Source organism: Oncorhynchus gorbuscha, linkage group LG05, assembly GCF_021184085.1.
Source record: "Oncorhynchus gorbuscha isolate QuinsamMale2020 ecotype Even-year linkage group LG05, OgorEven_v1.0, whole genome shotgun sequence".
In the NCBI taxonomy this organism is placed as follows: Eukaryota; Metazoa; Chordata; class Actinopteri; order Salmoniformes; family Salmonidae; genus Oncorhynchus; species Oncorhynchus gorbuscha.
The window spans coordinates 62836769-62908857 of NC_060177.1; the positions used below are offsets into that span (position 1 = coordinate 62836769).

A 72089-nucleotide genomic window follows, 5' to 3' on the forward strand; every position below is an offset into this window, starting at 1 on the left:
CTCCTGCTTTTTCCTATTCAAAAGGTTGTAATGTGCTCTTCCCACTTATAACCCCACTCCCCTGGAAAAGGTATTCTAAAATGGGAGCATGAAAAGCAGTTGTGGTTGTGTATTTGGTAGGAGGAGGTTTCACAACAATCAATATTATTGCCATCATTTTGTTTTACAACATGTTGTGTTTTACAGTACATTTATGTTCTCCATTTTTTCCTTTCAAAAACTCTGCTTGGGAGTATTGTGGTTCATTTCTCATTTTAATGTCAGTTTTTTCAATATGATTACAATGAATCAATCTACATGGCTGAAACTTCTTGCTTCTGGAATATTTTTTTACAAGCAATAAATTCCTGAGGGCCCTGCCCTCCATACAAAAAATAAAAGCATATTTCAGTTTGTATTTTTGGATTATCAGAAGAAAAAAACATCAATGATAATGTGCATACTTCTTCTGCCTTACAAACAAGGACGGACTTCACAATTTTTATGAAAGCTATAACAACCTTTGGCATCTCGTGAATTATACTACGTAAATGCCAATTACAAACTAAGGGCATACATGCAATGGGAGTTACTTTGAGTTGGTACAAACCAAGAAAAGGCACAAAAAAACAATCCCACTCAGAAGGAAAAAAATACCCCACTCATGTCATCACACCTATCCCCATTGCCCACCAACCTTCCCCCTAAAGATACAATACAAAACCCTAAATCACCAAGCAACTCAATACAGTGGAGGAGTGCTGGTTCTGTATAACCACTTTCCAGGGAGTTCCTGGGATAATTACATAGTGTGATGAAAAGAAAAGATGTTTTTTACCATTGCCAAAAAAAGGGTAATTTATCATAATTCTTAACATAGGTCAGTGTTAAACACATATACAAAAAGCATTACTTACGTTACCTTAATAAGGTAGATAATGTCTACCTATGGGTAATGGCTGAGTAGAGCCCATGCTTACATAAAACAGATCACCAAAGGCGATTTCAAAACTTATCAGAGCTGGAGATAGTTTGAGTTTGTCTGTTTGAGTTTGTCTAACCCTATAGTTCGACTTCTCCAATAGTTAAGAGATCAGTGCCCGTGGTGCCTTTCCAATGCAATGAAAGTACTGAGATTAAAATATATCTATATTTGGCAATATGCAGTAGTCATTTGTGGCCAGTTATTTCATAATTCCACTAATACATCCAACTCAGTATGGTGGTTGGACCTATACACTGGATCTCACTCTGAGGGTGTGTAGCCACACAGGAAAACTTCAATTCAAAGGTTTCTAGAATCAGCTTGAAAAAAACACAAGATGTGCCAAAAGAGATGAAGAATGTGTAGCATTGACACATTTGAGTTACTGAACAGCAGGCAGGCAGATGTGTATATTTGTATCTACTATATTATATCTACATAAAAAAATGACATCTTCATTCAAACTTTGCCCTTCTCCTTACTACTGCAGTACTTCACCATGTACTGCAGAGCATTTAGACATGCTTCTCTTTCTGCATCAACCCACCCATCTGTTTAACTATTTGCTATGTTGTTTTCCTGATAATCAATGGAAACTTGCAGTCGCCACTAGCATTAATATTCACATCCTTTCACCAAGAGACCACCCTCTTTAGAGAAAATTGGTGCTACTAAAATATGACAAATTAGGTACAACTAGAATAGGGTGGAATTACAACAAAACTTCTGCTGAATTAAAGTCTGGGTAAAAAAAAAATCCAAACCATTGCAAAAAACAAACAAACTGAACAACAATAACACTTGATTCAGAGTCTCTGCAACTCTTGAAGAGTGTACTTCAGATATGGAGCTTATATTTGGTTCAGGTGCAAGTAACTATGCAATTAACTGACTTGGAGTAAGGAGCAGGAAGATTAAACACTCCAAGACACTTGACCTCTCACAGCACAATCTCTGTCTAAGCTAAGGCATCTATATGGAAATCTCAAAGAGATTCCTAAAGGTTCAGGCATCCTGCCATCCAATACCAGCCACCTCAGTGTTTGTGCAGTATAGGATTTCAATAACTGAATTGAGAATCATTTGTTCCAAAAGTACCACAGTCAGGTTCAGGCAGGGGCTGTGAACTATTATGGGTTGATAGTGGTCATTACTGTCCGATGCTACACTTCGCACTGTGCCCAATCTGTGTCAAAAGGTAAAGGGTCCCAAACGTTGACGAATTGTGAACCTTCCAAAAGCACCCAACATAAAAAAAACTGGGGTGAGTCAGTGTCAGGTAAAGTGGTAAAAACATAGGAAAAAAATCTGAGTAAACAAAATATAGAATGGAAAAGGGAGGAGGAAGCTAGCTAGGTAAACAATGGATGCAGAGGAAAAGAGGGCATTTTAGCACAAATATTTTTTTAGACAGGACAACTTCCAGGCACTGCTTTAGTTTGGGTTTAGAAAGAACTGGTGGAAGGCGTGGTGAGTCTCTTTCCAAGGTAGACCCTAAGGAGAGAATAAGTACAGAATGACAATGATTCAACAGCAGACAATTTGATTTGATTTGACATAATCTACATTGAACAAAAATATAAACGCAATATGCAACAATTTCAAAGATTTTACTGAGTTACAGTTCATAAGGAAATCAGTCAATTTAAATAAATTCAGCAGGCCCTAATCTATGGATTTCACATGACTGGGAATACAGATATGCATCTGTTGGTCACATCTCCTTGGCATAGAGTTGATCAGGCTGTTGATTGTGGCCTGTGGAATATTGTCCCACTTCTCTTCAATGGCTGTGTGAAATTGCTGGATATTGACAGGAACTGGAACACGCTGTCATACATGTCAATCCAGAGCATCCCAAACCTGCTCAATGGGTGACATATCTGGTGAGTATACAGGCCATCAAAGAACTGGGACATTTCAGATTCCAGGAATTGTGTACAGATCCTTGCGACATGGGGCCGTACATTATCATGCTGAAACATGAGGTGATGGCGGTGGATGAATGGCACAACAATGTGCGTCAGGGTCCCATTATGGTATCTCTGTGCATTCAAATTGCCATCGATAAAATTGTGTTCATTGTCCGTAGCATATGCCTGCCCATACCATAACCCCACCGCACCCACGGGCACTAAGTTGACATCAACAAACCGCTTGACCGCACAATGCCATGCGTTGTCTGTCATCTTTCTGGTACAGTTGAAACTGAGATTCATCCTTGAAGAACACACTTCTCAAGCGTGCCAGTAGACATCGAAGGTGAGCATAACGCCGAACTGCAGTCAGGTCATGCACACAGATGAGCTTCCCTGAGACGATTTTTGACAGCTTGTGCAGCAATTCTTCGGTTGTGCAAACCCACAGTTTCATCAGCTGTCCAGGTGGCCTGGTCTCAGATGATCCCGCAGGTAAAGAAGCCGGACGTGGCGTGGTTACACGTGGTCTGTGGTTGCGAGGCCGGTTTGACTTTTTTCTTTTTAATTAAATGTTTTATTTAAAATGTTACATTTATTTACCTAGGCAAGTCAGGTAAGAACAAATCCTTATTTACAATGACGGCCTACACCGTTCAAACACGGATGACGCTGGGCCAATTGTGCGCCTCCCTATGGTGCTGCCAATAACGTCCAATTGTGATACAGCCTGGATTCTGTAGTGACGCTTCAAGTACTGAGATGCAGTGCCTTAGACATTTGCGCCACTCGGGAGCCGCCAGTCAGAGGAGGAAGGCCCAGAGAAAGACAGTGAAGATGATATCTTGATGAACAAAGGTGCAGACTGGGTTGCAGATTGGTCGTACTGCAAAATTCGCAAAAAAAATGTCGGAGGCACAGCTTATGGTAGGGAAATTAACATTCAATTCTCTGGCAACTACTCTGGTGGACTTTCCTGCAGTCAGTATGCCAATTGCATGCTCCCTCAAAACTTGAGACATCTGTGGCATTGTGTTGTGTGACAAAACTGCACATTTTAGAGTGGCCTTTTATTGTCCCCAGCACAAGGTGCACCTGTGTAATGATCATGCTATTTAATCAGCTTCTTGAAATTCCACACCTGTCAGGTGGATGGATTATCTTGGCAAAGAAGAAATGCTCACTAACAGGGATGTAAACAAATTTGTGAACAACATTTTTGAGAAATAAGAAATAATCATATTTTTTTGTGTGTATGGAACATTTCTGGGATCTTTTATTTCAGCTCATGAAACATGGGACCAACACTTTACATGTAGCGTTTATACTTTTCTTCAGTGTACAAATACTCACACATCCAATTGATTTTCTAGTTGTGTAAGATGGTACGGACAGTCACTCACCCGATACCAAGGGCAAGGATGTGAGACAGGACTAAGGAGGGGATGAAGACTTTGAGGAAGTCAGCAGAGAAGACACCCCCTTTCTTCATGGCTCCACTCTTTCTCATGCTGAGGGATACTGAGTGTCTGGGGTGTTGGAAGTGGAACTCCCTACAAAAAAAGAACCAAAGAAATATCACTGAACATGTTGGCAATTTTGAATTACATTGGCTTCCTACAGAAAATGATCATTTCTATTATATGCTTTAACATTCTACATGGACTGATATGGAATTGGATACGTTTAGTCTATTTTCGCTATGATTTAGACTAGAGGTCGACCGATTAATCGGAATGGCCGATTAATTATGGCTGATTTCAAGTTTTCATAACAATCGGAAATCTGTATTTTTGGGCGCCGATTTTGCAGATTTTTTATGATTTATTTTTTACAGTTACACATTTATTTAATCTTTATTTAACTAGGCAAGTCAGTTAAGAACACATTCTTATTTTCAATGACGGCCTAGGAACGAGGCAGAACGACAGATTTTTACATTGTCAGCTCGGGGGATCCAATCTTGCAACCATACATATATATATATATTTTTTTTTAATATATTTTTTTCCCCTTTTTCTCCCCTATTGTGTGGTATCCAATTGTTGTAGTAGCTACCATCTTGTCTCATCACTACAACTCCCGTACGGGCTCGGGAGAGACGAAGGTTGAAAGTCATGCGTCCTCCGATACACAACCCAGCCAGCCGTACTGCTTCTTAACACAGCGCGCATCCAACCCGGAAGCCAGCCGCACCAATGTGTCGGAGGCTACACCGTGCACCTGGCAACCTTGGTTAGCCACTTCTCTTGCGTTCATTGCACGCAGAGTCAGGGTATATGCAACCGTTTGGGCCGCCTGGCTCTTTGCGAACTTATTTGCCAGAATTCTACATAATTATGACATAACATTGAAGGTTGTGCAATGTAACATGAATATTTAGACTCATGGATGCCACCCGTTAGATAAAATACAGAGCGGAATAAACGTTTTGTTTTCGAGGTGATAGTTTCCAGATTTGACCTAAGGCTCGTATTTCTGTGTGTTTATTATAGTTAAGTCTATGATTTCATATTTGATAGAGCAGTCTGACTGAGGGGTGGTAGGCAGCAGTAGGCTCGTAATAGTCAAAGGTATATGGTTTAGAGAGAAATAGTCGACGCGTTATAATTCCTGTAAAACTTGCGGCTGAACTTGAAAGGGGTTCCTTCGTTATTTTACCGTTCATGTCTTCCTTACAGAATGTCTTGATCTACTTCAAATAAGGTCTGTGTTTCGTGCTTAAACCGCCTCGGCGTTTTGAGACCCGTGTAAATCTCACTAGGATAAGGTAACGTTTGTCAAAATATTTTTATAAATCCACTCTACAAAAATAATGATCTTCGCTTATATTTAGCCAATATTGATCAGAGTTACCTTGTCATATGGATATCTACACAGTTATAAAATTGGCAAGGTGGTGTAAGCCTACACGACACACAGACGTTATTTTAAGTGAATCTAAAAATATCCTATGGAATAAATGAATGAAGGATCCGGTTTTCAGATTTTGCTAGGTGTCATGGGAATTATGACTCACACTTTGGTAGTCAATTCTTACCATGTCCATTATTAAAATAGGATATTCCTGCATGTAGAAATTACAGTTTTCATTTTCAATATTCATCACAGGTAACTTAAACTCTATTTTTATTCAAACCGTTGAGAGTATTTGTCTCCTAAGCAGACTCTTCAGTATTATTGTCACTTCAGAGCTGTGTGTGTGTTTTTACAGATGGCAGAGAAAAGCAGAGCACCAGTGTGGGACTATTACATGGAATTGGCACCAGGGAAAGCAAGGTGTCTTATTTGTGATAAAGATGTAAGCATGGGGTCAGCAACGGCTAAATAAAAAATACCATCAACCTGTGGAATCACCTTAAGAACACCCATCCAAAAGCCCATATGTAATATATATATATATATATATATATATATATATATATATGTGTAAAAAAATAAAAAATAATTTGTATTTTATTTTTTAAATCGACCGATTAATCGGTATCGGCTTTTTTTTGTCCTCCAATAATCGGTATCGGCGTTGAAAAATCATAATCAGTCGACCTCTAATTTAGACTACAAGTTTATTTATGTTAGATTGTGTGCAGTGTCTCCTTACTTGGGGGGAATGTTTTCGGGCCGACTGGACCAATCTGCAACCCAGTCTGCACCTTTGTTCATCAGGATATCATCTTCTCTGTCTTTCTCTGGGCCTTCCTCCTCTGACTGTAGATGTGGAGAAAGAGAGAGCACACAGGTGAGTGAGCAGAGAGGTCCTGTAGGAATATACTGTAACAGTGATGTCAGGGGCATGGATGGAGGAACAGACACATGAGAGCAGACTGTTTTTTTTATACCTGGCTCCCTCTCCTACTGGACATCTCCAAGTCAAAGGTAACCAGGCTGTCATCCTGATCTGGACTGGAAGGTCTATGAGGACTGAGGCACAACACAGGAAGCAAATAAATACACAAATTATACAAACACCCAAACATGGAGAAAAGAGCTCAGGGAGGGGGCTCACTAAAAACATGACACTCCCTTCCTACCTGTCACAGGAGGAGCTGCTTTGGCTGGACTCATGCTGGGCATCCAGCAGGATCTTATTCATGTCTGCATTGTGGATAGAGGAGGATGAGGGCACATGCCCCAGCCCCCCTGTCAGACTCTCCTCCACCTCCTCTGGCACCACTTCCAGAGCCTGAGGGGCCTGACTCTCTCCCTCATTCCTGTTCTCCGTGTTGGGGTTTGGCAACAGAGCCTGGTTCCTGTTGTTTCCATTCATCTCCAGCTCTACCCACGACCCTGAAAACACAAGCATAAAATGGGGATCAGAGTAAGTGTAGGTATCAGTACAAATGTTGATAATAGTGACATAAGTCCATGGTAAAGACGCAGTGACAAGTTCTCAAAGTCAATGCACCAAAACATTGACATTTTGAAAAGATAACTTGTAGCACTGTTGTTTTATAATGTGGCTATTGTAATTCAAATGAGCAAGCTGGAGAAAGAAGGCAGTGATACTTCAGAAAAGGCCAAATAGCTCCTGTAAGTGCTTACAATTAAAGTTACGTGGTCAACAAAGACAGAAATCATCATGACACAAAAATACTTACTCAGCCTGAATGGTGATCTAGGCTATAGATCCTGAATCAGCAGACATTTGCATTTCAGGTTGGTCTACAGCAGAGAGCCCCTGGCAGAGCAATGCATCCCCTCTGCTGTTTAGGACCCTTTATCTCAGATGCATGAGACCTGTGCTTTGTCTGGCACTCAGCCACTCACAGTATGTGTCAAGCAAAGTCACTGTATGGAACATACAGCAATGTATGTTAACAAGGAGAGCCATGGTGGATGGCTGCCTTATGCTCTTGAGGATTAGACCTAACTCCATATTTTTATTTGATTTATTTCACCTTTATTTAACCAGGTAGGCTAGTTGAGAACAAGTTCTCATTTACAACGGCGACCTGGCCAAGATAAAGCAATGCAGCGCGACACAAACAACAACACAGAGTTCCACATGGAAAAAACAAACATACAGTCAATAATACAATAGAAAACGTTTATATAAAGTGTGTGAAAATGAGGTAGGATAAGGCAGGTAAGGCAATAAATAGGCCATAGAGATCAAATAATTACAATATAGCAATTAAACACTGGAGTGATAGATGTGCAGAAGATGAATGTGCAAGTAGAGATTTCCCGGGTTGCGAAGGAAAATAAATAAATAAATAACAGTACGGGGATGAGGTAGTTGGATAGGCTTTTAACAGATGGGCTATGTACAGGTGCAGTGATCTGTGAGCTGCTCTGACAGCTGGTGCTTAAAGTTAGCGAGGGAGATATGAGTCTCGAGCTTCAGTTATTTATTGCAGTTCGTTCCAGTCATTGGCAGCAGAGAACTGGAAGGAAAGGCGACCAAAGGAGGAATTGGCTTTGGAGGTGACCAGTGAAATATACCTCCTGGAGTGCATGCTACGGGTGGGTGCTGCTATGGTGACCAGTGAGCTGATATAAGGTGGGGCTTGACCTAGCAAAGACTTATAGACTTATATCTTGTAGATGACCTGGAGCCAGTGTGTTTGGCAAAGAATATGAAGCGAGGGCCAGCCAACGAGATCATACAGGTCGCAGTGGTGAGTAGTATATGGGGCTTTGGTGACAAAATGGATGGCACTGTGATAGACTACATCCAATTTGTTGAGTAGAGTCTTGGAGGCTATTTTGTAAATGACATCGCCAAAATCAAGCTTCGGTAGGATAGTCAGTTTTACGAGGGTATGTTTGGCAGCGTGATTGAAGGATGCTTTGTTGCAAAATATGAAGCCGATTCTAGATTTAATTTTGGATTGGAGATGCTTAATGTGAGTCTGGAAGGAGTTTACAGTCGAACCATACACCTAGGTATTTGTAGGTGTCCACATATTCTAAATCAGAACCGTCCAGATTAGTGACTCTGGACGAGCGTGCAGGTACAGGCAGCGATCGATTGAATAGCATGCATTTAGTTTTACTTGCATTTTAAGAACAGTTGGAGGCCATGGAAGGAGAGTTGTATGGCATTGAAGCTCATCTGGAGGGTTGTTAACACAGTGTCCAAAGAAGGGCCAGAAGTATACAGAATGGTGTCGTCTGCATAGAGGTGGATCAAAGAATCACCAGCAGCAAGAGCGACATCATCGATGTATACAGAGAAGAGAGTCGGCCCGAGAATTGAACTTTGTGGCACCCCCATAGAGATTGCCAGAGGTTCGGACAACAGGCCCTCCGATATGACACACTGAACTCTTATCAGAGAAGTAGTTGGTGAACCAGGCGAGGCAGTCATTGGAGAAACCAAGGCTATTGAGTCTGCCGATAAGAATGTGATGATTGACAGAGTCGAAAGCCTTGGCCATGTCGATGAATACAGCTGCAGTCTTGTCTCATATCGATGGCAGTTATGATATCGTTTAGGACCTTGAGCGTGGCTGAGGTGCACCCACGACCAGCTCGGAAATCAGATTGCAATGCGGAGAAGGTAGGGTGGGATTCGAAATGGTCGGTGATCTGTTTGTTAACTTGGCTTTTGAAGACCATAGAAAGGTAGGGCAGGATGGATATAGGTCTGCAACAGTTTGGGTCTAGAGTGTCTTCTCCTTTGAAGAGAGGGATGACGTGGCAGCTTTCCAATCTTTGGGGATCTCAGATGATACGAAAGAGAGGTTGGACAGGCTAGTAATAGGGGTTGCAACAATTTCAGCTGATAGTTTTAGAAAGAGAGGGTCCAGATTCTCTAGCCTGGTTGATTTTGTAGGGGTCCAGATTTTGCAGCTCTTTCAGATCATCAGCTATCTGTATTTGGGTGAATGAGAAATGGGGGAGGCTTGGGCAAGTTCCTGTGGAGAAGGGGGGGGGTACAGGGCTGTTGACCAGGGTAGGGGTAGCCATGTGGAAAGCATGGCCAGCCGTAGAGAAATACTTATTGAAATTCTCAATTATCATCGATTTATGGGTGGTGACAGTGTTTCCTAGCCTCAGTGCAATGGGCAGCTGGGAGGAGGTGCTCTTATTCTTCATGGACTTTACAGTGTCCCAGAACTTCTTGGAGTTTGTGCTACAGGATGCAAATTTCTGTTTGAAAAAGCTAGCCTTTGCTTTCCTAACTTCCCTGAAGTTATGCACATGCTCAAAAGCAGAATCATTTTTTAAAAACTATATAATAATATATGCCATTTAGCAGACGCTTTTATCCAAAGCGACTTACAGTCATGTGTGCATACATTCTACGTTATGGGTGGTCCCGGGGATCGAACCCACTACCCTGGCGTTACAAGCGCCATGCTCTACCAACTGAGCTACAGAAGGACCACAACTAAAACTGGATGTGGATGCAAGGTTTTTAGATGTCAAAGACACCGGTAGTGGTTCTCTTTACAAAAAGGCTGCATGTGCATATTACTGAAACAAGTGACGCCATGAATAAAAACAAACATACTGTACTTCAGGAGAGTTCAGTTTAAAACATGGCCCTGGACTAAGTCTAGCCTGCTTTAAGCTGCAACTTTGGAACAAAGCATGCTCTTGGTCTTTGCTCAAGTCATAAACAAGCTCCCATGCCTATTAAAGAGCAATTCCTCCACTTTTCAATCTCATATTCATTATTTACAGGACATTACCAGTGTTTACAAATGTGAAAACGTTGCGTTTCTATGATCTGTGGTTAAAAAGATAAGATCCTAAAAAAATCTCTGTGACATCTCAAGGCAGGATTAAGTAGGAAGTAGGAAAAGCAGTGATTTTCAAAACCTGCAACGAGTTTCTAGCCAGAGTGAGTGTGTTTTCTTAGTCCCGACATAACCATTAATCTCAGTGTTTGAAAAGCAACCTCTTTACATTAAAAAAAAACCTTTTGATGTTAAGACTTCATATTTGTTTCTACAAAATGTAGAAATTCTGTTCCTGGTCCAAAATGACCGCCCCATTATAGCTGATTATAAATCAATAATAATACATATATTATCACCTAAAGTTGTGTTAGCTATTTTTATCCACTTAAGTTATTTTGAACATTACACGTTTTTAACTTTATTTGCTATTTATGGCCTGTAGGCCTCATTAACCAGAGCTCACACAACTTGTTTGAGTAAAAAAAAAATGTTTGGATTATTTTGACTATAACAAATACTCATATTAAACATATTGTGCTATTTATAGCAGACTACTTTGTGCCAAAGTTTAACAAGGACTCCTCACCAGTGTCTTGATCAATGATATGATCAAGATCCTCACATACAGTATATTGTTTGGTCATTGTGCTGCCACAGAATGAATTGTGAGCAAGGCCTCAAAAAAGCTTTATATACCAGAGCTGCAAAAAAATCTAAATATTATTAAAACAATGTTGTGATTGTTTGTGAGAATGCGAACAGGTGTGGTTCCCTTGGGGGAAAGATCCTATTTCCTGTGGGGGTTGCCATGGAGGCCAAGAAGGGGAGTGAGGTGTGTGTGTGTGCTCAAACACACATGCATGTGGGGTTCTGGGAGAGGAAGTGTGTCCATCTGATGAATGGGCATGTGCCTGAACTCAATTTCATACACTAATTGTAGTTTCACCCATTCATTTCTAATGATCAGTCATTTTTGACAGGGAACACCAAAATGTATTTTGTGTGTTCAGATGCCCTGTGTGGACGAAGTCATGGAACCATAAAACAATCAGATTAAATGAACTACATTTTTCAGTGAAAACTTGTAAATCGGTACAATTCGACCAGAACACAGGAGGGTTAAGCTAAAATATTCCTTATTTCCTCTTTGAGGGACATCAATTGTAATTGGGGGTCCTAAATTCAACTGTACCAGTGACATTATGTTGTTCCATTTCCAATATAGGCCCTCACATAATGTGCATATTCTATCAAACATAGACATATCATACAAAATGTGTTTATTTAATAAAGGATGTATATCCATTAACAACTTAAATGTTACTTGTCACATGAGAAGAATACAACAGGTGTATACTTTACTGTGAAATGCTTGATTACCAGATCTTCAAAACGATGCAGTTAAAAAAAACGATGCAGTTAAATTCTAATAAAAATAAAAATAGTAAGACAAGAGGAATACAATGCACAAGAATGAGGCTATATATAAGGAGTGCCAGTAGCAGATCAATGTGCAGGAGTAAGGTCCATTATTTGTCGTAGTATGCCTATTATATCATTCATAATTTACCATTATCAGTTTGTCTATAAATAACACACTATCCAGCCGATAGCCTGCATGTCATGATAGTGGTACTGCCTCTCACAGCAGCCTGCCCTAATGGAATTCAGACTGCTCCCAGACAGGCAGGAAAGAGGGAGGGAGGAGAGTTACGCAATCTCTGGAAGCTACGCTAAAGCATCAAATCAAAGCTCATCCCCACACCAGTCTGTTAACCAGTTTAGCCTGAGCAACATTCAACTCACTAAACCTCTTCTAGGAAATTCCCAGTGCACTAGAAACCGACTGAATCGCCATAACGTGTAAAGGGACAGAGCCCCCGTGACAGAAAGTACTATACAAGGACACCGATCATTAAAACATATACCATCTTAACCTTGTGCTTTTTCCTCCAAAGTGGACTTCTTGGGCAGTTTTGAGACTGCATCGGATTGTCATATGAATATTGAGGCTGTTCAGCATACATTAATTGTCATTGGGGGTTGAAGTAGGTTATACGCCTATTGCGTTAAGTAATTCAATGCTAGCTATACATTTGAAATCGTTTATTTTTTCTTACGGATTAGATTGAATAGGCTATCTTTAGTATACATTTTATGAGAAAGCCTAAGGATATGGGATGACACTCAGTATCACTGAGTATTATGGGCATTGATGGGCCTATAGTTGTTCAAATAATTTTTTACTCTACAATTAATTAGAATATTTAATATAGAATCTACATTGTCTAGTAGTCAATGGTGTTGCACTGCATTCTTTCCACAGTAGACAAGCAGTTCCAAAGAATTCCGCTCGCCTTGTGGATGAAAACAATCGACAATGCAGAGTGCAACAGACAATATAAACCAACAATCCTTATGAATAACTGGAAATTGAGTTAAGTAAATATATTACAAAATTAAAATTGAAGAATTGTCTCTAATTAGACAAAATTGGTTTGTTTTTCTCATTTTATTTGGACTTGTTTTGATATAGGTTAAGCCTGCCCCCAGGCAAACCAGCGTTTACTTATCCATGATTGGTTGAAATCCTGTCACTAAAACATTTAAAGTCAATCCATTGGAGCAGCAAAGTTGACTTATGGTCAATATTGCTGTAACCTTCTGTTTATAAACACAACCACGAAAGGCAAGCCCATTCGTTGCAAATGTATTTAAAACTCTTGAGATTGTTCAAAAAGGTTTACAATTATACTTACCGTTGAGGCCTGGCTCCCCGTTATTGTTTTGCAGAGCAGCAGCAGTGGTGGTGGACATGTTGCCTACCTTAGTTAGTGATCGTCAACATGACGCAAGCAATGGCACGCGCAGGCGCATAATTATTTAATGGCCCCGAGGGAGACTTATCACAAATATTTCACGAACTAATTTGTAGTCCCGAAATATGCAAAAAAAACAAATAAAACAGGGAAAACAATATAATGCATATTGTTTGAGTATGTGAAGCCTAGCACAAATACCAATCATATTTGAGGTATGCTTGCAATGAATATTTCTTGTATTTCACATCAATATTCTGGTCTCCTTGATCTTAAAAAAAAAAAGTAATGTTGCTTGTGCATGTAATGCCAAGATCATTTCCTGTATGATAAGACACTATGAGGACATACAAATACAACATAACTCAGCATCTGATAGAAATAGTCCAAACAAATGATAAGTGTTGTATTCATAGTTCAGTTTTGAAATACTTTATTACTCATTAAATCTAAACTATATTTTATTCCATTTGACAAAGGCAAACAGACCTATACAGTAAACCTTTAAAACTGCTGTATTGATATTTTTTTAATCACCCAAAATGTCCCCCAATCTTTATCAAGAGCCTCTCAAAACAAAACATACAAATCAATGAAATTCACAAAAATAAAAGTGCATTCTGTTGCGAGTTCTGTGAATACATTATATTTAAGTTCCCGTGAGCAGTCTCATGCCTGAAAAGCCACTAGTCACTTCAGGAAACATACTTGATTATCTCATTATTTCCTCTGCTATGAAAAAGGCAATTAAGTCCTTCTGAATGACATTTGGTGGCTTTGCACAAGAGCTGTAAAGACAGGAGTGTGTTGGGGGAAAAGTAATCATTTATTTTGTTTAGGTGTCTCCATGTATTGACGCTTTAGAATAACTGACAGTAAATTTAAGAAAAATAAAAAAGCCAATTTTGACAACTACATTTGTACCGTAACTGAGCCTTGATGTTCTGATGCCAAGTGTGTGATAGTGGTATGGGGTCAGGGGTATAACGTGTGGCTTCTCCTATGTAGCATTTAACATCTTAACCATGACAAAACATGTACAGTAGGCTACACTCTTGTTCCTCATGTCATGACACATTCTCACAACAGCTAACAAAGTGACAGCCATTATAAACTGTCCACAAAACATAAGACAATCTAAGTATTCAACAAGGACATGGGCAGAGTCCTAAGGAAGTGACAACACCAGTAGAGCGAATGACCTTGATTGCAGACAGACTGCAATAGTGCTTATTGGTAGCATTACTAATGAGTGAGCCTCAATTCTTAAGCGTAATGCTAACTTATTATGACCCAATGGCTCACAACTGGCATCTATCTCGTCAATCAAGTGTATACATAAACAAATGTACTACAGACACAACCTCCCAAAACATCCGTAACAAATAATGCCACATCAACTAAATACTGTACAAATGCTGGACATGCCATACGTTTGAAATACTGTCTCCAATGCCCTGAGCTGACATTAACCAGTCATTTCATCCAATGATACACTTGACAGTTTCACTTTGTTTCCTGCATAAATAATTTCTTATGCACAATCGAAGAGAAAACATCTCATTATAAAATATGACAGTAAACCTGGTCTAGTCAATCAACCTGATTTTCCTCAGAGTGAATGTGGTGAAGAGTGTTTCTTCAGTCAAACTGAAGCAGAGAAAACAGATAATGCCTTGCCCATTCTCACTGTACAATGGCCTATTTATTATTCATCATCTTTCACTCAGTGCAAATGTTTAGAAAACATAGCCATGGCACACAAACGGAGTTGAAACAATTCGCGCAAATAAACTAAAACTGAAGCAACCGAATCTATTCCAGTCAATATCAGTTACAGTAACCCAAATACAAAAACATTCAGATAATGACCCTAATGAGTCCGCAGTGGCACCGATACCTGAAAAGACTGCTCTTTGGACATCAACATGCATTAAGCCTTTCTTAATGGTACAGTAATATGCACTCCATATTTAGACCAGCGGCCCACTTGAATTTAACACAATAAGTCACATTAAATATCACCAGTTCAAGTAATCTTTCAGTCTACAGATCAGTCCAAAACCTACAGTTTAACAGACAACAGTGATCAGACTAAACCAAGTAGTGTGGGGGGGTTAAATGTTATCAATATTTCGGTCTTAGTTCATACAAAAATAAACTAATTATAGTGATTATTATTTATCTGAAGTACAAAATATCATTAAAAAAATATACAAACAAAAAACTTGACCCAGAGGGGAACAATTTATAAGAAACATAAGCATAAGTCAAGACACATGCATGGAACTTAGCAGCAGAGGTACAAATGAGTGCCTCTCACATTTAAACTGACAAGTCATGCAGGTCAGCACAATATGGCCAAGGCATGCCTCTGCCTGAAGACTCTCTTACAATAACTGCACTGGAGCCTCTGTGCTGAGCTGTACATGGTGGCACTAAGAGCAAGAGGGACCAGTCCCTTCCATGTGAGATTAGGCTGCCTGCAGCACCTCTGCCCACTACCATTTACTTGGAAAAGCAATGGCTTCATACTGCAGGTTACCTCTGGAGAAGGAATCTGTGTTTACCAGACTGTTAAGCCTTGTCTGTAGTCTCAGACTGGATAACAACTGTGCATTTGGCATAGTTGTCTCAAAATTACCCCCAAACCAATCCACCAACTGAGTTGAGCTTTGTATGTGTCTACATCGATGTTAAGAGTGAGTGTGTACTGTATGTGAAAGATGAGGAAACTTGGCAACTTGGCAAACAGCCTGGGACAAATATGAGCTGACAGCTTGCCAATTTGGTGAATGCAGAATGGCATTTTGTAATTTGTGTCAAAAATAGAGGGTTGGAGGTGGGAACCCAGTTGAAATAACTTCCTATCAAAAGAAAAAATGCTTGTTCATATAAAAATGCTTGTGGCACCAAAACCGTGAAATTTGCAACATAGGAAATTAGCTTAATAAACAATATCCCACCAAAAGACTAGAGTGTTAGAAAAGTGATCCCTTTGGGATGTAGTGGACATCAGTTGCAATGTGGCAGGAGAAGTGTGGTACTGTTGGAGCCCCCTGAACAGGAAATAAGACTAACAAAGCCATCAAAACAGAGGTGTTTTGCTGCACTTCTCCAGATGAGGTGTTGGTGACCAGAGTAGTGGGGCTAAAGTGGGTACTGAAGGGTTTATTGAATAATAGTTACAGTCGGTCCTGAAATATATAGAGGTTGTTAGTGGTGGCCACGGCAATGATGTTGTCCTGGGGGTGCCAGGCCGTGTGGAGGATCTTCTTGTTAAAGTCCAGGCTGTCTACACTGATTTCGTCCTTCTTGCGTTTCCCACCTGTGCACACCTTACGGGGCTTGAGCACAGAACGAGGCTTACTGCTCTCCCGAGACGCCTCCAGGGTCACATCCTGCCGGTAGCCTCGGTCAAACATCCGGAAGAAGTTGTTGTATGAGCCCGTCATCACAACACTGAGGAGGACAAGGGTGGGGAATGAGACTCAGAGGTAGTGGCAGACTTACAGTGGTTTCAATTAGTCTTTCAATCACAGAATCTAACCAACACATTCATTAAATCAGCCCTTACAACATTCAAGTATACTGTGGCATGTATACAATGATGTCAAGGGACAGGAACAGCAGTCTGTATAATGGCAATCCAGTGGCATTTGTGCAGGATGGGAAACCTAAACGTGTACAGCGAATGAGTAAAAAACAAACACGTGTTAACAAGCTAATACAGACAGATCCACCTTGAGTCCACCATTACAGACGTAATGCAAGGGGCAGCCTTGAGTTCTGTTTGACAGAGATAAAGGCAGCCTTTGATAAGTGCTGTGCTGCTAAGTTCAGATGAGGGGACATCCCAATAGTGTCTTACAGTAGCTACAGCCTTTCTTCTGTAGGCCGAACATAAAATGACTACGTACAACTTATAAATTAATACAACTATTACTTTGATAAGTCAGTGTCCTCGATGTCAAACATTGATCTAATGTATCATACCGCATCAACTTCCTGATAAATGTCAGACATCTATTAATATTTAATGCCTGACCGATGAGGATATATTTGTATCAGCATTTAGTCCACCGAAAAGGACCGATTTAAGACCGCTCTGGAAAAAAGCTGTCGATAGAATTATTTGGCCATTTTATTACTCGCCCCAAAGAGGAAGCTCTTTATATGGCTATAAGCCTATCTTGCCTTGGCGCGGTACAGACTGGACACATCACAACGCAACTATACCAGTTGGAGAAGAGTGTGAAATACTGGGAACTAACTGTTAGGTCTACTGCTTCTACGGTGAGTAGATAGAAGCACGCCAGCTCAATAAAGTGCCAACTGGTCATACTGGTCATATACTGTTGCGTGAAGTATCATGGTAGGGCGTTGGGTGTCATGACAAACAACGAATGCTATGCCCAAATGTGCTAAGACCGTTCAACTCTATGGCAATGTTAACGTTACAGCCCCTTACTGAAGCACACTAAATCTGGTGTGTTAGATTTGCTCATTACGAAGGGTATTCCTCAAGGTCTGCCTTTGTCATTCAAATGTTTTCAGAAACAAAACAAAAAACATATCAGGTTACAAAGTAGCGCTTCGTTGCTCCGTTTTTATATATGGTTTGTCACTTGTCAGGGACTGGTCCAAATTCACGTTTCACCACCCCCCATTTCTACGACAAGCGCTAACTGGCTGTGTGAGAGTACTTGACGCCGTTCACTGAGGGTTAGTGCTATGTGGAATCCTTGGGACATCCCTACTCTAACAATTTAAAATGTCAACTTCAAATGGGGTAGGGATGTCCCAAGGATGCCGGAGAGCAAGGACAATTCACTGAGGCAACGCTTGGAGCGAGAGGCAGCAGTTCATTTTTTTTATTGATGATTTTCCTTTAGTTGGCAACTCCCAGAATTCAGTGGCTACAGCCCTACAATCGATAAAAACATAGCAGACTTTCAATGTATTGGTATTTATCTATGTCCAGCTGGCTAGCATGAGGCAGCTCAGTTCTCAGAAGCTAATGTTTTGCTGGAATTAGTGCAGTTTATTCTCCTTTCACTAGAGTAACACAGTTTTACCATAACAAAACCTCATATTTCTGGTGCTCTTAAATTTTATGTGGCGTCCTTCATATTTTAGGGCAGAAATCCAAAGCTTCCTTAATCCTTTTACATGATTCTATTATGTCCAGCTATCTGTATTTTATGTTATTTTGGCTTACTCTTGAATTATTCAGATAATGACCCCTAATGAGTCCGCGGTGGCACTGATAGCTGAAAAAGAAAATCAGGATCCATTCATACTGTGCAGACGTATCATTTTATGATCTACTTTTGGAATACACCCAATGACCATAAGCAAACACCACGGCCTCATTTGTCAAAAACAAAAGTTAATAGTAACCATTTATCATAAATGCTCGGCTTCCAAATGTTCTTTCCTCAAATTTAAGAGCATCTTTCTGAGTATCTTTGTATGGCTGTTTTAAGCATAATGCAAACAGAAAGCGTTTTTTTTCTCTCTCCCCATTCCAGCTATAATAATAAAAACATTGGCAGATATATCGATTATCGTGAATATTTTCACCATAAAATCAGATCCGTATCGGTCGGGCTCAAATCATAGATCCAGTATCAAGTTTAAAATGTATGGCAAAACTTGACAACCCTCACCTGTCGTTTCCATTCCAGCAGCACTCAAACTTATCAAAGATGCAATCATTCTCATAGAGTGAGCACAGTTTACTCCTGAGGTATTCATGAACCTGTTGGCAGAAAATGATAGTGAATCAAGACACGAGTACACAATAATTGCACAACAAAACACATGGGTTCAGTCTAATATAAGCATACCTTCAAATGATAACATTCAAGTGAATGTATCTTTGCTATAAATAAATAAAGATACAACAGGGCAATTCCAGGACATGACACGTTTACACATAACATCTCCCCCTAGTGGAGGATGTACTTATCAAACTAGAAGTTTAGAGCTGACAAGCAAATTGAACTTTGGATGCAACATCCATGTTGATGTCACTACATCCCACCACACAGACACCAGCTGACCTGATAAGTCTCTACTGGACGGGACTCCATGTTGAGGTCCCAGATTTTGACGGTGAGGTAGTCCCGCGTCATCATGTAGCGCCCACTGTGGCTGAACTTGACATCAGAGATGGAGGAGATGATCTCAGAGAAGAATGAGCGGTTGCTTGGATCCTCAGGCTCTTCAAACACTGAATGAAACAACGAGAGGTGAGCTAGGTCAGTCACTTCATTGGAGTAGTCAAAGACAGCAAAGGACTGTTGAAGCATCTTCTTCCGAGGTCTCTGAAATTGCCGGGCTTTTCAGTACTTTTAATCGGTCTCCGAAAAACTGGGTACATCTGTAGTCATTTCAATCAATATGCCACTTTAACTAGTCATCTCCACAGGGCACAGAATTCTGTCTGAAACTAATATCATGGACTGCACTGTCACATGCCACTTACGTTTGGAGTGCTGGTCACAGAGAGCTGATGCCCTCATGTCACAGAGGCGTATGGTGCCCTTGCTGCTGCTGTAGACAAAGGTGTTGCACTGGTTAGGATGGAACTCTGCTGCTGTGATCACCTCTGTCAACTCCTCCATGTTAGCTGGCTTGATGTCTACAATGTCTAAGGAGGTCAGGGAGGTCAAGGGCAAACATAACAGCTCTGACACCACAGATAAGAAATGGGGCTCCTGAACTACTCGACCCAAAAATGACTAACTGTGCCTTGTTGAACTGTCTCAGTAAAATGAGTTACAGTGCTATCCAAGCAAACTCAACGCATAATTAACAAAAAAGGAAAGCATTAAATCAAGACGGAGCAAGATCACCAAGACCGTCTGAAGTGCTCAGCAGAGACTGAAAGGAAAAGTGATGGGGACCAAACACAGAGAGGATACTAAAGCTACGGTCAGTGATCTCCAGGTTCCAGAGGTTGATGCGAAGGTCATCGGCAGACAGGTAGGTCTCACAGTCGCTGTTGACCGAGATGGAGTTGATGTGGTAGGTGTGCGCGTTAGCAAACACTCGTCTGGGGCTGGCCTCCACCATCAGATCCATGGGATGAAACACTGGGACCTATGGTGAAGAGGAAGGAGGAGATTTAGCAGGTTCTCTCTGGCCAGGTGTACGAGTTGTGCGTAGTGTATAGAATGAGTCAATGTTGGGGCATCTGAGTGTGCAGGGTATATGTACGTGAAAGTCTACACACCCGTAGTGTTGTGACAGTGGTGGGGTCTCTGTAACGTCCATCTTCTTCCTTCAGGTTGTACCCCTCTGGTCTCTTGTCCCGTTCACTGATTTTCCACAGCTTTATAGTTTTATCTGCAAGAGAACACATATGTATGTCAACGCTGCTTCTTCACCAGCAATATATTTCCAGACCTGCCAACCCCGTCCAACTTGTTAGAGTCCCAGACGCGCTCGGCAAATTGGAGATTCAACCCTGAATTGGGGTTCTCTTTCCCCCGCCCGCTCGTCCGCACGCTGTTAGAGTCAGATCGCAATTATAAAATAGGACCAAATAGCTAATACTGGACACTCATTCATTCTTCTTCACGCGGTCTTCTAAACTCCCGACTCCATTTAATGCCAAGATGTCTATATTTGTTTTTGCTTATACTTTTTGTGAAGTAGATCATAATTACAGTTACAGTCTATCAGGTTGCATGGAAAATAAACTAATGGGACGCAGAATTAAATATCACACTACCAGTTATTTTTGGTATTTGCATTTAATTTCTTTCACTAGCAAATGTGAGTGAACTGCTGGCACACTTATGTTCGCTAACATTAGCTTGAGATAATGCGTTTACCTTCCCACAACACACAGAGTCAAAAAGGGATTTGTCCATGTGTTTATGTACAGCTGACAATCGGCAAACTCAACGTCACAACAAAAACAGGAGATGGGGCAGACACCGGGTACTAGCATCGTCGAATAATGACGTATTAATCTCCCATGTGCGTTGACACAAACACCATACATGTATGTGTGTTGCAGCTCGAGAATCAGGATGTTAGATTTACTTAGCGGATGTATTTATTATTAAATCGTAATTTATATTTATATATATATATATATATATATAAACAATCAAGCCCTATTCATTTCTGTGTACTTTAACTCGGATCTCGTACCTGCGTACATGGACAGAGAAGTGCGTAGTTGGTACGCAAAATGCGTGCATGTTGGCAGGTCTGTATTTCCGTTGATCCCTCTCCTATTCAAAACATACAAATGAGTCACCGTAATGAACAGCGTATCCAGAGTCCTGTCAGGTCCCCTCCATCCCCCAACAGAGGAAAGGGCTGTGGAGGGTAAGGCTACATGCACACAATGCTCTACTGACCATTCGTGGACAAGAGGAACTGTGCAGCGTTCTTCTGAGGAAGCCACCGGATCTTGTTGATCTTCTCCTCGATCTCAAGGCTCTTCAGGTAGTCGAACTCAGGCTCGTGGCTCTGGAAGGTGCTGTAAACATTGTACTCTCCACGGCACTGTGGCTGGTTCTTACTCTGCTCGATGACAACATGCATAACACAGTCATGTCAAAAATAAATACACTACTGACACGAGACTCTGTACAGTGTTTAAATGCAGTGGACTGTGTTGAGCAGTAATCACCACTTACCTCTAGCTCCTGCTGAAAGATGACAACACGGCCCCCCTTGTCCCCAGTGGCTAGTAGCTCGCCAGAGTGATTGAATTCCACAGTGGATATAATGTCAGCTGTCACAAATAACATGGCAATTAGTAGGTTCAATTGCGTATTGCTAAATAATAGAAGGATCAACATTTGTAATGTTTTGGGAGTACAGGGCATTCGGAAGGTATTCAGATCCCTCGACTTTTTCCACATTTTGTTATGTTACAGCCTTTTTCTAAAATGGATTACATTATTTCCCCTCCCTAAATCTACATATAATAACCCATAATGAAAAAGTAAAAACAGTTTTTTATTTTTTGATGGTAAAATAAATAAATAATTTGCACAAGTATTCAAACCCTTTTCTATGAGACTCAAAATTGAGCTCAGGTGCATCCTGTTTCCATTGAACATCCTTGAGATGTTTCTACAACTTGGGAGTCCACATGTGGTAAATTCAATTGATTGGACAGGATTTGGAAAGGCACACACCTGTCTATATAAAGGTCCCACAGTTGACAGTGCATGTCAGAGAAAAAACTAAGCCATGAGGTCTAAGGATTTGTCCGTAGAGCTCTGAGACATGATTGCATCTAGGCACAGATCTGGGGAAGAACAGTGGCCTCCATCATTCTTAAATGGAAGAAGTTTGGAACCACCAAGACTCTTCCTAGAGCTGGCCGCACAGCCAAACGAGGGAGAAGGACCTTGGAGAAGGACCTTGGTCAGGGAGGAGACCAAAAACCCAATGTCACTGACAGAGCTCCCGAGTTCCTCTGTGGAGATGGGAGAACCTTCCAGAAGGACAACCATCTCTGCAGCACTTCATCAAGCAGACCTTTATGGGTGAGTGGCCAGATGGAAACCACTCCTCAGTAAAAAGGCACATGACAACACGCTTGGACTTTGCCAAAAGAAATCTAAAAGACTCCCAGACCATGAGAAACACTCTCTGGTCTGATGAAACCAAGATTGAAATCTTTGGCTTGAATGCCAAGTGTCACTTCTGGAAGAAACCTGGCACTTTCCCTACAGTGAAGCATGGTGGTGGCAGCATCATGCATGTGGATGTTTTTCAGCGGCAGGGAATGGGAGACTAGTCAGGATTGAGGGAAAGATGAACAGAACAAAGTACAGAGAGATCTTTGATGAAAACCTGCTCCAGAGTGTTCAGGAACTCAGACTGGGGAGAAGGTTCAGCTTCCAACAGGACAATGACCCTAAGTAGGTAGCCAAGACAACGCAGGAGTGGCTTCAGTACAAGTCTCTGCATGTCTGAGTGAAAATACCTGTGCAGTGATGCTCCCCATCCAACCTGACAGAGCTTGAGAGGATCTGCAAAGAAGAATGGGAGAAACTCCCCAAATACAGGTGTGCCAAGCTTGTGGTGTCATACGCAAGAAGACTTTGAGCATGTAACCACTGCCAAAGGTGCTTCAACAAAGTACTGTGTGAAGGGTCTTAATACTTAAGTAAATGTAATACTTAAAAATATATATTTTTAAAGTAGTCTTAATACTTTTGCAAAAATAAAAAACGTTTTACTTTGTCATCCTGGGGTATTGTGTGTAGATTGATGAGGGGAAAAACTATTGTCAATTTTAGAACAAAGCTGTAATGTAACAAAATGTGGAAAAAGTCAAGGGGTCTGAATACCTTCCAAATGCACTGTAATTTAGCTCCCTGCTGTTTCACAACTACTGAGCCTAACTACTAAAGTAACTACTAAAGTATATATGATTTTATATATGATGAAGTTGTGGAAAGCAAGATGTACATAACCACCCCAGAGGGAAAATGTAAAAAACATCATTTCTGCAGCTAACCACTTCCATAGAAGTTCTCAACTCAACAATCTCTCCCTTGTTGACCGAGGTTGGAACAAGCCTGACAATGTAGGGTTGTGCAGTGCTATCATCCACATAATAGGAGTTCTATGGACCTCTGCTCCTGCCACAGCCACAAACTGCCCCCCCCCTCCAATAAAACAGACAAAGGGGAAAGGATACAAGCAGAAAGAAACTTTTGCGGCAGCATGAACACCAGTGAAGAACCCAGAACCCACATAGCCACAGATTCTGACATAATATGTTTTGTTATGCTTGTTCTCAGATTCTGACCTAAACCATTTTGTTATGCTTGTTCTCAGATTCTGACCTAAACCGTTTTGTTATGCTTGTTCTCAGATTCTGACCTAAACTGTTTTGTTATGCTTGTTCTCAGGCAAAGCTTGTACTGTAAACAGAATCTTGTAATGTGCACACACAATCAAGCACACTCAGCTCAAGCCATTCATACACTTCAACGGAGGTCAGCCAAAAAGGCACCTACAAGGGCACCTACAAGTTCTTACCCTTTATCTTATGGGCAACTAAGCGCACCGTCTATGCAGCCTAGAAACCCAAGTAGGCTACTAGCTCTCAATTTAAAAAGCATACTTCCATGGTGGTACCATCATCTTAAAAAGTGGAAAACTACAACAGTTACCATTAACTCTTTACCAATGCTTTTTTTTACCTGCATCATGGGATGAAGTAGGCTACAGGCCAAAACCGCATGTAGTGGCTGAGACTGTAGATCAGTCACGAGCATCACCCAACATGATATTACCTTTCCATTGGGACACACAATTAATGCATCCTCAAACATCTGAAAAAGTGTCATACCCCTTTATTTGTGGACATGTATTGGTGGGTATATGGTGTTTGGTGAGAAGTGAATCAGTGACTGATTGTCAGTCTGGACATAGTGCCTCCAGAAAGTAGTCATACCGCTTCACTTATTCGACATCTTGTTGCGTTACTGCCCGAATTCAAAATGGATTAAATATATGTCCAGAACGCCGCAGCCCGTCTAGTGTTCAACCTTCCCAAGTTCTCTCACGTCACCCCGCTCCTCCGCTCTCTCCACTGGCTTCCAGTTGAAGCTCGCATCCGCTACAAGACCATGGTGCTTGCCTACGGAGCTGTGAGGGGAACGGCACCTCAGTACCTCCAGGCTCTGATCAGGCCCTACACCCAAATAAGGGCACTGCGTTCATCCACCTCTGGCCTGCTCGCCTCCCTACCACTGAGGAAGTACAGTTCCCGCTCAGCCCAGTCAAAACTGTTCGCTGCTCTGGCTCCCCAATGGTGGAACAAACTCCCTCACGACGCCAGGACAGCGGAGTCAATCACCACCTTCCGGAGACACCTGAAACCCCACCTCTGTAAGGAATACTTAGGATAGGATAAAGTAATCATTCTCACCCCCCCCCCTTAAAATATTTAGATGCACTATTGTAAAGTGGCTGTTCCACTGGATGTCATAAGGTGAATGCACCAATTTGTAAGTCGCTCTGGATAAGAGCGTCTACTAAATTACTTAAATGTAATGTAAATGTAATATGTTTTCCCCTCACCCATCTACATACCATACCCCATAATGACAAAGTGAAAACATGTTTTTAGAACTTTTTGCACATTTATTGAAAATAAATACAGACATCTAATTTACATAAGTATTCACATCCCTGAGTTAACACTTTGTAGAACCACCTTTGGCAGCAATTACAGCTGTGAGTCTTTTGGGGGTAAGTCTCTAAGAGCTTTGCACACCTGGATTGTAAAATATTTGCCCAATCTTTTTTTAAATTATTCAAGCTCCATCAAGTTGATTGTTGACCACCATTTTCAAGTCTTGCCATAGAGTTTTCAGCCAATTTAAGTCAAAACTGTAACTAGGCCACTCAAACATTCAATGTCAACTTGGAAAGGAACTCCAGTGTAAATTTATCCTTGTGTTTATCGTCTTGCTGAAAAGGTGAATTTGTCTCCCAGTGTTTATTGAAAAGCAGACAACCAGGTTTTCCTCTAGGATTTTTCCTGTGCTTATAAGAGGGTGCAACACCACCTCTTCCGCCTCAGGAGGCTGAAAAGATTTGGCATCCTCAAAGTTTTCTACAGCTGCACCATTGAGAGCATTTCGACTGGCTGCATCACCTCTTGGTATGGCAACTGCTTGGCATCCAGCTGCAAGGCGCTACAGAGGGTAGTGTGTACCAGTACATCACTGGGGCCGAGCTCCCTGCCATCCAGGACCTCTATACCAGGCGTTGTCAGAGGAAGGCCCTAAAAATTGTCAGACTCCAGCCACCCAAGTCATAGGGTGTTTTCACATATCATTCTCTTTAAAATAATCTCATTGTTCTTTAAAGTTAACTCTGGGGTAAGAAAAAGCTAGAGAACTGCGTTATCTTTGTATTCACACTTCCATTTGAATGAGGTCCACTTCACTTATTTGGTGGTCTGAGTCCTCTTTGCATTCACATTGCTGTTTAGAAAGGAACCAAGATTTTTCCCCAACATTCACCCAATGAACTCTGGGTTTTTACAAAGTGCAGGATAAGCCATTGCATCAAAATGATTTATCATCAGTAGCTACATATTGGTAGCTAACAGATTACAATTTGTCATTAAACTAAACTCAATCAGATACTATTAACATGGTAATATTATTGGTAACAGAATAAATACCAGAAGATTAACTGCAGATTAAATAATGCTGTAATTGAAAACTGTACACTGTAAACTGTACACCCAATATATCCTTTAAGATTCTAGAATGGATTTTGTACCCCATGTCTTCTCACACTAGCATTTTGCTCTAGTCCAGGAAAGGTAGATGCAGCCTTCCAACAGGGGAAGGCCAGCATAGGGGTCCAAGGTTTTCTTGTTTGTTGTTTTGAGCAGTTTACATTTTCTTTACATTTTATTACTCTGACCTTTCAGCACACTGGCCATGTGATCGTACTAACATTCTTTTCTGATTACTATGACTGACTAATTCACATACTCTAGGCTCCACATGCAATATCAGCTGGAACGTGAAAGGAATTAACCAGGTGGTCAAGCGTAGCCGCGTGTATGCTCATCTTAAGTCCGGACATCGTTTATCTCCGGTCCAGCGAACACTTCAAACTAAAGAGAGGATGGGTAGACCAAATATTTCACTCCAACTTTGGTGCTAAGCGGCAGCCATCCTTATCAGAAAAGGCACCCCGTTTGTCTCCAAAGTAATTTCAGATACGAATGGAAGATATATTATAGTGATAGGGAAATTGTTTAGCACACAGGTTATTCTGGCTAACCTCTATGGTCCTAATTGTGATGACGCTCAATTTCTCTCTGACCTCATCGCAACACTTCCCTACTTTAACTCTCATAATTTGATATTCGGCGGAGATTTCAACTGTATATTGCATCCAAGTCTAGACAGATCCAGACCGAAGCCCAACAATGTAATTTCAAAATCAGGTGCAGTAATCAACTCATTTCTAGAATACTATAATTTGTCTGATTCATGGAGGAGGAATCCCACTGCTAAACAGTAGTCCCTTTTTCTCCAGTCCACCGCTCAAACTCTAGGATTGACTTTTTCCTGCTGGACAATAGAATTCTTCCTTTGTAACTAATATCCAATAACACAGTATCGTTATTTCAGACAATAGCCCTGTCCAGCTAGATATCTGCTTTCTGGACAATACTGTGTCACAACGCGTGTGGCGACTTACTACTACTACTATCCTGTAGTGCCTTTAACAAAAATACATATCATTTGATGTCTTTTACAGATCAACTGCATCACTGACGTGTCGCACTTTACTGTGTGGGAGTCGTTAAAAGCATATCTAAAGGGGCCAAATTCCGAATGGCCAGCATCCTGGAGTCACCTCTTCAATGTTGACGTTGAGACTGGTGTTTTGTGGGTACTATTTAATGAAGCTGCCAGTTGAGGACTTGTGAATAGTCTGTTTCTCAAACTAGACACTAATGTGATGTGTACTTGTCCTCTTGCTCAGTTGTGCACCAGGGCCTCGCCACTCTTTCTATTCTGTTTAGAGACAGTTTGCGCTGTTCAGTGAAGGGAGTAGTACACAGCGTTGTACAAGATCTTCTGCTTCTTGGCAATTTCTCGCATGGAATAGCCTTCATTTCTCAGAACAAGAATAGACTGACAAGTTTCAGAAGAAAGTTCTTTCTTGTTCCCAAATGAGTGAGCTTTCATTTGCAAAGGATTAGCATTTCAATTGTTATAATTATCAACTTTGTAGTTTCTCATCTCAGTTGACCCCCACTTCCCTTTTTGTCCACCAAGGAGCGATATCGGTTTATCCCACTAGGGATAACTATTTACTGTTTGTTTATGCATTTCATAGTCGGGTACTCCGGAGGCCGAGTGACTCCACGCCCACAACATAACTCCATGGTCTAGTCTCTGCTGTGAGTCAGAAGCGCCCTATGGCAGAGGCCCAGCTCTCCTGCAAGGCCTCGCTGATCTCTGTAGAGATGGGGACAGATGGAGAATCATCACTGTCGACCAGTTTGATGTCCAGTGCAGTGGCTACCCGAGTGAGTAAGCTCTTCATAACCTCTCAAGCTGCTGGAGGCGATGAAGCCCCGCTGCCAGCTTCTGATGGCCTGTCAGCCTGGTAGTCCCGCTCATGGTAGTAACCAGCTCCAGCATTGTCCCCCAGGAACAACCTATCACTGGCCAACAGGGAACAGCTGTCGTCACCATCGAAGCTGGCAACCTCCTGACTGAGGACAGGCACCCTGCGTTCAAGGTGGTCCCCAGCGGTCCGACTCATGCCCTCGTCCTGGACTGGCAGCAGAAGGGCCCAGTAGAGGCCTGCGGTGGCTCCGGCCATGCTTCCTGGGAGGGGTACTGGGCCCAGTAGAGGGACCAACAGCTCGCTGCGCACCACTCCTGTGAGAGGGAGCTTGTCCCCGGCCTGAGCCTGGTAGACACACTCGCGCATGGCCTCCAATCGCGCAGGCGTTTTGAGAACATCACATAATTAGGCATCCAGTAGGGCATTCCACCAACCTCTCCATGTGGCTCAAACCCAGGCAGTGCATACACAAAGTATGCATATCTCCAGGGGGAATGCCACCATCACACCTATCAAAAGAAATCCATAAGCTCAGCCAAGCCAACAAGGCCACGGAGCAGGGGTCCGACGCACTGGGAGAGCTTATGTCCTCCTCTTGGAGGAATAGGAACCAGGTGAGGGATAAATTACCCAGTAACTCTGAAAAAACCAGGGAAGACTCATGTGGGATAAACAGGCAGACAAAAAATTATAATAACAGCAACCAGGTAATAGATTTGATTTACATGTTGTTTTTTTTTACTTCAATACTACCTTTAATATCCAAGCAGTAAAAACAGCACTATATGATGGAGTAACTCCATTAAGGAACTCCAAAGTTAATTTCTCAATGTAGTGGAAGCCCACTTAATACTCTTACACTATGCAGAGGTATGAAAAAGAAAAATCCTGCAGGATATTTAGCAGCATGTTAAAGCAATTCACAACAAACACCTAGAACAAGCCAGTCGACAAGTTGAGCATGGTCAATTACAGTTTGTGAAAGCAAGAGCCACCATACCAATGAAAACACAAGTAAGACAAACCACGGACGGAAGCGACAGATCAACCCAGCGCAGCGGGTGAAGCACTCAAGAGGAGCTGGACATTAGGCCAGCTGCTCCAGGCTGCAAACAGCCAGTGAGTATACTTCCACACAAAATATTACACTTACCAAGCGAACAGCAAAGTTTGTACCTCAAACCATATGGATGTCCACCGAGAAAATGAAAGAGAACGTGTGTCGCGACCATGGGTCTACAGTGGCTTGCGAAATTATTCACCCTCCTTGGCATTTTCCTATTTTGTTGCCTTACAACCTGGAATTAAAATCGATTTGGGGGGGGGGGGGGGGGTTATCATTTGATTTACACAACATGCCTACCATACTGAATATGCATTTTTTTATTGTGAAACAAACAAGAAAGTAGACCAAAAAAAATAACTTGAGCGTGCATAACTATTCACCACCCAAATTCAATACTTTGTAGAGCCACCTTTAGTAGCAATTACAGCTGCAAGTCTCTTGGGGTATGTCTCTATAAGCTTGGCACATCTAGCCACTGGAATTTTTGCCCATTCTTCAAGGCAAATCTGCTCCAGCTCATTCAAGTTGGATGGGTCCCGCTGGTGTACAGCAATCTTTAAGTCATACCACAGATTCTCAATTGGATTGAGGTCTGGGCTTTAACTTGGCCATTCCAAGACATTTAAATGTTTCTGTTTAAACCACTCGCATTGCTTTATCAGGATGCTTAGGGTCATTGTCCTGCTGGAAGGAGAGCTGCTTGGTCTTTATGGTGCTGCTTGGTCTTTATGGTGCCGCTTGCTTGGTGGTGCCGCTTGCTTGGTGGTGTTTTTCAGACTCTGGGACCTTTCAAAACAGGTGTATATATACACTGAGATCACGTGACACTTAAATAAGGTCCTCCTGTGTGCAATCTAACTAATTATATGACTTCTGAAGGTAATTGGTTGCACCTGATCTTATTTAGTGGCTTCATAGCAAAGGGGGTGAATACACACACGCACCCCTTTTACATTTATTTTATGAAACAAGTTTTTTTTTTTCATTTCATCAATTTTAACTATTTTGTGTATGTCCATTACAAGAAATCCAAATAAAAATCAATTTAAAATGACAGGTTGTAATGCAACAAAACAGGAAAAACGCCAAGGGGGATGAATACTTTCGCAAGGCACTGTGTATATATAGGGGCGGACCCCAGCCGTGACACAGGTGTACACGGGAGTACATCTGTAAATCCTCACCTCGAATGTGTCCCTCTGCTGCAGAGTGATATCAATGTTTTGGAGTGATCCAATATAGGGAAACATAACTGAAGGAGATCTGAGCAGAAACAGAAAAGGACTTAACTCACACAGGTGAGGAAAGTCATACAGGATGGATGGCCTGAGGAGAGGACAAAATGCCCTCAGAGCGTCTCAGAGTTCTGGAACCATCGTGATGAACTATCACAGATCAACGGAAACATTTTCAAAGGAGACAAAAATCATAATTCTTGCCAGTCTCAGAGAAGAGACTTTCACCAAGATCCATGTTGGACATATGGGCATGGAAGAGTGCAAGCCGAGAACACTCTTTTGGCCTGTAATGTGCAAATAAATACAGGACATTGTTGGTAAATGTGCCACCTGTCTTGAGCGACGCCCCTCAAACACCAAAGAGCCAACGTTATCTCACTGTAGCCCAGACCAACCATGGCAACGAGGACTACATAGCAACAGTGGACTACTGCAGCAGATACTTCAATCTCGACAAGTTTCACAGCACCACATCTGCAGATGTGATACACAAGCTGGAAGCAATCTTTGCCAGGCATGGCATAGTAGAGACTTTAATATCTGACAATGCCCCTGTTACAAATCAAATGAGTTTGAATCCGTCACAAAAGCATGGGAGTTCACACGTCACCACAAGCCCACATTAACCTCAAAGTAATGGCCTTGCTAAAAAAAAGTATTATTATTATTTATTTTTTTAATCGGTGCAGATTGCTAAATCACTCATGGACAAAGCAAAAGCAGACAAGAGAGACGCCTACCTCAGTCTCCTTGAATAATGCAACACTCCAGTTGACAACTTCAAATCACCAGCCCAGCTTTTAATGAGCTGCAGACTTCGTTCAACCCTTCCCAGCACCAACTAGCAGCTGCAACCTGAGGTCGCCAGCTACAACGAAATGCATGAAAAACGTACACAAAGACAAAAACGATACATTGACAGGTCAGCGAGACCAATACCACCACTGAACGACGGTCAGTTAGAATCCAGGAGCATGGACACTGGAAGCCATCAGTCGTCATCCAGCCAGCTGACACTGAACGTTCAATATCACATCCGCACCGCAGAAGGAGTGGTGTAGTGCCGCAATTGTCGTCGCCTACTCAACACAAAAAAACAATACACTGAGGAGATTAACTGTTTCCCTGGCATAGAAAGTGATGGACTAAACACACACACACACAACATACACCATACTTAACTGAAACACCACAAGAACTGATGACTGACACAGAAGCATGCTCAGCATCATATAACACAAAGTCAGGAAGAGAGGTCAAGCTGTCCTAAACCTGTGAAATGTAACAGGTGTTGGCAGATCACTGCCCTAAGAGTTTCAGACTGTAAACTTGTTATTGAAAAGTTGACTTGAAATGCTTTGGTATTGTATTTGTTTGAAATGTTAAGATGTCATTGCTACAGTGAATCCTTCATAACAGTATGCTGAATCATTGTTTCCGTCTGTTATGTTGATTCAGTTGGTGCAGTATGCAGTATAAATGGTTACTTACCTTGAGTTCAAACTACAGAGCATGTATTCAAAAGAGACACTTAGAATATTGTCATGCAGTTGGCCTGGGGGGTAGGTTTATGACAGTCATAAATACCTCTTCCCAGCTTTTCCTTTCTATACCCTACTGATGTTACATTTGCAAAACCCTTGGTTTTGCGGTGGTACTGAATGAATATGATGTAAGTTCGGTTGTCATCTGAGACATTCTCATCAATGATAAAATGACAAACTCTACAGTGGAAAGTCTACACATCAGAGTTATCGGATTCACATGGAATTGTTGTTCAATTTAAATGTTTGAATATGAAATTATTTGTGATGGGATGAAATGTGATTTTAGCTTCTAAAATGTGAGATTATTTCGTTTTTCATAAGATATGTCTCTGCTCAATCAGTGGCCCGCCCCTGTGAAGGGACATGGGCTATAAAACTTTTCAAACACGCCCTCCTCTCCCTTCCGATATAAGCCCTTGACGACAATATAACCTCCTGTTCCGAGGATGTGGGGACGACGGTCTAATGTCAGAATAGCAACAGCCGTGCAAACTAGGGTTAGGAAGGAACAGACAGAGTATCCCGTCTAACAACGACGTTACTACAACGTATCCATTTGACAACCAGACATTCTTCAAAGGACAAAGGACTCGGTTGGACAACACCGCCTTCCATCTACCACCAACCTACCGAAGCGCAGCTCAGAGTAAATATTTATTGCATTTTCCTTTTCCAAATGGGCTGTCATTTAGAATGCATAAGATACTGTATTTACAATAGCACAGCTTCGCCCTTTGTTCCTCAGTCTTCCCGCTCTTTCACTCAAACCCAGCCCCTTTTCTTTTGTGTAACAAGCCGTCATATCCGTTCCACCCGCTAGGGACGTTTTCCTTTATGACGTCATTTGTAATCAAGTTATGATTTAATTATGTGTGTAATTAGTTAGGTATTTAGTAAATAAATAATTAAACCCAATTTTGTATTGCTGATTCAACTTGTTAGCCAGGGTTCGTGCAGATAACCAAGAACTTACAACTTTCAGATGAGACTGAACTAAGATGACGATTAATATTGACTGCTATTGATGTCAAATATTACTTGGTCTTTAAGAGTTTATTCGGAAGATAACAGCTCTATAAATATTATTTTGTGGTGCCCGACTCTATTTAATTACATTTACATGATTAGCTCAATCAGGTAATATTAATTACGAATAAATTATTTTATAGAATAGCATGTCATATCACTTAATCCGGCATAGCCAAAGACACAACAATATGTAAAACATTTTTATTTTAAAAGGGGTGGGGGGTAATATTAATGTGTAAACATACTGAATTGTAATTGGATGCATTTTACCCCCGTATCATACTGCGCTATGATTGGTTAAGACCACCCAGGTGAAGAGGTCATCTTCATCTGATCATGGTATGAGACACTGAATATGCCAGTTATAGCTTGCTAATAAATGCATATCCTGTCATACTGGATTTTATTATTTTGTACAAAGCATGCAAAACAAGACAGGAACCTTATAGATAATTGTATGCGTGGGGTACAGAGATGAGGTAGTTATTAAAAAATAAATGTTAAACACTATTATTGCATGAGTCCATGCAAATTATTATGTGATTTGTTATGCACATTTTTACTCCTGACTTATTTAGGCTTGTCATAACAAAGGGGTTAAAAACATATTGACCCAAGACATTTCAGCTTGGAATTGGTTAATTTAAAAAAAGTGTCTTCATACAAAATTCCACTTTGACATTATAGGGCATAGTGTGTAGATCAATTTCCTCCATTTTAAAACCAGGCTGTAAGTAACGGTGTGAATACTTTCTGAAGGCACTGTACAGTAGCTAGCTAAATGCATTATTGACTACACCCTAGCTAGACTAAATCAACTAACGTAGCTAGCTGTCTATAGAGCCTGAATCACCAGTCTTACCTTCAGCAACATCGTCATCAATCGCTCCTTTGACTTGAGAAAAACACCACTGCACATCATTGCCCCCGCCGCCGGCTCCTGGAACCCCATAAACAGAGAAACGCTTTAGAACTCAAAAGCTTGCATCACGCATGGCTTTGATGTCAAAGATGAATGTGATTCTTCTAGTTAGCAAGCTTTTTTTCTAATCTAGTAACGTTAACGACTAACGCTACTTTCCATAATCAGAGAAGACCACCATTAAGCAATTTATTGACATCATTATTTGGTAGCTTCAATACAGAGAACGTGATAGCAAATATAGAAAGTTAGTTAACATGAACTAGCTAGCTAATGTTGTTGGTGGTGCAGTTAGCTACTATAACTTTATATCTAGCGGAAGCATCCGATACGCGGGACAACATGCAGAGTACACGCCCAACTCCGGGGAGGCTAATGTTAGCTAGCTAGCTAGCTTCTCTCCAAATGGCAAGAAAGCTGACAATATACATATAAACAACTTAGCAAATATATGGGCGATAAACAAGCCCCTTCAATTTATGCATCAGACATTATTAGCTTGCTAGTTAACATTACCTGCCATGGTGAGAGGGAATCTCTGTCGAGGGCTTGGTTGGGGCCCTTGCTTATCTTTCCAGTTTGCCGGGCTAGGGTGTGTACAAGCAGAATCTCGCTGAGAGTGCAAGTGAAGCTATGGAGGGTGTGGCTCTTTTTCCCTGCTATTCTTCAACTTCTCCTGTCACTTATCTTGCTAAGCAATGTTTTGACAATCAGCAACGCTTTCTCGGATCACTTTGCAACTATTATTTCCCTCACCCTGCTTCTACTTTCAAAATGGCGCAACCTGGTCCTGCACTGACGTCAGTGAGAGGCAGGTGCGCGCTTCCCACCAGTTTAAAGTGATTCCATATCCAAAACAGCCCCCTTTCGAATACTAAATCATATCCTTCCTCCTTTCCTTGACGGAATCACTGATCTGACAAATGGTCGGTGATCCACTCCTATACTACAGATCCACTACATAGTTGCCTATCACCCAGAAAGAGCAGCATCTTTGCTATCACCAATCAGAAAAATGCATTGGAAAGCATTCAAAAATAATACCACCTATGATTCAAACAGGTCATCCAAATAAAACAATCGGGTTCCCCCTGAGTTTGCTTTAGGGGTTAAGGACCTAAACGTATTGAGATGTGTTGATTTAAAAATACAGTAACAGTATAGGGCTATTCCATTTGATTTCAATCACTTTTTGAACGCACTCCTTTTGATTTGAAGAAAACTTTCTATACATATTTGCCCGTGGTAGAAGTGGTCAGAAAGTTACTTTTTGGACCTGAATGCCAAAACATTTAGGAGATAGATGAGCTCAAAGTTGACCCATTTTGCATACCCCACTATAGCATGAGACATCCATGTCTTCATCACTGGAAAAGATAAACGTTTTAATTGATATATTTTAAAAGCATACAGATAGGGTTGTCAAACAAATGTATAATTCTGTACTAAAAGAAATCACAACTAAATTAGGATTTTTTTTGCCATTCGCGTATATTGTCCAAAAATCTATAATGCGTAAACTCAATGTCATAGTTTATACCCAATTTTAAATACTCTGAGGTGGTGTGTTGTGCCCGCTTTCAGTTGGGACACAGCACTGAAATGCAGAGTGGGTGTCATGTTTTGGCTGATAAATTTACTAAAATAGGAATAACATTTACATTTTAACTTTAAAATGGTAGCACTAAGATGGTTGGAAAGCCACATATCAAATAATGTTGACTTGAAAAAAATAATTAGTTTTAAATTATACTGTCAATATTCCTTAGGAAACCTATAGAAATAATAGACATTCCCATTTAGTTGCACGTTCAATGGTGGGTTGACCTACGGCCATCTTTGTGGTAGTAATTGGAAGTTAAAATGTTAATGCAATTTAAAATTAAACAATGTACCAGCTAAATTACACTGGTCTGAATAGATATGTCCCTTCTATGAATTATCATTGCTATGCAGACGACACACAATTAATCTTCTCCTTTCCCACTTCTGATGACCAGGTGGCGAATTGCATCTCTGCATGTCTGGCAGACATATCAGTGTGGATGACGGATCACCACCTCAAGCTGAACTTCGGCAAGACGGAGCTGCTCTTCCTCCCGGGGAAGGACTGCCCGTTCCATGATCTCGCCATCACGGTTGACAACTCCATTGTGTCCTCCTCCCAGAGCGCTAAGAACCTTGGCGTGATCCTGGACAACACCCTGTCGTTCTCAACTAACATCAAGGCGGTGGCCCGTTCCTGTAGGTTCATGCTCTACAACATCCGCAGAGTACGACCCTGCCTCACACAGGAAGCGGCGCAGGTCCTAATCCAGGCACTTGTCATCTCCCGTCTGGATTACTGCAACTCGCTGTTGGCTGGGCTCCCTGCCTGTGCCATTAAACCCCTACAACTCATCCAGAACGCCGCAGCCCGTCTAGTGTTCAACCTTCCCAAGTTCTCTCACGTCACCCCGCTCCTCCGCTCTCTCCACTGGCTTCCAGTTGAAGCTCGCATCCGCTACAAGACCATGGTGCTTGCCTACGGAGCTGTGAGGGGAACGGCACCTCAGTACCTCCAGACTCTGATCAGGCCCTACACCCAAATAAGGGCACTGCGTTCATCCACCTCTGGCCTGCTCGCCTCCCTACCACTGAGGAAGTACAGTTCCCGCTCAGCCCAGTCAAAACTGTTCGCTGCTCTGGCTCCCCAATGGTGGAACAAACTCCCTCACGACGCCAGGACAGCGGAGTCAATCACCACCTTCCGGAGACACCTGAAACCCCACCTCTTTAAGGAATACCTAGGATAGGATAAAGTAATCCTTCTCACCCCCCTCCCCCCTTAAAATATTTAGATGCACTATTGTAAAGTGGTTGTTCCACTGGATGTCATAAGGTGAATGCACCAATTTGTAAGTCGCTCTGGATAAGAGCGTCTGCTAAATGACTTAAATGTAAATGTAAATGTAATGAATTCTATTGCTATGATTGAAATGACACCCACCCTGTATTCAAGAGTATGTTGTGTCTTTATCGATGGGGGGCACAACACAAACACCTCAGGTGATGTAAAATAATAGGGTCTAAGCTACAACATATGCAGAATATTTGTTGTTGTTGTTGTTGAGTTTATGAGTTTTTAGATAATTGATGTAAAAGGTCAAAAAATGACCACATTTTATAAAATAAACAAGAAATTATAAAATAGTTTGATAACCCTTAAGCTTTTAAATTATATCAATCTCAAGCTTTGTGATGAAGACAATTATGTCTCATGGCATACGGGTCAACTTTGAGCACCTCTATCTTCTAAATGTTTTGGCATTCAGGTCCTTTCTAACCACTTCTACCATGGGCAAAAATGTATGGTAGGTTTTGTTCCAATCAAAAGGGGTGTGGTCAAAAAGTTATTGAAATAAAATGGAACAACCCTATTGTATTGTTTAATGTTATTAATGGTATTAGAATGGTGTAGAATGGTATTCTATATAATATATCACATGCAATGAACCTAGTATCCTGATTCCTGATTTCCATCAGGAAGAAAATAGAACAACTTCAACCACAAGATGGCAATAATGTAACATGTCATCTGTGTCTCCAAACTGTTTCTTCCATGCCTGGCAGGCAACCTGTATATTTGGGAAAAGAGTGCAAAACAACACTTCAACACAGCTCTACCTTCCCCTAGTAGGTAAAAGCTGTGTGTACCATAGTAACATAGATGCCAGCCAGTATCCATATGTCATATACCTTTTCAATCCAGGAGGCTCTCCTCGATAAAAATGTAAATCATTTGTTAAGGTTATCACTAAGGTTATCAAAGAAAGGTAGGCTACAGACTCAAAAAGCATGTTACATATATTGTCGTTGTATGTGTCGAACTGTTTTGCTTTATCTTGGCCAGGTCGCAATTGTAAATGAGAACTTGTTCTCAACTTGCCTACCTGGTTAAATAAAGGTGAAAAAAATAAAAAAATAAAAAATATATGTGGAATCTCTTTGTTCCAGTTAATTTCCTGCTCGGACAATTGCTCTTTGCTGTACAATGATAAAAGATATGCCTAAATCATATTTATGAGTTTGATTCCACCAATGGGGCGGTAGGTAGCCTAGTGGTTAGAGCATTGGACAAGTAACCTGGAAGGTTGCAAGATTGAATCCCTGAGCTGACAAGGTAAACATCTGTCATTCTGCCCCTGAACAAGGCAGTTAACCCACTGTTCCTAGGCTGTCATTGAAAATAACAATGTGTTCTTAACTGACTTGCCTTGTTAAATAAAGATTTAAAAATATATATTATTTGTTTGATTGATTCAAAGTGTGGTGATCTATGCTATCCTTGTGGTAAAATCTGACAAATAACATGACTGAAACTGTTGCCTGTAGCCTACTCTCTTTTACATAATAATGGGCTGCATAATGTTTCTTCTGCACAATACCTCTGATTGGTTGTAATCTGCAATACCGCAATTTTACATTTACATTTAAGTCATTTAGCAGACGCTCTTATCAATCTCATGTTGCCAAATCTATTCATTATCCTGATCTCCCCATCTATGCAAGTCATTAAATGTCAATGAGAGTGAAGATAGACCTGCATGTTGAGAATGAAATATTTGTGTCCAATCACATTTGATTGAACTTTTGATAACTTTACAAGTTAAATAGATAATAGATTAAGTGAGTGTATTCAGCAGACAATTGAAAATGACAGTGCAGGAAACCACATAGCATCCAGGCCTACCTGATGTGCACCCAAACCAGCCTTTATTTCCCAGAGGCTATGGTTATTTCATTAAAGCGGGGTTCCCCAATAGGCGGGCCCGCAAATCATTTTTGTTGTTGAACATAAACAACTAAAATCACCAGGAAATCAGATCAAAGTGACATATTTGATTGGATCCCAATGTAATCAAGAAGCAAGAAATTATTCTATATCTGTTTGGGATTCTTGTAGTCAATTGGCAGTGTACAAATGATTTAGAACTATGTTCCGGCCCCCCGACCATCCACTCAAGGAAAAAACGTAGTTGGGGACCCCTGGATTAAAGGGTTAGATCATTCACAGCAGAGTTTTGGTTCTCCTTCAGTAAAGCTTGAAAGATAATTTAGTTAACTGTTTTGTCACTGAATACATGCATACTGTTTATGAGTATGTACATTTAATTGGCCAAGTTATTGACTTTCTGAAACGAGTTCCAATATGTGTGAGAAAATACTTTCAGGTTTGATGTTTGGGAGGGCAGGGATGAATTCTTCACAGGGTCAGACCTGAGCCAACTCCCCCTGTTTACCGTAAGGAGCCATGGATGGAATCAGAGCTGTTGGCGAAGCTGAGGGTGGAGTCTGAGAGGGTCGAGGAGTTATTGGACAGATTGGAGGAGAGTGAACGTATGGGAGATGAGGAGACACTCGAGGTGTTAATAGAAATGGAGGAGAGTGAAGAGAGAGAGCAGTTGATTTGGCGTAGTATGCAAGGCATTCGCCCTGAGGTGCGTGTCCCCAGCCTGGTACCACCAGTGCCGGCACCCCGCGCCAGAGCTGCCACCGCGGACAGATGCCCACCCAGACCCTCCCCTACAGGTTTAGGTTGTGCGGTCGGAGTCCGCACCTGGGGGGGGGGGGGTACGTTCTGACCATAGTTCTTGTGTGTTTTCCTTGTTTTAGTGTTGGTCAGGATGTGAGCACTCTATGTTGTGTGTCTAGTTTGTCTATTTCTGTTTGGCCTGATATGGTTCTCAATCAGAGGCAGGTGTTAATCATTGTCTCTGATTGGGAACCATATTTATGTAGCCTGTTTTGTGTTGGGATTTGTGGGTGATTGTTTCCTGTCTTTGTGTTCTCTGCACCAGATAGGACTGTTTCGGGTTTTGCCACGTTTATTGTTTTGTAGTGTGGTCATGTTGAGTTTCTGTCATTAAATAGCCATGGACACTTACCACGCTGCGCTTTGGTCCTCTCCTTCCCAGGAAGAAAGCTGTTACAAAACTACCACAACAAAAACTACAACAATATTGTAATAGGATTGTGGCCAACAACATTTTCCACATGCTCACGTGTTTTCTATCATTGATATTAAGCATGTAACATGAAATCCATAAGCAACAATTATGTAATATATTAAAGCATTGTATCAATTAATTTTTTTGTGAAATATTCCGTTACCAACATTTATTGCAAAATCTGCCAAAGGTTTTGGCAAAATGTTATGTTTAAAATGGTTGAAATTGATATCCTCTGGATATTCCATCTGCCTGTCCTGCGAGTTTATAAAAAATAAAATAAAATGTAAAAAAGACTCAACAGTGAGCCCTGCAACTGCTCATGGTTATACAAGATGTCTTTGTGTCATTTTGAAAGGAGAGGAAAATCAATGACTTTTCTGGAATAAGTTTCCTCTGTTTGACTCTTTCCTTTATGAAAGTTACTTTTTGAATAAATGTTTTTAATAAAAGAGAAATCTATTGCTTCTTCCATATGTTTACGTTGCCTTCTTCGTTTATACTGAATGTAAGGTGACATCAAGGTCACCCCAGACTCCTTTGCTCCCAGCCAATATTACTGTATGCTATTAGAACATGTTATTATTAATTACCCAATTGAGTCACTCCATTTACAGAAATATATTCTCTGCCTTTGACCTTCAGAGTCTTTCCTGTGCAGAACTTTGTAGTCCATGTGATGTATAGTTAATGTCCTATTAGAGACATTTTTTAAGGACTTGACAAATGCATTTGGGATTTTTTTTCTTCACATCCACAGATGTATGGAACTGCTGAAGTAAAAAGAGTCACTAAACATCTCATGGTGAAATTGGTTGTCCGTAGCCCCAAGAAAAAGTGTTAATTTGAAATTGGAGCAAGCAAGTGTAGTCTACGTAGTTATTTAAAAAACAGAACTTACAGCAATCCTCCCACAATCCGACCGGTGCCTGGAAGGGTTGGCATTACCTATTCATCAGAAGAGACTTGCCACTCTCTATGGAAATTAAATGCTAAAACATCCAATCACTTCCTGGAGTTGCAGAACTTACATGACATGTGCTCAACCTCATCCTTGGAATTATAATTTTCTAATGTATTCTCCTTGCATATTTGAATGTGGTTTTCAAGTGGACCACACCACAACCCAGTTCACAAACAGGGATGACATAGTAATAAACAAAGTATTGATAAAATTCTTCAACAAAAGAGGCATATCTTGTATGTCCATATGTCCATAAATCCTTGATAGTATGATGGCACAAAAGGACCGATTGAGCGTTTTGGAAGATTGCTTATTCAATATTGTTCATGTGGGTGAGGAGTATGCATCTCTGTTGACAGAGGTGTCATGCCAACAGGAGGCACAAGGGCACGTGCCCCCTCAGATTTGTTCTGTTTTATAATTTTGCAAATGTTTAATTAATTACTGAACTTCATTTTTAAGCCCATATTTTATCATCATTATTATTATTATTTTTATCTAGCAGCTGTAGTTGCGGAAGAGGCACACTGACTGGACCAGGCAAAGACTATCCCCCTTAGATATGCTGGACAGGACGTTAGATACTTTAGTGTGTGCAGAAAGGATTGTCAGTGGAGGATGAGAGAGACTGTTGTGTGACCATTTGATTTGATTTTAGCTGCCGGTGATGGACAGGACTTCCAAGAGGTACGTTTGTAAATGTATTTGATCAAGCTACTGTATGAATTCCATTGATTCCTTCATGATGAATGAATACAATGAAAATGTTTTGTTGTTTCTCTGTAATACTAGCCACCTAGCAATTAGCCAGCTAGACCTCCCATCCTCATAACTAGCTACCTGTCATGTATCTCCCCAAGGAGAAGTGGGTGTGGAGTCAGGCTCAGGAGAGAGCAAACTTCGAAAAAGGGCGTTTTATTATACAAGTCCAAAGAACAGGAACAGGACTATAACAGTAGCCTCAAAACAACCGGACACCGTCCAGAAAAACACACCTGTTCAACAGAACACAAGAAAACCCAAACAAAATGACAGCTAACGTAACAATCCTGCACAAAACCCAGAGGGTATGGCGAGATTAAAATACCCCTAATTACACCAAATCGAACACAGCTGGAATACAAGACAGACATAATCAAATGAAAAGGGAAAAGTATCGGTGGCAGCTAGTAGACCGGCGACGATGACCGCCAAGAGCCGCCCGAACAGGGAGAGGAGCCACCTTCGGTGGAAGTCGTGACACTACCAAGCCATTTCAAGCTATCAATTAAGTTAGAGTAGCTTGTCTAACTATCTTAGCTGGCAAAATTACTTTAATTATTTGGTTATGATACTATGTACCAGTGTGACCATTGTACTAAACTCCTAAGGCATAAAAGTTCTTAAAGAATCAATGTGTATCATTAATTAAAATGACAATTGAACAAGTAAAGACGCATGCTTCGAAAACCTACACAGAAAAATATGTATTTTTTACATACTCATACACTTTTCTACCACTCCACAAATTTCTGGTTAACAAACTACAGTTTTCGAAAGTAATTTTTCCAATAATTGTTTACAGACAAATTATTTCACTTATAATTCACTGTATCACAATTCCAGTGGGTCAGAAGTTTACATAAACTAAGTTTATGTAAACTTAGTTTATGTAAAGTTTCCAAATGCCTGAAGGTACCACGTTCATCTGCACAAACAATAGTAGGCAAGTATAAACATGACCCCACGCAGCTGTCATGCCGCTCAGGAAGGAGACGCGTTCTGTCTCCTAGAGGTGAACGCACTTTGGTGTGAAAAATGTAAATCAATCCCAGAACAACAACAAAGAACCTTCTTGTGATCTTGTGAGGATCTTGTGATGACACTGGAGGAAACAGGTACAAAAGTATCTATATCCACATTAAAACGAGTCCTATATCGACATAACCTGAAAGGCCGCTCAGGAAGGAAGAAGGCACCTCTCATGGGGACAAAGATCATACTTCTTGGAGAAATGTCCTCTGGTCTGATGAAACAAAAATAGAACTGTTTGGCCATAATGACCATCGATATGTTTGGAGGAAAACGGGGGAGGCTTGCAAGCCGAAGAACACCATCCCAACCATGACGCACGGGGGTGGCAGCATCATGTTGTGGGGGTGCTTTGCTGCAGGAGGAACTGGTGCACTTCACAAAATAGATGGCATCATGCGGGAGGAAAATAATGTGGATATTCTGAAGCAACATCTCAAGACATCAGTCAGGAAGATAAAGCTTGGTCGCAAATGGGTCTTCCAAATGGACACTGACCCCAAGCATATTTCCAAAGTTGTGGCAAAATGGCTTAAGGACAAAAAAGTCAAGGTATTGGAGTGGCCATCACAAAGCCCTGACCTCAATCCTATAGAACATTTGTGGGCAGAACTGAAAAAGCGTGTGCGAGCAAGGAGGCCTACAAACCTGACTCAGTTACACCAGCTCTGTCAGGAGGAATGTGCCAAAATTCACCCAACTTATTGTGGGAAGCTTGTGGAAGACTACCTGAAACGTTTGACCCAAGTTAAACAGTTTAAAGGCAATGCTACCAAATACTAATTGAGTGTATGTAAACTTCTGACCCACTGGGAATGTGAAGAAAGAAATGAAAGCTGAAGTAAATCATTCTCTCTACTATTATTCTGACATTTCATATTCTTAAAATAAAGTGGTGATCCTAACTGACCTAAGACAGGGAATTTTTACTTGAATTAAATGTCAGGATTTGTGAGAAACTGAGTTTAAATGTAGTTGGCTAAGGTGTATGTAACCTTCCGACTTCAACTGTACATTGTAGTAAAAAGTTGTTTCAGGTGTTTGCAAATGTACAATTCCAAAATTCCAGAACCCCCCCATCCATCCTCACATACTTTGTGCGCCCTATAAAATAATGGGTGCATGACGCCCCTGTATGTTGAAGACGCATGGCTCATAGGGATATTATCCAATGCATTTATCCAACAGTTATAGTTAAACAGAGGGTTTATTTGGAGTCATCTGCAGCTGCAAAATGCTAGGTGGATAAGGTGAGATGTATATATTGGCATTATCTTTCTTTAAACTATGCTCTTGGTTCTCTTCCGGTTCTCAGCCCGTGTGATACACATGAGAGAAGGATCTTCAGTAATTTTCTCTTTGCACTCCTCTCACTGTCCTTTTGGTCCCCAATGTCATATGGCAGCTACTGAGAAACAGTAAAGGAAGCTGTCCTGAGGGTGAGTTGAGCAAAATATGACCAAAGAGCAAATGATAAAGAAATGATTGGTGATCTGTGAAGTTCATCCTTCAGTAGTCTTTTACTGTGCCTGTTGTGACATATGACAGAGCTCTGTGCACACTGGCCCTGGGTCAGCTTACTATGACTCCCCGCTTGGTGGCTCTAAATGGATTAAAATGTCAGCTGAACAACAGAACATCTGAGGTTTTTAATATCCAGCTCGATGTACAGTAAACCACCGTCTGCCTGCCTTAGGTAGCAGTGGGATTTACTTTACGTCAATTTCATATCCTTGCTACTTTTATGTCTCCCTCTTCCCTAAAAAGACATATGCCCTCTTCTTCCCTCAATCTTCATGGACTATTTCAAGTTCACACCACAGGAGTTAACAGCCTTCTCATCAGAAGATGCAGCCAGTACAGTATTAGGGTTAATTGTACACAACACCCTTGCCATATGCTCACCCCACTATTGTTCTGTATGTGCCACATCCTGATTTGGCTTCTTTTAAAATATGATGTATTATATTACAGAGTAAAAGAGGAACATTGAATAGTTATATCATGTTGTGCTACGTGTCACTTTAGCCAGCTGACTTGTAACAGACGAAGCTTAGGTCAATTTGCCTTTGGCATTTACCTGCTCTGTACTTGGCACTGCACATGCTGTCGGGGGAGGTCTTGCCCATGGGGCTGAAGTTTGGATTTGGGAGTTTGTACTGCAAAACAGGAAGCTAGATTCAGTGCATTGATGTTAGAAATGTTTTGAGTGAGCTGGCTAAGGTTATTTGCCTGGAGATTCTGTTATAGCTGGCAACTGCTTTTTCCCTTTGCCATCATTGTTCATGGATTTTTGGATTTTTTTACTGAACAGACATGGCCTTGTATGACAACAGTGGTACAAACTGAAGGAGAACAAAACACAATGAAACATATGTGATTGACAGACTTGTTTCACTTGTCTGCTGTATGGATATATGCATAGAAAAATGTGATTGCCCAATCTGTAATTGACTTCAGTTTTTTTGAGTATGTTTAGCATATGACTTGTTAGGTGCAGGTTTGGTGAGGACACAGGTTAGTCAGTTAGCGAAGGAGAAATGGGCAAGTATATAAATGGAACCACAAGAACAGCTTTTCAAGCTCAAAGGGAGTTACATAATGGACTACCCTTAGAGAGGGACTTTGTACACACCTTTGTGCACTTTTTTTCCTCCATGAAAAGCCTCAAGGACACCTTCCTCAAACCACTCACAGTTTCTCACTATTGTGCTTTCTTCGTCTCGCCGTTCTCCGAATAATTGATTTTACAAATTGCAAGCCATGTATCATTTTTTAGAGTGACAAGATCAAAGAAGCAACAAAGGCTGCACGATTCTTTATGGTAATGATACTGGCCAGGGACTGACTGATTAGTGCATCTCCTGTCTAGTGGTTTAAAGCAGAACACATGCTATGGGGATGAAATAAAACATCACAGCCTCCAACCATTGCAGTCATTTTAACTCTAAAATGAAAACAGAGCAGGTGGAATTCAATAGTCAGAAACCAATTACCACCTCCCAACCCTCCCCACACACCCTTGCCATATGCTCACGACAACGTTTTTCTCTATAGGCCTACTCCTGATTTGGCTTCTTTAAATACATTATGTCTTATATTACAGAGTAAAAACCTAAATTGTAATGGTTACATCTGTTCACTATCGCCATACCCTTTATTGACAGTTTATAGGCCCTCTTAGTTTTCACTGGGAGAATGGTCACCTTTTTATTATGATGGAATTTATTTCAACTATCTCAACTCATTAATAAAACCTTTAGGAGTGAGTGGAGGATTACCTGTCACATGTGAGTGTAATTGATGTCAGTGAACGGGTGACTAACACAGCGGCCGTACAGCATCCCATCACAACCACCCCACCTTTCCATCTGATAGTCCTATCATAGGCCACAGGCCTCTGTGACAGTATAGATACCACCCATGAATTATAGTGCCACTGAGGCGCACAAATGCCCTTATCAATAGACTCACAGGCGGACCCATGGAGAGGAGAGCCACATCAACAGCCTATTAATGTCTGTTTTTCAAACAATTATTCATGCAATGTCTGTTAGGCAAATCCTCCCTACATTTTACCTCCATACTGGTATGTAATCATTTATGGAAGACACTGAGTTTTATTTTCCAGAGCACAGCGTTTTCCTGCTTTGCCAGCTTCCCTTACTGTCATTATATCATGGAGCTGAAACATTTAGAATGGTCTCCCATTTCTGCTGATGAACTAATTGTAATCACCTGCTATAATAATACCATTCAAATGCAATACCCAGGGGGTCATTACTGGGCGTTTGATATAGTTGTCCGTACTGGTTAAACCATCAAAACACTGCTTTATCAAATACCACACCACAGAAACGGCATCCCAGAGCACGATTCAAACACAGTACAGTGTAGGTGTGAAAAACATGACTGGGAAATGGGGAGCTCTCTTTCATTTTGGTAGGTTTTAAGAAGGGTAATTTATTACATTATGTCATAAAAAGCACATCTTCGAACGCTGGCACAGACTGGAATATGTTCCAGGATTCATCCAACAACATTGAGGAGTTTACCACATCAGTTGGCTTCATTGATAAGTGGATCGATGACATCGTCCCAATAGTGACCACACGTACAGTAAGTACGCACATATACCAACCAGAAGCCATGGATTACAGACAACATCCGCACTGAGCTAAAGGCGAGAGCTTCTGCTTTCAAGGAGCGGGACACTAATCCGGATGCTTATAAGAAAACCCACTATAACCTCCGATGAGCCATCAAATAGGCAAAGTGTCAATACAGGATTAAGATCGAATCCTACTACAGTTGCTCTGACGCTCATCGGATGTGGCAGTGTTGGCAAACTATACCACCAATTACATGGAAACTCAGCCACAAACTGCCCAGTGACACGAGCCTACCAAATGTGCTAAATGCTTCTATGTTCGCTTCGAGGTCAAGCAATAGTGAACCATGCATGAGAGTGGGGCCAGAAGGATTACCAGGACGTGTACTCAGAGCATGCACTGGCCAGCCGGCAAGTATCTTCAATGACATTTTCAACCTCTCCCTGACCCAGTCTGTAAAACCTACATGTTTCAAGCAGACTATCATAGTCCCTGTGCCCAAGAATGCCAAGGTAACCTGTCTAAATGACTATGGCTCAAATCAACACCATCATCCCAGACACCCTGGACCCACAGATCCATAGATGACACGATCTCTATTGCGCTACACACTGCCTTCTCCCACCGAGAGAAGAGGAACACCTATGTGAGAATGCTGTTCATTGACTACAGCTCAGCGTTCAACACCATAGTACCCTCCAAGCTCATCAATAAGCTCAGGACCCTGGAACTGAACACCTCCCTCTTCAACTGGATCCTGGGCATCCTAATGAGCCGCCTTCAAATGGTAAGGGTAGACAACAACACACCCGCCACACTGACCCTCAACACGGGAGACCCTTAGGGGTGCATACTTATTCCTTTCCTGTACAGCCTGTTCACCCACAACCGTGTGGTCAAGCATGACTCCAACACCTTCATTAGGTTTGATGCTGATGACACAATGGTGGTAGCTGATCGTGGACTACAGGAAATGAGGCTGTAGTGGAGCAGGTCGAGAGCTTCATGTTTCTCGTGTCCACATCACTAAGGAATTAACATGGTCCACACACACCAACACAGTCGTGAAGAAGGCATGATAACACATCTTCCCCCTCAGGAGGCTTAAAATATTGACATGGGCCTGTCAGATCTTCAAAACGTTCTACACAGACACCATTGAGAACATCTTGACTGGCTGCATCACCACTTGGAATGGCAACTACTTGGCATCCGAACACAAGGTGCTAAAGAGGATAGTGTGTACAGCCCAGTACATCAAAAGGGCAGAAGTCCCTGCCATGTAGGACCTGAAACCGGGAGATATCAGAGGAAGGCCCTAAAGATGGTCAAAGACACCAGCCATCCAAGTCATGGACTGTTCTCTCTGCTATCGCATGGCAAGCAGTACCAAAGCACCAAGTCTGGAACCAACAAGACCCTGAACAGCTTCTACTCCCAAGCCATTAGACTGCTAAACTGTTAACCAAATAGCTGCCTGGACAATCTGCACTGACCGTTTTTGCACTAACTCTTTTGCTGCTACTGTTAATTGTCTATCATGTTGCCTAGTCACTACCCTACCTACAGTGCCTTTGGATAGTATTTAGACCCCTTGACTTTTTTCACATTTTGTTAGGTTAAAGCCTTTTTCTAAAATTGATTAAATAGTTTTTTCCATGAAAAAATCTACAGACAATAGAGGATTTTAGAGTCAGAGGTCCTGAGAGCTCTGGAGCAGGTTTTCCTCAAGGATTTTTCTGTATTTTTCTCCGTTTCCCTTGATGACTAGTCTCCCAGTCACTGCCGCTGAAAAACATCCTTACAGCAGGATGCTGCCACCACCATGCTTCACCTTAGGGATGATGCCAGGTTTCCTCCAGAAGTGATGCTTGGCAATTGGGCCAAAGTGTTCAATCTTGGTTTCATCAGACCAGAGAATCTTGTTTCTCATGGTCTGAGAGTCTTTAGGTGCTTTTTGTAAAAATCTAAGTTGCTGTCATGTGCCTTTTACTGAGGAGTGGCTTCCGTTTGGCTAGTCCACCATAAAGGTCTGGCACCGTGTTATGCAGTGAGGCGCACGGTGTCCCCGGTGCGTAGGCATAGCCCGGTGCGATACATAGCAGCGCCTCGTATCGGCCGGGCTAGACTGGGCATCGAGCCAGGTGCCATGAAGCCTGCTCAGCGCATCTGGTCTCTAGTGAGTCTCCTCGGGCCGGGGTACATGGCACCAGCCTTACGCATGGTGTCCCCGGTTCGGTGTCCCTGGCTACGGGGAGCAGTCAACCAGGTAAGGTTGGTCAGGCTCGATGCTCGAGACCTGCAGTGCGCCTCCACGGTCCGGTCTATCCGGTATCCACACACCAGCCCTCCGGTGGCAGCCCCCCACACTAGACTGTCTGTTTCTCCGTCTCCTCCCTACAGGTGCTCCCGCCTGTCCAGCGCTGCCAGAGCCTTCCTCCTGCCCAGCACTGCCAAAGTCTCCCATCTGTCCTGAGCTGCCAGAGACTCCCGTCTGTCCTGAGCTGCCAGAGTCTCCCGTCTGTCCTGAGCTGCCAGAGTCACCCGTCTGTCCTGAGCTGCCAGAGTCTCCCGTCTGTCCTGAGCTGCCAGAGTTGGCCTTCTGTCCTGAGCTGCCAGAGTCGCCCGTCTGTCCTGAGCTGCCAGAGTCGCCAGTCAGCCAGGAGCTACCAGAGCCGCCAGTCATCCAGGAGCTGCCAGAGCCGCTAGTCATCCAGGAGCTGCCAGAGCCCCCAGTCAGCCAGGAGCTGACAGAGCCGCCAGTCAGCCAGGAGCTGCCAGAGCCGCCAGTCAGCCAGGTGCTGCCAGAGCCGTCAGTCAGCCAGGAGCTGCCAGAGCCGTCCGTCAGCCAGGAGCTGCCAGAATTGCCCTTCACTCCGGAGCTGCCGGAGTCTCCCACCTGTCCGGTGCTGCTTGAATCTCCCGTCCGTCTGGTGCTGCCGGAATCTCCTGTCCATTCGGGACCCGTGGCTTTGGTCCCCAGTCCGAGGTCGGCGGTAAGGGTTGTCGCGTTAAAGAGGCCATGGAGGCGGGTAAAGAGGCGGAGAAGGACTATGGTGGAGTGGGGTCCACGTCCCGCGCCAGAGCCGCCACCGTGGACAGACACGTTCTGACCTAGTTCTTTTAATATGTCTTTGTTTTAGTATGGTCAGGGCGTGAGTTGGGTGGGTTGCTTTTTCTATGTTTTGGGATTTCTGTGTTTGGCCTGGTAGGGTTCTCAATCAGAGGCAGCTGTTTATTGTTGTCCCTGATTGAGAACAATATTTAGATAGCCTGGTTTCACTTTTGAGTTGTGGGTGATTATTTTCTGTTTAGTGTGCACCTGACGGAGCTGTTTAGTTTGTTCTCTTTTGTTACTTTGTATTTAGTGTTCAGTTTATTAAAAGGGTGAACACTTACCACACTGCGCATTGGTCTGACATTTCTTACTCCTCATCAGAGGAAGACGAAAAATGTTACAGGTGGAGTGCTGCAGAGATGGTTGTCATTCTGGAAGGTTCTCCCATCTCCACAGAGGAACTCTAGACCAATGTCAAATTGACCATCAGGTTCCTGGTATGCTCGACACACTCAGTTTTCAACCACAAAACACCAGAAAATCCCCAAAAAGAGTAAAAGCTCACCTGCTTTTACACTATGACTATGACTATTACATGTTAAATATTTCACTTAGTTTCACCATATTAAAATGAGAGTTCAGTTCACCTAACAAAGTTGATTTTAAAAAATGAGGGTAAATTAATCCCTAATCACATTAAATAAATAATTTTTTTACGAAATTACTTTGTCAAATCAACACAATAGCTATGGCTTTACAATGATTTGAGAAACTTGGAGAAATGTTGGGGTTATGCAGGTTAAAGCTTCCTAGAAGTGACGCAGGGTTGCCCGAGGGACATGTCAAAATGCTGCATTTTGGCACTTTAGCAAGTCTTTATTCATATGAAAAAGTGGATTTATTTAATATAACAAGCTTTTAAAATGCAATATTGGTGCGCATTTCTCAAACTATTAAAATAAATATGTAATAGAAAACAGACATCTCTGCTTTAGTGGGCCTATTTTGTTGGAAAATCTAAAGAAAAGCTTTAATCCATAGTTCATGCATAAGAAGACCTTGCTGAAAGAGATGAAAGACACAGCATCATCATCCTGGGCTTTGATCATATGTCTATCATTCCCCTGCCCACTAACAGAAATGATCACTGTGTCAGCTAATTCTTCATTTCAACCACACTTTATCATTTATTGGATCATTTCTTCAGGGCTAGGATAATGAAATGTTTGCCAATATATTCCCCCATTTGCAGGGCTTTAAACTGAAAGTGTGATTCACTCATCATATCTTATTCAGGAAATGAAGCAGGGGTGTTTAACAGAGAAAAAAAGAGGGCTGTCATTGCAGCTTCAACACTACACAGTCTACACACCAGAATCATTGGCAATCACACACGAGTATAGATTAACATCAAGAGGATAGACACAATTACGCAGGCACAATGCCAGGCCCCTTGAAAAAAAAAAAAAAAAAAAAAAAAACAAACCAACAGAACAACTAGCTACAAGACCTTTAAACACAGATGCAAAATATGTATTTACTGCACTTGATGACAATTATTCATAGAGCAAAAGTATGGTGTAAAAGGCTGTACACAATGCAGGGAATGCACCACACTATTTACCTAGATATCCCTATCATAGAATTCCCATTGTGAATGACCAGTTTAATCTGCAAGTGTATGTCAGAGGAAATCACTGTAGCGATCTGAGTACCCTTTATTGGCAGTTTATTGGCCCTCCTAGTTCTCACTGGGAGAATGTTCAACAGGGGATTTAGAATTGTATTCATGTATTTCTAAGTGATTCAATACTTCAAAGCTAGTGGGTATTGATCACTCTCATTATTCTTCATCAGTTGATAATGCTTCAGAAGAAAGCATTAATATTGTGTCACTACAGCTTCTCCAGCCAACACACAGCTCTCTTCTCAGGCAAGGTCTCTACTTGGCGAGACATTGACTTCTGAGTCGTTTGAAGTGGCTCTTTGCCAGAGCACGGAGACAGCGAGAAAATCCAAGCTTGTTTTTTACCCTTATTTTACCAGGTAAGATGACTGAGAACACATTCTCATTTATAGCAATGACCTGGGGAATAGTTACAGGGAAGAGGAGGGGGGATGAATGAGCCAATTGGAAGCTGGGGAAGATTAGGTGGCTATGATGGTATGAGGGCCAGATTGGGAATTTAGTTAGCAGATGGGAGGTACAATCCTTGCCAATCCTATGATAGTGGCTATGTTTGTAACTGTTTACAATTAGGCAAACACTAAGAGGCATGATTGCAGGTATGTCCTTGGACCGCACTTCTTAAAATCTCACATGACTAACACGTGATCAAAGCACCTGATTGGAAGTAGGGTAGCCTAGCAGCCTAGCAGGGTAGCCTAGTGGTTAGAAAGGTTGCAAGTTCAAATCGCTGAGCTGACAAGGTAAAAACTGTTGCTCTGTATCTGAATAAGGCAGTTAACTTGGCCACTGTTCCTAGGCTGTCATTGAAAATAAGAATTTGATCTTTTAACTGACTTGCCTAGTAAAATAGAGGCTTCATAGCACTTTTACGGACAGATGTGGTCCCTCTATTTATCTTGTGTGTTTAATACAAACATGGATACGTAATGGACCTAAAAAAGAGATGCAATTACACCTTAAGGACATTAACTCCATTTCCAATATACTTACTTAACCATTTTGAGAGTGTTCAAAGAAAACTGTTGTGAGAATGGTGCACATTTGGAAAGGCAAACTGTTACTAATAAAGTGTCAATGAGACACTAAGGGAGAAGAGGGACATTAAATGTAAGATTATGTGTGACATAAAATGGTTGCCTTTACAGAAACAGACAAATAAGCTTCCAGGTATGTTATCTGATATAAACCACAAAGTACTTGTTTGTTTCAAACTGCAGTCTTTTAAAATAAGCAAATCACTGGCAATGGTGACACCATAGGCCAAAACATAAAGACCCAGTGAGAACTAATTTCACGTGAGAGGAATTTATAAAAAGTAAGTTATTGTGTTTGATATGTTATGTCCCTACTTGGTTGATTCCAGGTGCAATCACAGAGGGGGTGGAAGTGAATTTGTTTCTTAATTTATTTATGTAAACTTGGCCTCCCTCCAGTTGAAGCAGATGATTTCATTTGTCTGAGCAGTGTGGCTGATTTAATAGGATTACAACCTGGCTGTTGGGAAATAAGCATTGTCTGTGTATCTTTGCCTCTGAACGTTTGGGCACATTTCTTAACCCATGAAGGCATGTACCTATTTCCTTCCTAACCGAGCATTTATAATCATCTGGCTGTTAGAAAAACAAAACCACATGATGTTATAATGTCCTCTGGGAAAAGAGGATGACCATATTTGCCCGGGGAATGGCAGAAGTTTATTGATTAACTGACCTGTGTAGGCAATCTCCTGATAAACAGTACAGCATCAAATCTAAACACGGAACAGTTTAATCCTCTGAACCAGATCTCAGACGATAATCAAAAGGCATGAGAGTAACCATGGCTATAGGAAGCCAAGGAAGATACTGTGTGCAGCATATTGTACTGAATACCTGTTAACAGCAACAAAGCCACACTAAAAGAGAGTCTTTGCAATGGATCTGTTTTCAGACTCCCTCCCTGGTTCCCTGTGGTATAATGCAGTAGATCCCCTGGGAGGGACAGCAGCTTCAGGAATGTACACATGCCGGGACAGATTGAACCCAGTACATCCACTGGGATGTACTCCAAATAACTCAAACTCTATTTGAAAATAAGTCCTATTCTCCCTAGTCAAACAAGTACCGTTAAAATGTAATTAATTTGATTTGAGACACATCCGTATGCTAATGTGTACTGGGAAATAAATTGACTTTCAACACACCAAGCTAGCGAAATAGGTTGACATTTTCGGGTTGTGAACACAACCTTTTTCTTGTAATATTGTTTTGTAATTTTTCAAAAATGTTCCATCACCTTAAATTTTCAATACAATTATGCAAACTGACAGTGATGGATACAACAAATCAGAACTCAGCCTGAGTAAGTCAAGTAAATTAATCTAAATTATGTCACATTTCCCTAATTAAACTAGACTAAAACAGCCTTTGTCCAAAACTACATACTAGTAAGAGGAAATGGCTCATGTTTCAGACCAGACGTTTAGCAATCCCCTTTAATAAACTCTGAGACCAGTATAGCCTTATTAGAACGGTTCTACTTCATGCCTGAACAGATACATAACTTAAAGTGTATCAAGAAGGATCTAGCTAATACTTTTATGTTAGAATTAAGCGCTGCTGTCATGTTACAAGCACCTCCCTGCACAGATAAGCACATGAGTGACTGTAGGACAGACCGAAGGAGACAGTAATCTGCATTTTATTCCCTAGCTACAGTACCTCAGCTGGAAAGCACCAGATATGACACTGGAGCATTGCAAGACCGGAGGAGCAAAGGGGGTGAAATTATCGACTTTGATAGAGAGCGAACTGAAATCAGGTCAATTAGATTTACAGATATCATCAGATTTACTTTCCTGTCACTACTCAATTACTTCACCCTGGAGAGCTCCTTTCCTTTTACCACAATCCCTAGATAGGTCCATTTTGCAAGTATGTGTCATTTGACTGTAGGCAGAGTGATTCTTAACTTGTTCAAAGGTTCTGGAAAGAATAATTGAAATGACAAAATCCACCTCTCAACTATCAAATGGGAGGCTTTAGCAGTTGGACCACTTGTTATATCACTTAATGCCTGACCACCTACACACTGGCACACTCTGTGACTCTTAGCTCTGTTCTAGTGCTGCTAAGAGCCCACTCAGAGCTCCCCAAGCATGGCTGAATGTAGCACGATGTCAAACATAATGCTGACACTTAATGTGGTCATTTAGTGCATGGCTGGCAGTGATGGCTTTTCAATTAATACAGCCCAAATGGCAAATATGCTCAATTAGCTTTAATGTGTTCTACTCTCTGATGAATGCAGAGCAAGTGCATGAAGATGATGATTTTATTTATTTCTGACGCATTGGTCCACCGTAACCTGTCATAGTTGCAATGAGCAGCAGTGTAAGCAGGATCCTTGTCCATTGTTTTCCTCCTCTTTCCATTTGTCACGTGAATGCTTACCTTTTCCCGTTGGTGTCAACATAAGCCATGGGCACTAAGATGGATTGTCGGGAAAAGATACAGCTGCCTCCAGGGAATGGCTATGTAAAGCATGAAATAAGGAACTGCCAACAAAGCAGAACAGATGAGGACTGGATCAGCAACCAGAAAAAAAGATCCAATATATGTATGTATGTATGTAGGTACAGTTGAAGTCGAAGTGTACATACACTTTGGTTGGAGTCATTAAAACTCGTTTTTCAACCACTCCATAAATGCTTTGTTAACAAACTATAGTTTTGGCAAGTCAGTTAGTACATCTACTTTGTCCATGACACAAGTATTTTTTCCAACAATTGTTTACAGACAGATTATTTAACTTATAATTCACTGTATCACAATTCCAGTTGGTCAGACGTTTACATACACTAAGTTGACTGTGCCTTTAAACAGCTTGGAAAATTCCAGAAAATGATGTCATGGCTTCAGAAGCTTCTGATAGGCTAATTGGCATCATTTGAGTCAATTGGAGGTGCACCTACCTTCAAGGCCTACCTTCAAACTCAGTGCCTCTTTGTTTGACATCAAGGGAAAATCAAAAGAAATCAGCCAAATACCTCAGAAAAAAAATTGTAGACCTCCACAGGTCTGGTTCATCCTTGGGAGCAATTTCCAAACGCCTGAAGGTACATTTACATTTACATTACATTTAAGTCATTTAGCAGACGCTCTTATCCAGAGCGACTTACAAATTGGTGCATTCACCTTATGACATCCAGTGGGACAGTCACTTAACAATAGTGCATCTAAAACTTAGGGGGGGTGGGGTGAGAGGGATTACTTAACCTATCCTAGGTATTCCTTAAAGAGGTGGGGTTTCAGGTGTCTCCGGAAGGTGGTGATTGACTCCGCTGTCCTGGCGTCGTGAGGGAGTTTGTTCCACCATTGGGGGGCCAGGGCAGCGAACAGTTTTGACTGGGCTGAGCGGGAGCTGTACTTCCTCAGTGGTAGGGAGGCGAGCAGGCCAGAGGTGGATGAACGCAGTGCCCTTGTTTGGGTGTAGGGCCTGATCAGAGCCTGGAGGTACTGAGGTGCCGTTCCCCTCACAGCTCCGTAGGCAAGCACCATGGTCTTGTAGCGGATGTGAGCTTCAACTGGAAGCCAGTGGAGAGAACGGAGGAGCGGGGTGACGTGAGAGAACTTGGGAAGGTTGAACACCAGACGGGCTGCGGCGTTCTGGATGAGTTGAAGGGGTTTAATGGCACAGGCAGGGAGCCCAGCCAACAGCGAGTTGCAGTAATCCAGACGGGAGATGACAAGTGCCTGGATTAGGACCTGCGCCGCTTCCTGTGTGAGGCAGGGTCGTACTCTGCGGATGTTGTAGAGCATGAACCTACAGGAACGGGCCACCGCCTTGATGTTAGTTGAGAACGACAGGGTGTTGTCCAGGATCACGCCAAGGTTCTTGGTGCTCTGGGAGGAGGACACAATGGAGTTGTCGACCGTGATGGCGAGATCATGGAACGGGCAGTCCTTCCCCGGGAGGAAGAGCAGCTCCGTCTTGCCGAGGTTCAGCTTGAGGTGGTGATCCGTCATCCACACTGATATGTCTGCCAGACATGCAGAGATGCGATTCGCCACCTGGTCATCAGAAGGGGGAAAGGAGAAGATTAATTGTGTGTCGTCTGCATAGCAATGATAAGAGAGACCATGTGAGGTTATGACAGAGCCAAGTGACTTGGTGTATAGCGAGAATAGGAGAGGGCCAAGAACAGAGCCCTGGGGGACACCAGTGGTGAGAGCGCGTGGTGAGGAGACAGATTCTCGCCACGCCACCTGGTAGGAGCGACCTGTCAGGTAGGACGCAATCCAAGCGTGGGCCGCGCCGGAGATGCCCAACTCGGAGAGGGTGGAGAGGAGGATCTGATGGTTCACAGTATCGAAGGCAGCCGATAGATCTAGAAGGATGAGAGCAGAGGAGAGAGAGTTAGCTTTAGCAGTGCGGAGCGCCTCCGTGATACAGAGGAGAGCAGTCTCAGTTGAATGACTAGTCTTGAAACCTGACTGATTTGGATCAAGAAGGTCATTCAGAGAGAGATAGCGGGAGAGCTGGCCAAGGACGGCACGTTCAAGAGTTTTGGAGAGAAAAGAAAGAAGGGATACTGGTCTGTAATTGTTGACATCGGAGGGATCGAGTGTAGGTTTTTTCAGAAGGGGTGCAACTCTCGCTCTCTTGAAGACGGAAGGGACGTAGCCAACGGTCAGGGATGAGTTGATGAGCGAGGTGAGGTAAGGGAGAAGGTCTCCGGAAATGGTCTGGAGAAGAGAGGAGGGGATAGGGTCAAGCGGGCAGGTTGTTGGGCGGCCGGCCGTCACAAGACGCGAGATTTCATCTGGAGAGAGAGGGGAGAAAGAGGTCAGAGCACAGGGTAGGGCAGTGTGAGCAGAACCAGCGGTGTCGTTTGACTTAGCAAACGAGGATCGGATGTCGTCGACCTTCTTTTCAAAATGGTTGACGAAGTCATCTGCAGAGAGGGAGGAGGGGGGGGAGGGGGCGGAGGATTCAGGAGGGAGGAGAAGGTGGCAAAGAGCTTCCTAGGGTTAGAGGCAGATGCTTGGAATTTAGCGTGGTAGAAAGTGGCTTTAGCAGCAGAGAGAGGAGGAAAATGTAGAGAGGAGGGAGTGAAAGGATGCCAGGTCCGCAGGGAGGCGAGTTTTCCTCCATTTCCGCTCGGCTGCCCGGAGCCCTGTTCTGTGAGCTCGCAATGAGTCATCGAGCCACGGAGCGGGAGGGGAGGACCGAGCCGGCCTGGAGGATAGGGGACATAGAGAGTCAAGGGATGCAGAGAGGGAGGAGAGGAGGGTTGAGGAGGCAGAATCAGGAGATAGGTGGGAGAAGGTTTGAGCGGAGGGAAGAGATGATAGGATGGAAGAGGAGAGAGTAGCGGGGAGAGAGAGCGAAGGTTGGGACGGCGCGATACCATCCGAGTAGGGGCAGTGTGGGAGGTGTTGGATGAGAGCGAGAGGGAAAAGGATACAAGGCAGTGGTCGGAGACTTGGAGGGGAGTTGCAGTGAGGTTAGTGGAAGAACAGCATCTAGTAAAGATGAGGTCGAGCGTATTGCCTGCCTTGTGAGTAGGGGGGGAAGGTGAGAGGGTGAGGTCAAAAGAGGAGAGGAGTGGAAAGAAGGAGGCAGAGAGGAAAGAGTCAAAGGTAGACGTGGGGAGGTTAAAGTCGCCCAGAACTGTGAGAGGTGAGCCGTCCTCAGGAAAGGAGCTTATCAAGGCATCAAGCTCATTGATGAACTCTCCGAGGGAACCTGGAGGGCGATAAATGATAAGGATGTTAAGCTACCACGTTCATCTGTACAAACAATAGTACGCAAGTACAATGCTCAAAAAATAAAGGGAACACTAAAACAACACATCTTAGATCTGAATGAATGAAATATTCTTATTAAATACTTTTTGCTTTACATAGTTGAATGTGCTGACAACAAAATCACACAAAAATTATCAATGGAAATCAAATTGATCAACCCATGGAGGTCTGGATTTGGAGTCACACTCAAAATTAAAGTGGAAAAGCACACTACAGGCTGATCCAACTTTGATGTAATGTCCTTAAAATAAGTCAAAATGAGGCTTAGTAGTGTGTGTGGCCTCCACGTGCCTGTATGCCCTCCCTACAACGCCTGGGCATGCTCCTGATGAGGTGGAGGATGGTCTCCTGAGGGATCTCCTCCCAGACCTGGACTAAAGCATCCTGGACTTGGACTAAGCCAACTCCTGGACAGTCTGGGGTGCAACGTGGCATTGGTGGATGGAGCGAGACATGATGTCCCAAATGTGCTCAATTGGATTCAGGTCTGGGGAACGGGCGGGCCAGTCCATAGCATCAATGCCTTCCTCTTGCAGGAACTGCTGACACACTCCAGCCACATGAGGTCTAGCATTGTCTTGCATTAGGAGGAACCCAGGGCCAACCGCACCAGCATATGGTCTCACAAGGGGTCTGAGGATCTCATCTCGGTACCTAATGGCAGTCAGGCTACCTCTGGCAAGCACATGGAGGGCTGTGCGGCCCCACAAAGAAATGCCACTCCACACCATGACTGGCCCATCGCCAAACCGGTCATGCTGAAGGATGTTGCAGGCAGCAGAACGTTCTCCACGTCGTCTCCAGACTATGTTATGTCTGTCATGTGCTCAGTGTGAAACTGCTTTCATCTGTGAAGAACACAGGGCGCCAGTGGCGAATTTGCCAGTCTTGGTGTTCTCTGGCAAATGCCAAACGTCCTGCATGGTGTTCGGCTGTGAGTGTTGCTTCCTAACACAATCAGTGTTGCTTCCTAAGTGGACAGTTTGATTTCACAGAAGTGTGATTGACTTGGAGTTACATTGTGTTGTTTAAGTGTTCCCTTTATTTTTTTGAGCAGTGTATTAACACCATGGGACCACGCAGCCGTCATACCGCTCAGGAATAAGACGCGTACTGTCTCCTAGAGATGAACGTACTTTGGTGCGAAAAGTGTAAATCAATCCCAGAACAACAGCAAAGGACCTTGTGAAGATGCTGGAGGAAACAGCTACAAGAGTATCTATTATCCACAGTAAAACGAGTCTTATATCGACATAACCTGAAAGGCCACTCAGCAAGGAAGAAGCCACTGCTCCAAAACCGCCATAAAAAAGCCAGACTACGGTTTGCAACTGCATGTGGGGACAAAGATCGTACTTTTTGGAGAAATGTCCTCTGGTCTGATGAAACAAAAATAGAACTGTTTGGCCATAATGACCATCGTTATGTTTGGAGGAAAAAGTGTGAGGCTTGCAAGCCGAAGAACACCATCCCAACCGTGACGCATGGGGCTGGCAGCATCATGTTGTGGGGGTGCTTTGCTGCAGGAAGGTCTGGTGTTGGCTTAAGGACAACAAAGTCAAGGTATTGGAATGGCCATCACAAAGCCCTGACCTCAATCCCATAGAACATTTGTGGGCAGAACTGAAAAAGCGTGAGCGAGCAAGAAGGCCTACAAACCTGACTCAGTCACAGCAGCTCTGTCTGGAGGAATGGGCTGAAATTCACCAAACATATTGTGGGAAGCTTGTGGAAGGCTACCCGAAACGTTTGACCCAAGTTAAACAATTTAAAGGCAATGCTACCAAATACTAATTGAGTGTATGTAAACTTCTGACCCACTGGGAATGTGATGGAAGAAAGAAATTCTCACATTTCACATTCTTAAAATAAAGTGGTGATCCTAACTGACCTAAAACAGGGAATTATTACTAGGATAAATTGTCAGGAATTGTGAAAAACTGGAAATTGTATTTGGCTAAGGTGTATGTAAACTTCCGACCTCAACTGTGTGCCATATACAGACAGACAAGAGGAAAGTGAATATACAGTGCTGATAAACAATAAAAGGGGACATACTCCAGCAGCCATGTGAGACTACAGGCTCCAAGAGTGTTTTCCGGAATTGGATGTTTATACTGTATTGACTTTCTCTCTTGCTCTTACTCTGCCTGCACAATGTTTCTTCAGTCAATGAATAGTGCTTATATTTGTTTTTATTAAATTGTGTGGATTGCCTGAGATTATGTGATTGACTTCATACCCTTCTCTGTGAATTTACTTTAAACATGTGTACATTTTACAGGAAGCAATGTTCTTGGTTGATAGATTGTAGGTTTTGCTGAGTAGTTTGATATGTGAGTGTCCGTGGTACTGTATACATGCATACCCATCCAAACTATATAGTCTGCTTGGCAGTGTTATTGCTAGAGGTGTAGGGGTTGAGCAGTGTGTCTAAGTCATAGTTATCTATTCCCATGACTCTGTAATCCCCACCCTGCCTCTGACTCCGAGATCAATCTACAAGTCTGCCGCTCTGAGCCGGATTAGGAAGAGCTAACAGGATTGCCTTGGAAACGTTATAATAATTTTAGGTTTAAAAAAAGGGACGGCGCCACTGCAGGGTGAAGTAGCCTAAATCTCAATTCCCCTTTCTCTTCTCTAAAGAACTCCCTCTCTAAATTGAGAAGACAAATAATTCAATAAAGAAGGAAGAATCACCTCCCATGAGCATTAGCTCCAGGTGGCTGAAAGGTAGTAAAAGTGTGCTGCAGCACCTGGTGGGTGTGTGTGGCAGGCCTGCTGATTTATCTGCCTGTTGTAGACACTTGAGGAAAAGCCAACAGCAGGTGTGAGATTATGGCTTGAAATTAATGCGGAGGTGAGCAGGTGTGGGTGCTATTAAAGTCCTGCCAGACACAAAGACTGCTTTTTTCACTCCATCGGCGTGGTAAGTCACCAGATCATCTTCAGCTCTGTCAGCACACATGGTAGCGGCATGGTTTGCACCAATGAGGTACATAAACATATAATATATATGTCCTCCCTGTCATAAATCATATTATATCCCGGAGAAATAGAAGTGCAGTCAATGTAAGTAACCTAGTCAGTGTTCCTTCAACTGTTAGCTCTGAGTGTATTGTCAGCAATAATCATATGCCCATTGAATTGAATTCCACTGTTTGCACTGAAACTGTATGCCTTAGGAAGAGGTTCACTTTGGGCAGCCCACTCAGTACCATTGGCTCAAATGTAAATGTCAAGGACATGTCTAGCTCAGATCAGCCTCTCAGAATAGTACTAAAAACAAACAAGCAACCTAGAAAATGACTATAAATAGCTCATATTAACATATGCAGCCTGAGAAACAAGGTTAAAGAAATTGAAAACTTACTAACTCTCACGTTCTGACCTTAGTTCCTTTGTTTTGTCTTTGTTTTAGTATGGTCATGGTGTGAGTTGGGGTGGGCAGTCTGTTTGTTTTTCTATGTTGGTTTTTGAGTTTGGCCTAGTATGGTTCTCAATCAGAGGCAGCTGCCAATTGTTGTCCCTGATTGAGAATCATACTTAGGTAGCCTGGGTTTCACTTTTGGGTTGTGGGTGTTTGTTTTCCGTGTGAGTTTTTGGTCCACACAGTACTGTTTTCTGTTTTGTATATTCACGTCATCGTTTGTTGTTTTGTTCGAGTGTTCTATTGTCTTTATTAAAAAACATTATGGACACTTACCACGCTGCGCATTGGTCCTCCGATCCTTCTCGCTACTCCTCCTCAAAAGAGGAGGACGAGAACCGTTACAATAACATCAGAACGCATTAATATTCTGTCCATCGCTGATACACACTAAATCATTTATTTGATGATGCTGTAGTAGCTATACATAGCATTTACAGGAAAGATAGAAATGGAAATGCAGGAGGTGTTGATATATACAGTAGCAGTCAAACGTTTGGACACTTACTCACAGAATAATAGTGAAAACTATGAAATAACACATGGAATCATGTAGTAAAAGTTCATTTGACAGACTGTCATTTCTCTTTACTTATTTGAGCTCTTCTTGCCATAATATAGATTTGGTATTTTACCAAATAGTGCTTTCTTCTGTATACCACCCCTACCTTGTCACAACACAACTGATTGGCTCAAACGCATTAAGAAGGAAAGAAATTCCACAAATTGACTTTTAACAAGGCACACCTATTAATTGAAATGCATTCCAGGTGACTACCTCATGAAGCTGGTTGAGAGGATGCCAAGAGTGTGCAAAGCTGTCATCAAGGCAAAGGGTTACTTTGAAGAACCTAAAATCTAAAACATACTTTGATTTGTTTAACACTTTTTTGGTTATTACATTATGTGTTATTTAATAGTTTTGATGTATTCACTATTATTCTAAAAATAGTTTTAAAAAATAAGAAAAACCCTTGAATGTGTAGGTGTGTCCAAACTTTTGACTGGTACTGTAGGTACAGAGTCAAATTCATGTTAGGCTACATTTTTTCCATTGTTTTTGATGGTAGGCCAGTCTGGAAGGCCTACATTATGATCAAATAGCCACAGTAGCCTACTTGGCCACTGTCAAACTGTAACTTAAAGTGGGTATAAACTCAGTGTTCACAGTAAATGCACGCTGGAAGTTGCACAGAATTCTCACAAAGCTCAAGTTTGCGCTCAGCAGACCTGTAATTTGCTCAGTGCCGATTTATTTTCTTTTGAGGGAACATTGCTCATCGGTACCACACCAGACATAAAGCCAGTGGACAGTTCCCAGGTCCAGAACAGAGGCTGTATTAAATAGAGCCATGATGACTACATGAAACTCTCTGCCACCCCAAAAAACAGATGAAAGAATATCTTACGGCAGGATGGGGACTGTCAAATCAAATCAAATGTATTTATATAGCCCTTCTTACATTAATCTGACAACAGAAACCCATCCTAAAACCCCAAACAGCAAGCAATGCAGGTGTAGAAGCAAGGTGGCTAGGAAAAACTCCCTAGAAAGGCCAAAACCCAGGAAGAAACCTAGAAAGGAACCTGGCTATGAGGGGTGGCCAGTCCTCTTCTGTGCCAGGTGGAGATTATAACAGAACATGGCCAAGATGTTCAAATGTTCATAAATGACCAGCATGATCAAATAATAGTAATTACAGTGAACAGGTCAGGGTTCCATAGCCGCACGCAGAACAGTTGAAACTGGAACAGCAGCACGGCCAGGTGGACTGGGGACAACAAGAAGTCATCATGCATGGTCCTAGGGCTCAGGTCCTCCGGGGGAGAGAAAGAAAGAAAGAGAGAAAGAGAGAATTAGAGTGAGCATACTTAAATTCACACAGGACACAGGATAAGACAGGAGAAATAGCCATTGAATTGAGTGGAATCTCAATTCAATGGCTCAGACACAAGAGGCATGTGGCAGGGTCTACAGTCAATCACGGACTACAAGATGAAATCCAGCCCAGTCACGGACCAGGATGTCTTGCTCCCAGGCAGACTAAATAACTTTTTTGCCCGCTTTGAGGACAATACAGTGCCACTGACACGGCCTGCAACGGAAACATGCAGTCTCTCCTTCACTGCAGCCGAGGTGAGTAAGACATTTAAACGTGTTAACCCTCGCAAGGCTGCAGGCCCAGACGGCATCCCCAGCCGCGCCCTCCGAGCATGCGCAGACCAGCTGGCCGGTGTGTTTACGGACATATTCAATCAATCCCTATACCAGTCTGCTGTTCCCACATGCTTCAAGAGGGCCACCATTGTTCCTGTTCCCAAGAAAGCTAAGGTAACTGAGCTAAACGACTACCGCCCGTAGCACTCACTTCCGTCATCATGAAGTGCTTTGAGAGACTAGTCAAGGACCATATCACCTCCACCCTACCTGACACCCTAGACCCACTCCAATTTGCTTACCGCCCAAATAGGTCCACAGACGATGCAATCTCAACCACACTGCACACTGCCCTAACCCACCTGGACAAGAGGAATACCTATGTGAGAATGCTGTTCATCGACTACAGCTCGGCATTCAACACCATAGTACCCTCCAAGCTCGTCATCAAGCTCGAGACCCTGGGTCTCGACCCCGCCCTGTGCAACTGGGTACTGGACTTCCTGACGGGCCGCCCCCAGGTGGTGAGGGTAGGCAACAACATCTCCTCCCCGCTGATCCTCAACACGGGGCCCCACAAGGGTGCGTTCTGAGCCCTCTCCTGTACTCCCTGTTCACCCACGACTGCGTGGCCACGCACGCCTCCAACTCAATCATCAAGTTTGCGGACGACACAACAGTGGTAGGCTTGATTACCAACAACGACGAGACGGCCTACAGGGAGGAGGTGAGGGCCCTTGGAGTGTGGTGTCAGGAAAATAACCTCACACTCAACGTCAACAAAACTAAGGAGATGATTGTGGACTTCAGGAAACAGCAGAGGGAACACCCCCTATCCACATCGATGGAACAGTAGTGGAGAGGGTAGCTAGTTTTAAGTTCCTCGGCATACACATCACAGACAAACTGAATTGGTCCACTCACACTGACAGCGTCGTGAAGAAGGCGCAGCAGCGCCTATTCAACCTCAGGAGGCTGAAGAAATTCGGCTTGTCACCAAAAGCACTCACAAACTTCTACAGATGCACAATCGAGAGCATCCTGGCGGGCTGTATCACCGCCTGGTACGGCAACTGCTCCGCCCTCAACCGTAAGGCTCTCCAGAGGGTAGTGAGGACTGCACAACGCATCACCGGGGGCAAACTACCTGCCCTCCAGGACACCTACACCACCCGTTGTTACAGGAAGGCCATAAAGATCATCAAGGACATCAACCACCCGAACCACTGCCTGTTCACCCCGCTATCATCCAGAAGGCGAGGTCAGTACAGGTGCATCAAAGCTGGGACTGAGAGACTGAAAAACAGCTTCTATCTCAAGGCCATCAGACTGTTAAATAGCCACCACTAACATTGAGTGGCTGCTGCCAACACACTGTCATTGACACTGACCCAACTCCAGCCATTTTAATAATGGGAATTGATGGGAAATTATGTAAATATATCACTAGCCACTTTAAACAATGCTACCTTATATAATGTTACTTACCCTACATTATTCATCTCATATGCATATGTATATACTGTACTCTACAACATCGACTGCATCCTTATGTAACACATGTATCACTAGCCACTTTAACTATGCCACTTTGTTTACTTTGTCTACACACTCATCTCATATGTATATACTGTACTCGATACCATCTACTGTATGCTGCTCTGTACCATCACTCATTCATATATCCTTATGTACATGTTCCTTATCCCCTTACACTGTGTATAAGACAGTAGTTTTGGAATTGTTAGTTAGATTACTTGTTGGTTATCACTGCATTGTCGGAACTAGAAGCACAAGCATTTCGCTACACTCGCATTAACATCTGCTAACCATGTGTATGTGACAAATAAAATTTGATTTGATTTGATTTGATTTGATTTGATATAACAGAATGACCCTAGCCCCCGACACATAAACTACTGCAGCATAAATACTGGACGCTGAGACAGGAGGGGTCAGGAGACACTGTGGCCCCATCCAATGATACCCCGGATAGGGCCAAACAGGCGAGATACAACACCACCCACTTTGCCAAGGCACAGACCCCACACCACTAGAGTGATATTTTCAACTGTGAAGAGACATATGTTTTTTATACATTTTCTATTGAATTTCGAATTGCATTATGTATTATATTATGTAGTGTTATGTATATAATGTATTTCATTTCTTGTTTTTTGTTTTCTGTTTGGACCCCGGGAAAAAAAACGAAATACTAAATACTAGTATATTTAAGAAAATCTACTTTACCTCAACATTACACCAGACAGAGATTGTCTGCGTTAGTGCTACAAACTTGAGTTGAAGTGCAATACAGATGAGTTGAGACAGGAGGCTGCGGCGGCGGCAACGGCTTGGGCTCAGTCCTGTGCTCATTAGTTCAACACCATTGGGTTAATAATCTTACCTGTGAAGGACAGTTAATGGCTCATATCAACGCAATTATGCCAACCCACAAAAACAGCCATTCATACTTGTCATGTACTTCGCCGGCTCAATCTGTGTAACCCGACATAGACAACCTGGGTGGTGGTAGTGGCCCGGACACTACATTAAAGATAAATGTTGGGTTTCTCATCTGGTTAGAGGCCACAACAAGGGTCAAGTCCATAACACCCAACCCTTGTATATTCAACTGCTTAGACACAAGTGATACAGTATAAAGAAGTCAAACAAGTGTGATATAAACATTTCAAATTAGTATCACCGTTTATCTCAGTTCATATTGAGTAGGCAGGATCAAATAGATTACAAATACTACTAATATCCTACTACCCTACTATCACTAGTTTACTCCTCCACACAAAACAATGTGGAAAATACTATTTTCCAACCTGATTTAACTTTCCTTCTCAGTTTATGTCCTACCTTTCCATCACCTTAGATGGAGTGATTTGGTTTTGATTGATTTCAAACTTGTGCTATCTGTGAACCTGTTCTTCAAGTACCTCCATCAAGTTGGCAGACCCCCCCCCCCCCCAGAAAGCTATTGATTTCCCCCCAGAAATGACATAGAAGTGGATATATGCTTTGCTCTTACTGTACCAAAATAATTTCATTTCTCTGAAATGGTTTACTGTATTCTCCAGTGCACAAACCCATTTAATTCAAGAGAACAGTACAGAAGAAATTGAAAATAAGATCACTGCACTCTATTCTAACCTATGCAAGTTTGGATGGAGTTCTAAGTTAAGGTGTAATGCAAGCTATGAAGTGAGTTTAGTGAGAAGATAATAATTTGATTGATTTAATGAATCTGTCACGCCCTGACCTTAGTTATCTTTGTTTTCTTTATTATTTTGGTTAGGTCAAGATGTGACAAGGGTGTTTGGTTTAGTTTTTGTTTTGTCTATGTGTTTTTGTCCTGTCTAGAGTTTTTGTAATTCTATGGGGTTTTAGTATGTCTAGGTACAGTGGGGCAAAAAAGTATTTAGTCAGCCACCAATTGTGCATGTTCTCCCACTTAAAAAGATGAGAGGCCTGTAATTTTCATCATAGGTACACTTCAACTATGACAGACAAAATGAGATTTTTTTTCTCCAGATAATCACATTATAGAAATTTTAATGAATTTATTTGCAAATTATGGTGGAAAATAAGTATTTGGTCAATAACAAAAGTTTATCTCAATACTTTGTTATATACCCTTTATTGGCAATGACAGAGGTCAAATGTTTTCTGTAAGTCTTCACAAGGTTTTTACACACTGTTGCTGGTATTTTGGCCCATTCCTCCATGCAGATCTCCTCTAGAGCAGTGATGTTTTGGGGCTGTTGCTGGGCAACACAGACTTTCAATTCCCTCCAAAGATTTTCTATGGGGTTGAGATCTGGAGACTGGCTAGGCCACTCCAGGACCTTGAAATGCTTCTTACGAAGCCACTCCTTCATTGCCCGGGCGGTGTGTTTGGGATCATTGTCATGCTGAAAGACCCAGCCACGTTTCATCTTCAATGCCCTTGCTGATGGAAGGAGGTTTTCACTCAAAATCTCATGATACATGGCCCCATTCATTTTTTCCTTTACACGGATCAGTCGTCCTGGTCCCTTTGCAGAAAAACAGCCCCAAAGCATGATGTTTCCATCCCCATGCTTCACAGTAGGTATGGTGTTCTTTGGATGCAACTCAGCATTCTTTGTCCTCCAAACACGACGAGTTGAGTTTTTACCATAAAGTTATATTTTGGTTTCATCTGACCATATAATATTCTCCCAATCTTCTTCTGGATCATCCAAATGCTCTCTAGCAAACTTCAGATGGGCCTGGACATGTACTGGCTTAAGCAGGGGGACACGTCTGGCACTGCAGGATTTGAGTCCCTGGCGGCACAGTGTGTTACTGATGGTAGGCTTTGTTACTTTGGTCCCAGCTCTCTGCAGGTCATTCACTAGGTCCCCCCGTGTGATTCTGGGATTTTTGCTCACGGTTCTTGTGATCATTTTGACCCCACGGGGTGAGATCTTGTGTGGAGCCCCAGATCTAGGGAGATTATCAGTGGTCTTGTATGTCTTCCATTTCCTAATAATTGCTCCCACAGTTGATTTCTTCAAACCAAGCTGCTTACCTATTGCAGATTCTCTTCCCAGCCTGGTGCAGGTCTATAATTTTGTTTCTGGTGTCCTTTGACAGCTCTTTGGTCTTGGCCATAGTGGAGTTTGGAGTGTGACTGTTTGAGGTTGTGGACAGGTGTCTTTTATACTGATAACAAGTTCAAACAGGCGCCATTAATACAGGTAACGAGTGGAGGACAGAGGAGCATCTTAAAGAAGAAGACACAGGTCTGTGAGAGCCAGAAATCTTGCTTGTTTGTAGGTGAACAAATACTTATTTTCCACCATAATTTGCAAATAAATTAATTAAAAATCCTACAATGTGATTTTCTGGATTTTTTCTCTCATCTTGTCTGTCATAGTTGAAGTGTACCTATGATGAAAATTACAGGCCTCTCTCATCTTTTTAAGTGGGAGAACTTGCACAATTGGTGGTTGACTAAATACTTTTTTTGCCCCACTGTATATGTAGGGTGGTATGGTGGCCTGAATTGGTTCCCAATCAGAGGCAGCTGTTTATCGTTGTCTCTGATTGGGGATCCTATTTAGGTCGTCATTTTTCCATTTTGGTTTTGTGGGTTATTATTCTATGTTTAGTTGCCTGTTCGCACTAGTCATAGTGTTTCACGGTTCGTTTTGTTATTTTGTATAGTTTTGTTCAGTGTTGCATTCGTTTAATAAATTAGAATGTACGCTTATCACTCTGTGCCTTGGTCTCCTCCTTATGTCGACCGTGACAGAATAACCCACCAAATCAGGACCAAGCAGCGTGAAAAGGAGGAACAGAGCTTAATGGGAAATGGACCTGGGAGGAGATATTAGATGGAGCAGGACCCTGGACACAGCCGGTGGAGGAGGAGTTAGAGGCAGCAAAAGCGGAACGGCGATACTACGAGGATAAATACCGGAGAATAGAGGAACAGCAACGATATGAAGGTACACGGCTAGCACGGAAGCCCGAGAGGCAGCCCCAATAAAATAAAATTGGGGAGAGGCACACAAGGAGATTGCATGAGTCAGGTCGGAGACCTGAGTCTACTCCTCGTGCTTACTGTGGGGAGCATGTTACTGGTCAGGCACCGTGTTATGGGGTAGAGCGCACGGTGTCTTCAGTGCACTATTCTAGCCTGGTGCGCTCTATTCCAGCTCCTCGCATTGGCCGGGCTAGAATGGGCATCCAGCCAGGAAGGAGAGTGCCGGCTCAGCACTCCTGGTCTCCAGTATACCACTTTGGACCAGGATATCCTGCGCTGGCTCTGCGTACCGTGTCTCCGGTGAGTCTGCACAGCATTTGCAGGGTGAAAATAAACATCCAGCCAGGACGGTTTGTGTCAGCTCTACACTCCAGGCCTCCAGTGCGCCTCCACAGTCCAGTACGTCTTGTTCCTCCTCCCCGCACCTCCTCGCCTTGAGGTGCGTGTCCCCAGCCCGGTACCACCAGTGCCGGCACCACGCACCAGGCCTACAGTGTGCCTTGGCAGTCCAGAGCGTCCGGCGACAGTATCCAGTCCAGAGCGTCCGGTGACAGTAACCAGTCCAGAGCTTCCGGCAACAGTTCACAGACTGGAACCTCCAACGATGGGCCACAGTCCGGAACCTCCAACGACGGTCCACAGTCCGGAACCTCCAATGACAGGCCACAGTCCGGGGTCTCCAGTTACGGTCCCCAGCCCGGGGTCTCCAGTGACGGTTCCCAGCCCGGGGTCTCCAGCGACGGTCCCCAGCCCGGGGTCCCCAGCCGGGGTCTCCAGTCAGGGGTCTCCAGCGACGGTCCCCAGTTCAGAACATCTGCCGATGATCCACGCCGCGAGGGTCCCCAGTCCGGGGCCTACGGCGAGGATCCACGGGTCAGTGCTACAAGAGCAGACTCAGTGTAAAGAAAGGGGGCGGCGTCCAGAACCAGAGCCGCCACCGAGGTTAGATGCCCACCCAGACACTCGCATATAGGTTTAGGTTTGCGGCTGGGAGTCCGCACCTTTGGGGGGGGGGGGTACTGTCACGCCCTGGCCTTAATTATCTTTGTTGTCTTTATTATTTTGGTTAGGTCAGGGTGTGACAAAAATGGTTGGTTTTTGTAATTCTATGGGGTTTTAGTATGTCTAGGTATATGTAGGTCTTCATATTATATGTAGGTCTTCATGGTTAACCTGAGGAAACTCTTGGGAAAACATTGAAGGAGCTGAAGCAAGAAAGAACTTTGGCTTAGAGTGCTTTTACCAAGCAAGCAAACTTCCTTAGCAGAGGTAAAAAACACATGACTAAGAGTTAGCTGCAAGAGGAGTTCAAGAAGCTCACATCGGAGGCAAGGAAGGCCAGTGAGACAAATGATGAATACAGGGCTGGACTTCTGGCAGACATTGAAGCTGAAACCGATGAGGGTGAAGAAGCTGACCTGAGCAAGCAGCAGTCTGAACTTGAGAAGACATTCCAAGAATGCGAAGTACGATTGGATGAGGTCAGGGGGATGATCCAGTCCAACCTATGGCCTAGATACGGGGAGGACGAGGTGAAGTCTGCAATCAAAGAAGCTGACACCGCCTGTGATGAAGTTGCTCAAATACCTGTTATTGCTGTAAATAAAGATGGCTACGAGCTACGGTGGGATGGTGCGAAGGCACAAGTCCAAGATGTAATCACAAGCCTAGCTGAGTGGGAGATGTGGATTCCAGTAGCAGAAAAAGAATGGCTGGAAGCCAGAGTAAAGGACCTGAAAGCATTCAGAAACCGCCTTGAAGCAAGGAGGGCAGGATTTCTCACAGCGCAAAGAATTGCAGAAGAGGATAAAGACAGAGGGAGAGTGCCTCAGATGCCCGTGCCAGCTCCACAGCCGATACTGGGAATAAAACCAACCTGTTTACCCAGATTGAGTGAGTATAAAATGAATTTCCATCGATGGAGGAGAGACTGGGAGAGTCTACAGAAGCAGGGGGAACCAACAGGCTCAGTCGAAGTAAAGAAGATCCAACTCCTTGACAGTGTAGATGAGAGAATGTGCAGAGACCTCCGTTTGTCTACTTACATTACTGCTGAGGACATGTTCAGGGTGCTTGAGAACAGGTATGGAAACAAGTCTACAATTGCCTTGGAGATAATTGAGGATCTGGAGAAAATTCCTGCTTTATTAAGAGCAAATCAGCCAAGGAAAGTTATTGACATGATTCAAACTATAGAGAAAGCACTGGATGATCTCACAGAGCTTGGAGGCACAGGAGCCATCAACAACCCTCTAGTGATCAAATCCATAGAAAGAAAGTTACTTTACTTGACAACATCAAGCGAGATGGAGATGTGGAGATGCAAAGCATA

At 42.6% G+C, this 72089-nt stretch overlaps 2 protein-coding genes across 2 annotated transcripts; both read right to left on the bottom strand.

Annotated features, from left to right (window-relative positions):
* Positions 1 to 235: 235 nt before the first annotated feature.
* On the bottom strand, positions 236 to 13383 carry LOC124036266 (BCL2/adenovirus E1B 19 kDa protein-interacting protein 3-like). The gene is made up of 6 exons (XM_046350595.1): positions 13274 to 13383; positions 6912 to 7167; positions 6720 to 6801; positions 6482 to 6588; positions 4284 to 4433; positions 236 to 2458 (listed from the first exon to the last, which is right to left on the bottom strand). Exons 1-6 carry the CDS (start codon positions 13329 to 13331, stop codon positions 2410 to 2412), a joined length of 702 nt encoding a protein of 233 aa, XP_046206551.1. The 5' UTR covers positions 13332 to 13383; the 3' UTR covers positions 236 to 2409.
* A 354-nt stretch (positions 13384 to 13737) lies between these two features.
* On the bottom strand, positions 13738 to 35101 carry LOC124036267 (serine/threonine-protein phosphatase 2A 55 kDa regulatory subunit B alpha isoform-like). Its single transcript, XM_046350596.1, has 10 exons — positions 34766 to 35101; positions 34190 to 34267; positions 22000 to 22097; positions 21718 to 21883; positions 20577 to 20689; positions 20266 to 20443; positions 19827 to 19991; positions 19402 to 19571; positions 19006 to 19097; positions 13738 to 16795 (listed from the first exon to the last, which is right to left on the bottom strand). The coding sequence occupies exons 1-10, from the start codon at positions 34770 to 34772 to the stop codon at positions 16519 to 16521; spliced, it is 1344 nt and encodes a 447-aa protein (XP_046206552.1). The 5' UTR covers positions 34773 to 35101; the 3' UTR covers positions 13738 to 16518.
* Positions 35102 to 72089: the final 36988 nt, after the last annotated feature.

Coding starts and splice junctions, on each gene's coding strand:
- LOC124036266 (XM_046350595.1), bottom strand. CDS start 13,331: ATGTCCACCACCACTGCTGCTGCTCTGCAAAACAATAACGGGGAGCCA. Junction 7,168..13,273: donor CGGGGAGCCAGGCCTCAACG/GTAAGTATAATT, acceptor TTGTGTTTTCAG/GGTCGTGGGTAGAGCTGGAG. Junction 6,802..6,911: donor AGCAGCTCCTCCTGTGACAG/GTAGGAAGGGAG, acceptor GTTGTGCCTCAG/TCCTCATAGACCTTCCAGTC.
- LOC124036267 (XM_046350596.1), bottom strand. Junction 19,098..19,401: donor GTCCAGTAGAGACTTATCAG/GTCAGCTGGTGT, acceptor TTCTGCCAACAG/GTTCATGAATACCTCAGGAG. Junction 16,796..19,005: donor TGCTGGAATGGAAACGACAG/GTGAGGGTTGTC, acceptor TGTCCTCCTCAG/TGTTGTGATGACGGGCTCAT.